At 43.3% G+C, this 72,089-nt stretch overlaps 2 protein-coding genes across 2 annotated transcripts in view; one reads left to right on the top strand and one right to left on the bottom strand.

Annotated features, from left to right (window-relative positions):
* Positions 1 to 27,412: 27,412 nt before the first annotated feature.
* Positions 27,413 to 61,554, bottom strand: SUDS3 (SDS3 homolog, SIN3A corepressor complex component). The gene is made up of 13 exons (XM_046639964.1): positions 61,271 to 61,554; positions 59,278 to 59,347; positions 56,742 to 56,797; positions 55,139 to 55,210; positions 52,078 to 52,097; positions 50,649 to 50,805; positions 42,937 to 43,032; positions 41,918 to 41,979; positions 41,740 to 41,761; positions 40,449 to 40,554; positions 33,786 to 33,870; positions 30,739 to 30,824; positions 27,413 to 28,856 (listed from the first exon to the last, which is right to left on the bottom strand). The coding sequence occupies exons 1-13, from the start codon at positions 61,410 to 61,412 to the stop codon at positions 28,841 to 28,843; spliced, it is 990 nt and encodes a 329-aa protein (XP_046495920.1). The 5' UTR covers positions 61,413 to 61,554; the 3' UTR covers positions 27,413 to 28,840.
* Positions 61,555 to 64,938: 3,384 nt separating this feature from the next.
* TAOK3 (TAO kinase 3) overlaps positions 64,939 to 72,089 on the top strand; it is a 168,208-nt gene continuing 161,057 nt past the window's right edge. Inside the window, exon 1 of the mRNA XM_046640346.1 lies at positions 64,939 to 65,220. The gene's annotated coding sequence lies outside the window, so the exon portion shown is untranslated. The remainder of the gene's footprint in view (positions 65,221 to 72,089) is intronic.

Here is a 72,089-nt window from a genome sequence, read left to right as displayed (position 1 = left end):
AGGGCTTCCAGGGGCCAGAGAGTGGTCATCTATCTCTACCGCCTCCCTTGGAGTAGTCCATCCCCTTCAGATGTATAGCTGTGTGGGTCTCTCAGGCATCCTGATGTGCTGTGTGAGCATCCTCTGCTGATCAATGAATGTCCATTTAGTTGTAGTTTGAAGGGAGAGACAAAGGGGACAGCTCATTCCACCATGTTGCTGATGTCACTCCTCTTAATTTTTAAAAATATATAAAATTTATATAATAAAATTCTTAATTGTAATTATGAATGCCAGAAGTCACAAGGAAAAATGTTGATCCAATAATATTAATTTAAATGTGCTAAGCAGCATACAGAATGATTTGCATTAAGTTTATTTGTAACTTTGTAAAAACTTACACATGAAAGAGATGAAGAAGGTGCAAGTAATAGTTGTTGAATTAGAATCGTGGGATTATCTGTGGCATTTCCTCTATTTTTCATGCTTCTGTGCTCTTATAATATTAAAAATTACTTTTAGATGTTACCTTAAAGAAAGATAGGTGGAGAGAAGAGATGCTGAATTGACTGAGATTATACATCTACTACCCATGATAATGGGAGTTCAGAATACAAATTAAATTGAATTATGGAAAAGTAAGAAAGTTATGGCTAGTCCTGGGTTCGTGGCCCAAGAGTTTACACAAGTCAGGCTTCCTAGTTGCAAGCAACAGAAACCAACTCTGCCTCCTTTAAGCATTCTGGGGATGATGGGGAGCTCACAGAATCACCAAGAAGTCTGGAGAGCCAGGCCTGGCAAGTGGGTAGGCATAAAGGCAACCTGGCCAGCAGCCATGACCACTGCCGAATGCAAGTGACAAGAGCAGTTCAGAGAGGACAAGACTGCAACAGCCACTGAACCGAGGGTATCACAGCTCAGATCTCTGCCCCTACTGGCCCTGGGCACTGAGTGCTGCCTTTGGCACTATCATTGGCCTTCAGAAAGCCATTGCTGCTCATGCCATCTCCAAAATAGATCCTCCACTGCCCCTACTTCTGCATAACACTGCTCCCATTTCAAAGTCTCACACATGTGCATCTAATTGGCTAAGTCTAGGTCAAATGCTCACATCTGAGCTGCAAAGGACATTGGGAAGGCAATACCTCATCCTTGGAGCTCCTGTAGTGAAGGAAGGGCCCCACCTCCCCCTAAGACTCATGTAATGGGAAATTTTCCAAAGGTAGGATGGAGATTCTAATACTGGGCACCAAAAAATGACAAATATCACTGCACTGTCATTACTGCCACAACTGGACCAGGCGCTGTGTAAGAGAAAATAAGACCAAGATTTGACTTTTGCCGACAAGAAGCAACTTTGAGAGTGGATATTATATCTTACCCTTCTTTGTTAACTCATGATGCTTGGCAGAGAGTAAACACTGAATAAATATTTGCTAAATAAATAAAAATAAATGAAAAATCTGCCCCAGACAAATCAAATGACCCTTTGCAGGCAGAGGACTGGATAAAATAATTCTCCAGGACCTTCTAGTGAGAGGATTACTGGGATTTATGATCTTGCCTGAGAATGCCTGGGACTCACAGTGATCTTCCAGACACTGTCTGTGAACCAGAAGCTAAAGTAAAACTGTACTGATGCCCTAAACCTTACCAAATGTTAAATTTTGAAAATGGATCCACCTAGAAAACCAATTCAAATCAAGTCTAAATCCCAACATCTAAAACAATTGAACAAGAATCCTATTTGTTCTGAATCCCTGCTTAAGGTTGAATGTTCCTATTTTTTAAGCAAAAAGCCCAATATCTTTAGTTTTGGTCATACACTGGCCTGTGGTGTCACACTGGGCTATGTCACAGCACACATCAGCAATAATTTTACAAATCTGTTTTCCTCAGCTGCCTATCTCTGAGCGTGAATCAATTTCCGGTCACAGTTTGCACATTTCATGCCAAAAGGCTGCAGTGGGGGTACTAAGGGTTAGTGTGAAATCACTCATCCTGCAGATCTTTAAACACAGGTAAGAATCATCTTTCCTTTCAATGGTTTGGTCTCAGTTTAACTAGATGCAAAGTTGCTAGATTCTGTGTAGTCTCTGGACTTTATGTTCATTCATTCAACAAATTTGCATTGACTGCTTACTGTGGGCCAGGGACTGTGCCAGATGCTGGGGATATAGCAGTGACCAGAAAAGATATGGTCCTTGAATTCACGGCACTTAAATTCTAGGTGGAGACCCATACATGAATACGCAGTTACAAAATTAAATAGGTATTGGAGAGGAAAAAAACCCAGAGTGCTATATACAAGAATAACAAGAAATCTAACTTGGATTGGACGGAGTAAGGGAATGCTTTCCCGAGGAAGGGACATTTAAGCTGCAACCTAAACACTGAGAAGAGTAGTTATGGGCTGAATTATGTCCCCCCAAAATTCATATGTTGAAGCCCTAACCTCCAGGACCTTAGAATGTGACTGTATTTGGAGACAGGGTCTTTAAAGAGGTCGCTAAGTTAAAATGAGGTCATTAGGGTGGGCCTTGATCCAATATGACTAGTGTCTTAGAAGAAGAGGAAATTTAGATACAGACACACACACGGGGGGAAGACCATGTAAGAATGCGGGGAGAAGGAGGCCATCACAAGCCCAGGAGAGAGACCTTAGAAGAAACCAACCTGCTGACAGGTTGATCTCAGACTTCTAGCCTCCAGAACTGTAAGAAAATTAATTTCTGTCGTTTAAACCCCCCAGTCTGTGGTACTTCGTTATGGCAGCCCTAGCAAACTAATACAGGGGTTTACGAGGTAAAGGATCTGGGTGGGGAAGTGAGAGATCCAGGCAGAGGAAAGAGCAAGAAAGAGCAAAGACCCGGAGTCAGAAAAGAGCTTTGCCCCATCAAAGAATCGAAAACCCAAAAGATGAATGCGTTTGGAGCTGAGCAGAGAAGAGGAAGGATGGGACAAAGTAAGACTGGAGAGAGAGGCAGAAGCCTGAACATGTAGAACCTGACTGGCCATGTTAAAGATCTTGACATTTTTCTCCTGAATTACAAAAGGAAGTCGTTGAATAATTTTGGAGAAAGTGGAGGAGATGGGGTGATAGGGGTCCATTTGCATTGTTAAATATCATGTCATCTGGTGAGCGGAGAAGGGGTTGCCGCCAGGGGATCAGCTAGGAGAACGATGACGGTGTTTGACCAGGATGGTGGCAGTAGAGGTGGAGAACTGTGAACAGACACATATTTACAAGGTGGAACTGACAGGCTTCATGGCCCTTTGGGTGTGGGGACTGAAGGAGGGGCAGTGGCAAGAGCGGTACATTGGCTTCTGGTGTGAGTACCTGGGAGCACTTAATAAAACACATTTTCCTCTGTGTAGAGGAGTTTTGGAAGCTATCTTCTGGCTGAGACACCAGACAAGAGGTTTAACCTCTTCAGGCAAAGGTCAAGGTATTCAGCCTGGAAACCAAGGTTCTTCTAAATCTAGCCCCTACCTGCTTTCTCAGCTGCCGCTTCCACCACCCACCAGCACACATGCCATGCTCTAGACACAGCAACTTTCTCAACGCCCATCCTTGCTCCCCTGTATAGAACATGCATGTTCCACCTTCCTGGAAACCCCTGACCATCATTTCACACCCTGTGCAAATGTAACCTCTTCCCAACCTTCCCTGTCTCGCCTTTTCCATCCGGATCCCACCTCTCCCACTAGCGGCTGTTCCTTTTGCCTCCCTGCTCTTTACTCAAGCTTCTTAAAGACGGCGTCTTCTCTCCCGGTTTCCACATCCTCGCCTCCCTTGTTCACTCCATCGCAGTCTGGGTTTTGCCTCCTCTACTCCACTAGAACTGGTTTGACCAAAGCACTAATTACATCCATGTTTTTCTCTTATATCCACCCTGTTCTTTTTTTTCCACCCCCTACTCCAATTTGTAATTATATATTCACTTACGGGTTTCCTTCTAGAATTTAAGTGCCATGAATTCCAGGCTTAATCCACATTGCTAAATCAAATGGACACTTTGGACCTTTATTTTTCCTGACTTCTCCACAGAATTTGATAGTGTGTATATCACTCCTTTCTCTTTTTAAATATTTTACTTTGAAATTTTTCGAGCGTGAAGAAAAGTTATAAGAATAGTACAGTAACTACCAATGTCTCCTTCACCCAGATTCCCAATTAATTTTTTTTTTGCCTTACATATTTGTCTTTTTTTCCTGCACCATGGAGAGTAAGTTGCAGATATCACAACCCTTCACTCCTAAATACTTCAGAACCACAGCAGAGTTATTAAATTCTGGAAAAATAACATTGATGCAATACTATTGTCTTAGTCCGTTTGGGCTGCTGTAACAGAATACCATAGACTGAGTGGCTTATAAACAACAGAAATTTATCCCTCACAGTTCTGGAGGCTGGGGAGTCCAAGATCAAGGTGCTGGCAAATTCAGTTTGGTGAGGAGCCACTTCCTGGCTCCCAGACGACCATCTTCTTGCTGTGTCCTCACATGATGGAAGAGGGCAAGGGAGGTCGCTGGGGTCTCTTTTATAGGAATACTAATCCCATTCACGAGGGCTCCACCTTGATTACCTAATCACTTCCCAAAGGCCCCACCTCCAATACCATCATATTGGGGGCTAGGATGTAACATGTGAATTTGGGCAGGACACAAACATTCAGTCTATAGCAATTCATCTAATAGATAGCCCATTTAAAAATTTTGTAAATTGTTCCTAGAATGTCTTTGATAGCAATTTTTTTCTGATCTAAGATCAAATCCATAACCATATAGTGCGTCTAGTTGTCATGTGTCTTTAGTCTCCTTTTACCTGGAACAATTTGTTAGTCTTTCAAGATGCAAATATTTTTTGAAAAATACAGTCCATTTGTTTTGCAGAATGTCCCTTAATTTGGGTTTGTCTGATGTTTTCTCATGATTAGATTCTGGATATGCATTTTTGGGCAGCAGTATCGCAGAAGAGATGTTGTGTCCTCTTCGGCGTGTGGCATTAGGAGGCACGTGATACGGGCTTATCCCATCATCAGTGATGAACCACTCCTTCCTTGAGGCTCTCTTTTCCCTTGGCTTCTGTGGCTTTCCTCCAACCTCCCTGGCAAATATTTCTTGGTCTTTTTCATGGGCTCCCCTTCCTCTGCCAACCCATAATTGGCCAGGCAGGTTCCCATACTAGGAGCCTATTCTAGGCTCTTCACACTTTAAACTCTCCTAGGCAGCTTCACAATCTTCTGTATCCTGAATCTAATCTTCTGTAACTTCAACTACCACTTTTGCACTGATGGTTCTCAAACTCTCAGTTCTCCTCAGCCTGAATCACTCTCCTAAACTCCAGACCCAGACCTGCCTACTAGACAGCTACACTAGAATGTCACCACAATGTCCAGGACTGAGTACCTCATCTTCTCCTGCCCCAAGCCTGTTTCTCTTCCTCCTATGATGAACCACAACACCAACAGCCCAAGCCATTCATCCATTTTACCAACATTCCTTGAGGCACTCACAGCTTTTCAAATGTAATTATTCAGAGTCTTCCTTCCTGGATTGTCAATTTCTTTAAATAAGAACCATATCTGTCTTGTTTGCTATTGTGTCCCTAGAAATGCCTGACACTTGAAAATGGTAGCTATTTCTAATCAGACTCTCAGTTTCCCTATCTTGAAGGTAGAAATAATAATGGATATCACACAGGGTTTGGGTGAGGAGCAAATGAGATCATAAATGAGCAAGTCCTTTATAAACTTAACACTGTATCCCCTGGCTACTCAAAATATCCACAGATCAACAGCAGCAGCATCACCTGGGAGCTGGTTAGAAATGTGGATCTCGGGCTCCACTCCAGGCTTCACTCACCTGCTGAATCAGAATCTGCATTTTAATGAGATTCCTGGGTGCTCTGTATACACAGTAAAGTTTGAGGATTGCTCAGTCCCAAGTGAATTACAGACAGACACATCCACTGAATATATCATACCATTTGTTAACATTCACTTCATGGTCCTTCTCACACAGGAAGACTTTCCTAATCAAAACAGAAAATGCAAGGTTCATATGAATGGCATCGCATCATGGAAGCAACAGGCTTTCAAATCCTCACTCTCGATGCTTGCTGTTTGACCTTGGGCAAATTGGTTCATCTCTGTAAACCTGTTTCCTCAGCTCTAACATGGGTTTGAGAGTACCAACCTCCCCAATTGCTGTGATGACTGATGGAGATAAAGGACATTAAGGGTCATATACAGAGCATGGCATGTGGTGAAAACTCAGCTAATTATACTTGTTTGTTTTCAAGTTACAAAAATCACATTCAGATGGCTTCCCATTTGCCATGAATGTGTAAAATCTGAGCTTGTCTATGGGTTCTACTTAGGTTATAAGAGAAGAACGGGAGTCTCTCCTTGTTCTATGTCTGGAACAAATGACCCTTTCACAGAGATCTGGAGGGGTATGCTTTTTTTAAGCTAGCCTTTTTTGAATTCCTACTATGTGCCAGACACAAGTTGAATAAATTGAAAGTGTTTGGTCTACACATTCCCCATCTTGGTTCCAGGCCTGTAGCACATAATTGGGCAGGGGCTGGAACAGCAGAACAGAAGGAGCGGAAGGAACTGGAAGGAGAGGGGATGGTTGAAGGAGGAGATTCGCATGCTCAGGCTCATTTTGCCAAAGTTTATTTCAATCTGGCTGGGTTTTTTCAAGCTTCAAACTTAACAAGCTCAAAATAATAACAATTCCCATTGCGCTCAGCCCCTTACCTAAATAAAGGTGTTTCTTAAATATCAAGGACCTCTCATACCTAAGGTGATTGTGGCTCTTCAAAGAGAAAGACGTGCCAGGTAATAGGCCTCACAAAATTACAGACTGACATTCTCTGAAACCCCTTTGAGATTCTGATGAACACTATATTGTGCACCCTCCAAAAAGATAATCATACCACGGACACAAAGTTTTGCATATAATTTGGAGGAGGGGAGTTGCAATCCCTTAAACCCTTAAAGGAGACTCAAGAAACTTCTATTTAAAATCCCTAGATTTAAGGCTTGTTTGCTTCTCTTTACACAGATCCTTGTGTACCAACACACACACGCATACACTCACACACACACACACACTGCATTTTCAATCACTTCATTTACCTCTCTAGATCCAGAAGCAGAATAAATCAACATTTTCCTGGCAGACAAGTGGAGACACGTTTTGTCTAGAGATTACACCAATTAAACCATCAAGTGCCATAATCCACACCCCAATAAGGCAGAAAGATAGACAAGAAAATTTGTATATAGCCATCTAAGCCCCAGCAGGAAAATGCAAACCCACATCTCAGGAGCACCCTGGCCCACTGACATGCCCACATGCTTCAGCCTTCCTCCTGGGAAAAACGCTCCTCTGCTCTCATTGACACTGTTCAGAGGAAAACACATCTTCTGTGGAATGTGATTTTTTTTTTTAACTGTGTAGTCAGAAAGACCAGAGAGTTGCTTGGGAGCCACTAACAGCTTCATTTCCCTTTTATCACTGTTTAACTAAGTAAATACTCAAAATAGGTTTTTTAATCCAAAGGTAAGCATTTTAATTCCAAACCTCAGCAAAAAACAGAGTCCAATGGTTAACAGCATGGGACCCATATGGAACCTGACTACATGGGTTTGTCTGAATACTGGCTCTACCTCCTTCTCTGAGCCTCAGTTTACTTACATATATAATGGGCCAGTATAAGCACCCACCTTGTATGAGGTGACTTGTATAAAGACCTTAGCACAGTGCTTGGTACATGGCAAATACTCAACAGAACCTATAACTGTAACATGCATGTCTTAGAACTCTGCAGACTCTAACCTTAATGGCCAGAACACAGAGTCCCCAGATCCCACCTACTCCTTCCCCTCAAACGTTCTATCACATGCCACAGCACCTTGGTAGTGCATTGCAACAAAACACTACAGGGCTTGGCAAAAGTTTAAAACTTTAACTCATTTGGGTTTTTTTGTTTATTTTTTTTTATTGTGGTAAAAATATATATAAAATTTGCTATTTTAACCAGATTTAAGCATACAATTCAATGGCATTAATTACATTCACAATGTTGTGCAACTATCACCACTATCTAGCTCCAAAACTTTTCATCACCCTAAATCAAAACTCTGTACACACTAGGGATTAACTCCCCATTCTCTTCTCTCCTAGCCCCTGGTAACCTTTACTCTACTTTCTGTCTCGATGAATTTTCCTATTCTAGATATTTCATATAAACGAAATCATATAATATTTGTCCTTTTGTGTCTGGCTTATTTCACTTAGCATAATGTTTTCAAGGGTCATCCATACTGTAGCATGTATGAGAACTTCACTCCTTTTTACAGCTGAATAATATTCCATTGTATGTAGAGACTACATTTTGCTTATTCATTCATCTGTCAATAGACACTTGGGTTGCTCCCACTTTCTGGTAACTGTGAATAATGCTGCTCTGAACAATAGTGTACAAATATCCGTTTGAGTCCCTGCTCTCACTTCTTTGCAGTATATACCCAGGAATGGAATTGCCGGATCATATGGTAATTCCATGTTTAACTTTTTAAAGAAACACCAAATTCTTTTCCAAGGAGGCTGCACCATTTTACACTCCCAGCAGCAATGTACAAGAGTTCCAATTTCTCCACATCTCCATCTCTTGTTATTTTCTGTAATTCATTTGGGTTTTTTTTGTTTCTTTTGTTTTTGTTTTTGCTTTTTGTTTCTTTGTTCTGTTTTTGTTTTTTTCTTAAAGATTGGCACCTGAGCTAACAACTGTTGCCAATCTTCTTCTTCTTTTTTTTTCTGCTTTTTCTCCCCAAAGCCCTCCCAGTACATAGTTGTGTATTCTAGTTGTGAGTACCTCTGGTGGTGCTATGTGGGACACCACCTCAGCGTGGCCTGTCAAGCGGTACCATGTCCGAGCCCAGGATCCGAACCGGTGAAACCCTGGGCCGCCGAAGCAGAGTGTGTGAACTTAACCACTCGGCCATGGGGCCGGCCCCTATTTTTGTTTTTTGCAGGGAAAGATGTGCCCTGAGCTAACATGTGTTGCCAAACTTCCTCTCTTTTTAATCTCCCCAAAGCCCCCGAGTGCATGGTTGTGCATCCCAGGTTAAGTCCTTCTAGTTCTTCTTTGTGAGCCACCGCCACAGCATGGCTACTGACAGACAGGTGGTGTGGCTCTGGGGAGATGAACCCAGGCTGCTGCAGCAGTGAGAGCACCGAAATTTAATCACTAGACCCTCAGCACTGGCTCTGTAACTCATCTGTTTTTAATGACATCTCAAGACTGTCCCAACAATATAGCAAACTTATTGTTCTAACATACTTGAGAAGTAAATAACTCTAGTCTAGTGGTTCTCAACTAGGGACAATTTTGCCCACCTAAGGAAAACTTGACAATGTCTGGAAACATGTTTAGTTGTCATGACTGGGGACAGGGTGCTCCTGGCATCTAGCGGGTAGAGCCCAGGGATACCACTAACCATCCTACATGCACAGGACACTCCTCACAACACAGAATTATAGCCCAAAATATCAGTAGTGACAAGGAGAAGAAACCTTGTTCTAGTTAAAAAGTTAGCCTCTAGGCCAGTCTTCACACTAGGTTCTGTAGAGCCACAGGATTCCAGAGGAAACTTGGGGCCTGCTATAGGGAAAATATTGGGGTCCAAGTGAACAAGGTTTCAGCACCCCATTCCCACTTCCACTAAAGCAACTCCTCATTTCATTATTTTACATATTGGTCTTCCCTGTAATATTTCCTTCAAAGTTCTCACTTTTCTACTTAAAAATATATTTTAAAAACAGTTATTTTAATCAAGATGCTTTTGGATACAAGTAACAGAATGCCAAATGAAAAGTGGTTTAAAAAATAATGACATCTCGGGGCTGGCCCCGTGGCTGAGTGGTTAAGTTCCCGTGCTCTGCTGCAGGCGGCCCAGTGTTTTGTTGGTTCAAATCCTGGGCGTGGACATGGCACTGCTCATCAAGCCACGCTGAGGCAGCATCCCACATGCCACAATTAGAAGGACCCACAATGAAGAATATACAACTATGAACCCAGGGGGCTTTGGGGAGAAAAAGGAAAAAATAAAATCTTTAAAAAAAAATAATGATATCTCAAGTTTTTAAAAGTCTAGAAATAATGAAGTTTAGTAGTTCAATGACACCATCAAGGACACAGGCTTTTTCCATCTCTGCTTTGTCACCCTTGGCATGTTTGCTCCTATCTTCAGACTTGTCTCCTCATGGCCTCAACTAGATTGCTGCAGATCCTGTCATCACATCCTCACATGCCATGTACAGAGGCAGGAAAAGGTTTACCTTTTTGTACCCAAGAGGAAAACCTATCCCAGAATGCCAGCAGCAAATTCCCTCTGAGTCTCATTCATGAGGGCTGCATCACCTGCTCAGGGCTAAAGTGGTCACTGGCAAAGAGAATAAAATCACTAGCTCAATTAGGCTAATCAAAGTTTATCCCTTAAGACTGGAGAGGGACCACTTTCCCTGATCTCACGGAAGGGTGAACATCCAAACAATAGGAGATGTTGAAGATGCTAACTAATCTGTTGGTTGTTTCATTGGTGCTTCAGAGCTAGTTTACTTGTCATTTGGTTGCAGACGCAAATGATAAAAACCTAACTGGTTTTTAAAAAAGAAGGGATTATCAGCTCACAGAATTGAAAAATCCAGAGATAGACACTGGCTTCAGATACACATGAATATTGGTGGTCAAATGCCATCACCAAAACTAAGCATTACTGTCTCCAGCTCTCAGTTCTGCTTTCCTCTGGACTGGCTTCTATTCTTAGGCTCGCTCTCCTCTGTTGGGAGAGCATAGCCAAAAAAAGTCCCAGAACTGAGTTCTCATTGGCTATGAGTGGTCTGGCTTGGATCACATGTCGATCGTTGAACAAATCACTGTGGTTAGAGGAATAAAACACTCTGACTGGCCACACTTGGATCACATGGCTCCTCCAGTGTGGGTTAGGGATGTACTATAAGCAGGAAGGATAATGGATGTTGGGATTTGCAAAATCAACAAATGCAAACTAGATAGATACATGAAAAAAAAAAAAAAGTAGGGGCCAGCTCTGTGGCTGAGTGGTTAAAGTTCCACGTGCTCCAGTTCAGTGGCCCGGGGTTCGTGGGTTCGGATCCCGGGTGCGGACCTACTCCACTCATGACCCATGCTATGGAGGCATCCCACATACAAAGTAGAGGAAGTCTGGTACAGATGTTAGCTCAGGGCCAATCTTCCTCAAGCAAAAAAGAAAAAAAATGAGGAAGATTGGCAACAGATGTTAGCTCACACACACACACAAAAGTATATATTTCGGCCTCTAGGTGATCTGGGTATTATAAAAATGCATCATTTAATTCCACAAACTTTTGTTGAATGCTAACCATGTGCCAGACACAATGCATTGGGGAGGTAAATAAGACACAGTCTTCCACAAGGAAGCTAATCCTCTGCCACTAGCCCACTGTGTGACCCTGAGTGAGCTCCTCAACCTCTCAGATTCTCCTATGCTTCATCTGTAACAGAAAACGGCTGGAGTGCTTGATTTCTGAGTTCCTTTCCAATTCCGTATCCAATTAATTTCATGACTTCCTTCCTGCAAACTGCTTTGAATATTTTTTTCTAGACGCTACCAATCAGCCCAATTTGATTCTACTTACATGGCTTGCCGCCGACCACAAAGGAACAAAGGAAAGAGTGAAATGAACTGGGAGCCCCTCTGTGACCGAGTGACTGGCCTCAGGCATCCAGAGTTCAATCACTCTGGCAGCCAGACACCTTGTGGGTGACTGCGGTGAGGAAGCCAGTGTAGAAAGAGGGGTCTGGGCAAGGGGGAGTGGGGAACCCCACCAATGGGAAGGAAGCTCGGGCCACAGATATTGCTCCTTCCCAGCTCGCAGCCCTAGCCTGGGTGAGCCACTTCAAGCCATGTCTGTAACGGTGCTTGGCAAAAAGCCTCATTGGTACCCTCTGCAGATTGCATACTAAAATTAGCAGTGGGTGTGAAGCTGACTCTTTCAGAGTGATTGCAGGGCCCTTGAGGTGCTGGTTCTGCTGATTACTCATGATGCTGGCTCGAAAGGAAACGGGGCCAGGTGCTCCAAATGTTTAGTGACCCTTAAAAGACAGAATATTGTAGCTAAGCCCAGGTGAATATGTCTGCTTGAACAATCCTTTATTCTTTCCCCAAAGTGATGAGCACAATAATAATCAAGAGGTAAGGGGCTGACAGCCCTCACATGAGGAGTTGTGCAGGTTGGGCACTGCACAACTTTAGGAGCACCATGCATACTGCAGTCTATGGAAGCCTAGGTGACTGGTGCCCTCTAGAGTTATGCAGTGCTCAACGTGTACAACTACGTACGGCAGTCCTTAATGCCAACACCAAAACTAAGGTGAAAAGGCTGCCATGGCAGGAATCTAGAGATTTTCAATCAGCCAACAAGTAAATTTTATATTGATCATATACTGAAGTGATATTTTGGATATATTGGGTTTAATGAAATATATTATTAAAGTTAATTTTACCTGTTTCTCTTTACTTTTTTAAAGTGGCTATGAAAAAAATTAAAACTACACATGCGGCTTGCATTATTTTTCTATTATCCCATATTATCTTAGAGGGTCCCCAGCAGGATTGAGCCCAGCTGCCCACAGTGGTAACCCACTCTCTCTGACACCCTTTTCTGTCTTTCTTGCTTTGCTGGTCTCACTTTCCTACTCCCTCACCGAGTTGCATGGGGTCACCTCCCAAATAAACTAACTGGACCCAAATCTTGTCTCAAGGCATGCTTCTGGAGTAAACTAAGAAACAGGCTTACTATGTACAGGGAACCATGCTAACGTCTACCTTTCCGCACACTCAATTGGCATATGATCCAGCAGAGAGAGAAAGAAACCAACACGAGAAAGGTTAAATACCAGATTTAAATAACAGAACAGGAGATGTGCATGATTACCTGCCAAGTGAGTAGTACAGAGCGTTAGTGCTCAGAGTTGAAGGGGAAATGATATTATCACGGAGTAGTGTGGTTGGGGAAGGAGATTTCTGCTTGGCTCCACAAGCTCTAACTGCTGTTCAGTTAGCTGCCAAAGAATGGGGTGGAAACAGGAAGTTTAAGCAAGGTCCTAGACTCAAGGAATGACTTTGGTGCTGATGATATGTGCTGTGTATTTTGTGGGGAGTACACTTCGAATTGCAGTGTGCGTGTGTGTACTGGGAGTGAGGGAGGATGCTAGATCCGATTCTCTTATTTCACTCTGTTCACTTGTGAAGAAAGCTGGCAGGGGAGGTAATGCACCCTATTTCAGCAAGCCCAAACAAAACACACTTTCCAGAAAGGGATCAAATGCTCTGCCTCTTTCCCATTCGCACCATGCTTGTTGTGACCGAGATGAGCAACTGGAAATGTCACCAGAGGAGGGGCAAGCATCATTCTATGAGCATTACTGACCACTCACTATGTACCAGGCACTATGGAAACAGCAGTGCAGAAAGAAAAGGGCAAATGTTTTGTAGCTTTCAGGAGGAAGAAATAACTTCCTGCCACTATTCAGTCCTTTAAAATAAGCAGTAAATAAACCCAGAAAGTACATAAAGGAAATAATTAAAATGTCCAGAAGAATCGACATTTTGGTAGAGTTACTCATTCTCTTACTTACTGTTCCCCTTTATAGGAGTGACATCCACTTAAAAAATAAGAGCCCAGAGTTAGCTGGAATTTAAGAGAGTATGCTAAACACAACTTCCCCTCCAAAAGACCAAACTCATGCCAAAGAATTAGGATGGTGCTGTCCAAGGTACCAAGGGCTTCTCAGTGAGTCTGGCTGGGATTTGAACATAATTACAATTCCCCCATAAATTGAGAGAGGTAACATTTTGCCCTCAATAAGTAGGTGAACATCACAATATATAATTACATATGTGTGTGTATTAAAAAAACTTTTCTTTCACTTATTCTTATTTTAAATGTCTTATTCTGATTTAAAGATAAGTTCCCTTAAAATACATATTCAGGGAGTTAAAGTTTTCTATCAATTTAGTTCAAATGGTTGTAAAGCACATTTCATCTCACAGATGATGTTCTTTCTTATACCTAGCTGAAATCTCACCAGCTCGAATGTGGAAGCTGCAAATTCAACAGTCTACAAAGATCAGAGGGCAAAGAAAACAACTAAAATGGGACATTTTGTAAGTGAGATGACTTCAGTGTTGGGGAGACAACAGACATGATGGGGACTGATCACCAGGAGAGCATGTGTTCTCTGAAGGGAGAAGCTCCTACTCAGCTCCAGCCATTGTGTCCAGGTAGGACAACAAACTCAGTCCTGAAAAGTTATCTAATTACTCAGGAGAAGCTCAAAAATCTCTCAGTTTTAAATTTTTAATTAAATCAATTTCTTACAATTCACTGTGTGAGCCAAAGAGGATACCTGGATTGCATCCTACCCACAGACTTCCACTTTGCAATCTCTGTTCAATGCAAACTCTCTTGTTTGAAATCACCTAAGCTTAGAAAATGTAAAAACAGGTATTTTCTTTCTCAATTCACAGATGGGGAAATTCAGGGACAAAATAGCTTAGATTTCAATTTTTTTGGAAGAGTTGAGAATGCAACCCCAAAATCTGCTACTAAGTACAATAAATTAAAAAAAAAATTAGACAATTAGACAGCTTCTGAGCACTTAGGAAAGGAATTCACTATAAAAAAAATATATCATGGATTGAACACAGTAGCTGGTGTAAGGTGCGTGCTCTGCAAATATAACTGCAGAAACTGCTGAATGAACGTCCCTCAGCCTCATATCATGCTTGTGTATCACAGCAGTGTGGGATAAAGGTTTCTGAGTCATAACAACTTAGAACTGTCCCAACAAACAGCTTACTATCTGTGTACCATTCTCTTGGCCTCAGTTTCTTCATCTGTAAAATGGGGGAACAATATCTAACCTGCATGTTTGTTATGAGGATCTGAGATAATACACTACACCACACACATATACACACGAATATATATGTACTACATATAATATATATAATGCCCATTATTCTAATTACTTGACAGATTACTAAACCGGTAACTCAGGAAAATATAGCAGAAACAGACAACAAGGTTTAATGAAGAGGTCACAGCTTACTGGAATGGCAACAGGGCACTTACTATTGCTCAGGGGGGCCTCTGAGTATAAAGGAGAAATGTGGGCTGGATGAAAGTATAGTGAAGTTGGTTAGTAGAATAGTTAAATATACCATGGAGAAAATAGTGGATACTAGTTGAGATCCAAAAGAGGCTTGAATGATCATTTAGAACTGGGTCAGGAAACTATCTTTAGACGGTGAGATAGTGAATATTTTCGCCTTTGCGGGCCAGTCTCTCTGTTGCAACTACTTCCACTCTGCCCTTTTAGTGCAAAAGCAATCACGGACAGTAGTGCATAATCTGATGGGTGTGGCTGTGGTCCAATAAAACTTTATTTACAAAGATGGACAATGGGCTAAATTTGGCCTATGGGTCACGGTTTGCTGGCCCCTGGTTTAGAATAAAAAGACGATAACATGCAATAGGATAAAGTATGCTATTCAGTTCAAGAAAACAACTGGACCAGAACTTAAACCCTTGGAATTTAAATCAAAACTCAGACAATCATGGGAGGTGAGATATCAAAAAAAAAAAAACAAACAAAATTGCTAAAGAGATTTTAGGCCACAAAAGCCGAAATTATATCCTGGTCTATTCTGGATGGACCATGTAAAGTCATGTGAATTGAAGCATGTTCAACTGAGATTGGTGACAAAGACCCAATCAGAAATGGCTTATATGTTTCGTTTGGTGTGCCCACCACCCCACCCCACCCTCAATCAATTGCTACTGGCTGCAAGGAGCACTGTGTGGAAAAGGATTCTGAAACCTCACATCTGGGCCTAGAGAGAAGGAGGGCCATAGCTGATTAGTAACGTCTACCATGGGTCCAGGGGAAAAGTAGTGAGGAGTGTGCCACACACTGCCATCTCTAAAACCGTGTCACATGAGGAAAGATAGGTAATAAATGGAATTTTTTACCCCAAATATGTTGGATAACCACAAACATAAGTATCTGCAAGCTGTACTACACTTTCTAAATATTAATCTGATCTTGCTAATAATGGACATGACATATTCAAAATAGATTTTTTACAGTGGGCAGCAGGGGGCTGCGCTAGGTCACCCCTGAATATTCTTCCCAGCCCTACAAGAGACTCTGAATTTTCAAGATGCCTCATCGTACTATCACAGCTGTGTTCCAGGTGGCTTAGTCTTCCCAACAGCTTTGCTTTGAAGATGTCATGAATATTTAAACATACTTTAGGCCAAACATTTTTCATGCTTCTCAATTCACCTACAGTCCAAAGGTGGGTTTTGTTTGGCAAGAAGGCTCATTTCTGAGACGTGTGTATGTGTACGTGCACATATATGCATATAAGCCCAGAGGCATTGTGTTACGTACACGCATTTGGACCTTCAAGGTGCGTGTATGCAAATCCCTCCTCTTAAATCTGGACACTCAGCTCCGAAGTCAAAGTCAGCAGTTGAAGGCCACTGACTGATGTGTCTTTAGGCACAAACCAGCAGCTTTGCAATAAGGATGTACTGATAATTTGGAAATGACCTACTAATGTTCCCACTGAAGTTATTCATAGACTGTGACCTCAGAACCACAGTGACTGTGAGATAGCCAATGTCCCCTTCATTGTCTTGATGAGCAAGAAGCTGAATGAGTCACAAAAGGTCCCAGGGAGGTGGGTGAGGAGGCAGGCAAAGCATGAAGGGTTGACGTAAAGAGAGTTGGGTAAATACACAGATCTGTTTTTCTCTTTTCCATGAAATCCCACTAAAACAATGATAAAGGTGTTTTGCTTTGTTATATTTTGTTTTAGGACTTAAACACACCAGAATGGAGAGCATAGGTAAGAAAAAAAACAAATTGTAGAAGCTGAATATAGATGAAAAAAACACAAGAGTCTTAAGCCAACAGTGGAGAAAGCTGACAATCATGGATGAGCAGCACCTAAGAAGACATGAAGGTACCCCTAGAAATGAAGGTGAAGACAGTAATGGGTGAAATTCAGTTTAAGAAGCTGTCAGTTCCCCAGATCTGCTTCCCTACTTCACGCAGCAAGATTGCCAAGATCCCAACCTGGCAAAAGACCGGAGATTTCTTCTCTAGAGAAGATAAAACAAAAGGTCTCTGGATTAACTGTGTACTACGTTTTAAAAAGAGGAGATGAAAAATCAGAAAACAAACAAAAAACAGCTCTTAGAATTTTTTTTAATGAAAGAGCAAAAATAAAACTCAATAAAAAGGTCACAAAATAAAGTTAAGGAAATCTGCCAGAACAGAAGTAAAAAGACAAAGAGATAGAAAATAGGAAAGAAAACGTGAAGACTGTGGGTGGAAGTCTTCTATGTAAGTGACAGGGATCCCTGAATGCAAGAACAGAGGAGAGAGAGGGGAGGAAATCATCCATTATATTAGTTATCTATTGCTGCATAACAAATTACCCCAATTACTCAGCAGCTTATAACATTATTTATTCACTTACGCAGTTTCTGAGGGTCAGGCATCTGGGAGCAGCTTAGTTGGGTAGTTCTGGTTCAGGGTCTCCCGCAAGGTTGCAGTCGAGCTGTCAGCAGGGGCTGAAGTCTCATCTGAAGGCTAGACTGGGGCTGGAGGATTTCTTCCAAAGTGACTCTCACTCAATGGCTATTGGCAGAAGCCTCAGTTGCTAGCTGGCTGTTGGCAGAAGGCCTCAGTTTCCTGCCATGTGGGCCTCCCTATAGGGCTGCTTCACATGGTAGCTAGCTGGCTTCCCCCAAAGCAAATAATCCAAGAGAAAGAGAAAGCATGACCAAACAGAAGTTACGGTGTCTTTTATATTCCAATCTCAGAAGTGAATTTCTATCACTTCTGCTGTACGCTACCAGTCACAGAGAGTGACTCTGGCCCAATAATGAGAGTGGACCATATAACAGCATGACTATCAGAAGGCAAGGATCATTGGGGCCATCTTGGAGGCTAGCTACCACATCCATGAAATGTGTATGCATGCATATTTACTTATATGTATATTCTACTTCTCAGAATTTAAGGACACAGCTTTCCAGAATTAAATAAGCCCACTACCTGCTTGGCACACTGGGCCCACACTAAGGCCTATCATCAGGACCTTTCAAAATGCCAAGGATCCTATGAGCTTCCAGAGATGTTAAAAAGTCAGATCATCAAAGAAGACACACAAACAGCCAACAGGTACATGAAAAGATGCTCAACAGCACTAATCACAAGGGAAACAAAAATCAAAACCACAATGAGATACCACCTCACACCTGTTAGAATGGTTATTATCAAAAAGACAAGCGATAAATGCTGGAGGGGATATGCAGCAAAGGGGACCCTTGTGCACTGTTCATGAAACATAAATTGGTGCAGCCACTATGGAAAACAGTACAAAGGCCCCTCAAAAAATTACAAAGAGAACTACCATATGACCCAGCAACTCTACTTCTGGGTGTATATTCAAAAGAGATGAAATCAACATCTCAAAGAGATATCTGCACCCCCATGTTCATCGCAGCATTATTCACAACAGCCAAGACATGGAAAAAACCTAAGTGTCAGTTGACGGATGAATGGATAAAGAAAATGTGGTTTATATATAATGGATTATTATTCAGCCAAACAAAAAGAAGAAAATCCTACCATTTGCAACAATATGGATGAAACTTGAGGGCATTAAGCTAAGTGAAGTAAGTCAGACAAAGAAAGACAAATACTATACGATGTCACTTGTATGTAGAATCTTTAAAAAAAGGAACTCACAGAAAGAGAGAGCAGATTGGTGGTTGCCAGAGGCAGGGGCTGGGGGTTTGGGGGAACGGGTGAAGGTGGTCAAGGGGTACAAACTTTCAGGTATAAGATAAATAAATTTGGGGGCTGTAATGTACAGCATGGTGACTATAGCTAACAATACCATATTGTATACTTGGAAGTTGCTAAGACTGTAGATCTTAAAAGTTCTCACCAGGGGCCAGCCCATTGGCGCAGGGGTTAAGTTCACACGTTCCGCTTCTCGCTGGCCCTGGGTTCGCTGGTTCGGATCCCTGGTGCGGACATGGCACCGCTTGGCACGCCATGCTGTGGTAGGCATCCCACATATAAAGTAGAGGAAGATGGGCACGGATGTTAGCTCAGGGCCAGTCTTCCTCAGCAAAAAGAGGAGGATTGGCAGTAGTTAGCTCAGGACTAATCTTCCTCAAAAAAAAAAAAGTTCTTACCACACACAAAAAAAGTGGTATCTATTGAGGTGGTGGATATGTAACTAACCTTACTGTGGTAATCACTTCCTAATATATACATATATCAAATCACGTTGTACACTTTAAACTTACACAATGTTATATGTCAATTATATCTCAATAAAGCTGGGGGGGGGGGAGTCAGATCAAAGAATCAATAATCAGAATGGCTTCAGACTTCCCATGGGCAACATTGGAAGCTAGAAGACGATAAACAATGCTTTCAAAATCTTGAAGGAAAAGGACTTCCAAGCTAGAATTAAACCCACCAGAATGGAAAACATTGGAGAGGAAACAACCAAATTTTAGAAACTGGAAAGTAAATAAAAAAACAAAACTGAATCTTAAAATTGGCAATTGAGAAACCTGAGAATAAAGAATTAGTGGCACAAGGAACCTCTAGAAATGGAGGTGAAGGAAGGGCAGGGGCTGCTGGAAATACAGTTAAGTGCTAAGCATTTAGTGGGCCTTTTCAATTCTGAAAAGGTATGGGCCTAAATTCTGGGAATTAAAAATGTAGTTCTACTAACCAAACCAGAGAACAGAGTGAAAGTGTTTTTTTTAAGATTGGCACCTGAGCTAACATCTGCTGCCAATCTTCTTTTCGTTTTCCCTCTTCTCCCCAAATCCCCCCAGTATACAGTTGTAGGTCCTTCTGGTTGTACCATGTGGGATGCCACCTCAGCATGGCTTGATGAGTGGTGCCATGTCCGCACCCAGGATCCGAATCGGCAAAACCCTGGGCCGCCGAAGCAGAGCGCGTGAACTTAACCACTCAGCCATGGGGCCGGCCCCTGAAAGTGTTTTTTAATCATGTTTGGTAAGTTACTGCAAGACATGTTTTACCAAAATGGGAAGAGTAAAGTAGAGAAACAGGAAGACAAAAGAAACAAGAAATGGGAAATCCAAACCCAAAGAGTGGTAAAGGGGAGCTCCAGTACGGTGGTGAAGGGAGACTCCAAAGGGAGAGGTGTGGAGCAAACCAGTCCAGAGGTCCCAAAGGTCCCCAGGGAGAAAGCTTTTTCAGGGTGATGAAATTGATGGAATGCCTGGTGCAATTCAGGGGCAATTCAGGGGCAATTCAGGTGCAATGCTTAGGGGCAATTCAGACTCCTGGTGAAGGCTTAGGGGTCAAATTCATAACAAGTACACAGAAAACCAAGCAAACAACAAAAATGAGAAAAAATACAAGACAATTATTAACTCCTGGGGGGAACGCTGTCAGAGAAAGAAAAGGCAATCATGGTTTACAACATAGCTCAGCTGTGGCTAGTGTTTACATAGCCATAATAATGTAAATACTGAATACTGACTGAATACTAATCAAAATTATGAAATAAGCATATCGGGGGAGTGAAGGATGACTTTCACAGTGAGAATTTAATAGAGAATGCCTAGAACTGAAATACCTAGCATTAGTAATAAGTAGATAGAAATAGAAGTTAAATACAAAAATAATCAGCTGAAAGGTGAAATGGTCACTCCCGGGAGGGGAAATGAGGGAGAAAATAGGGAACTACCATATTTTGTGGCCAACTTTGTGGAATCCTTTGACTTTTAAACTGACCATGTATTACTTTGATCTTAGAAAGATATTAATATGCTGCAGTGACAAATGATGAGGTAATAACCAAGCATTCATTCATTCAATAAACATTTAGTGTGTGCCTGCAGTATACCAGTCCCTGGGGATTTGAAACGGGGCGGCGGGGGGGGGGGGGGGGGGGCACTGAATCCAGTCTCTGTTCTCCCCCAGCTCACAGTCTGGGGGTTCTCAACACAGCCAGGGGGGCAGCAATTCACTCTTTTCTAGTGAAGTGTTAATAAGGTGGAGAACAGCTACCTGGACCTCTGCTTGTCTTGAAGTTCAAGGTTTGCGGCTAGTGGCTTCTGTTGGCCTGCCCTGGGCAGGGGTACCCTGGGAAGGTTGCTGTTGGCTTAGCCTCAAGGCAGGACGGTACCTGAGCAGTTGCAGCAGAGAACTCCTCAAATAACAATGGCCCCCTTACACAGGCAGTCGGCAATGCGGGGTACATTTTCTAAAGCACTACAGTGACCTAAGGCTTGTTTCAAGCACGAGCGAGGGTCAATGTGCCGGCTGCTTTCTTGCATAACCTCATTTAATCCTCACGACAGACTATTTGTGGTGAGCACGATGCAGTCTATACAGAAACTGATATATAATAATGTACCCCTGAAATAACACAATGTTATAAACCAATAAGACCTCAAGAAAATAATTTTTTAGAAAAATCTTCCATTTAAATTTTTTTAAAAAAACCTTCTGAGGTGGCTATTATTACTATCCCCACTTTCTAGATGAGGAAACTGGAGCCCAGAGAAGTTATGTGACTTGCCTGAGGTCACATAGCTTGTAAGCGGCAGAGCTGAAATTCAAACTCAATTCTTAAATCCATGCTCTTTGGCCTCAAGACTGGAATTTTTCTCAGTCATTGGATTGAGAGTTCCAAGACCTGGATTCTAGCTCCTGCTCTACCATTAATCAGCTGTGTGACCTTAGGCAAGTCCCTTCCCTTGTTGGTGTGTGTTTCCAGACATGAAAAGTGGAGAGAGTTGGCTCAGATGACAACTAAGCATCCTTTATACTTCAGCAATCTACGTTAGGATGGGGGAAGCCAAAGGGAAAAGGAAATGTATGAATGTGGTGCAGAAGTAAAGACTCTTTCCTCCTCCGAGCCTCAATTTCCTCATCTGTAAAATGGGAATCATTAAGACATACATCACTTGGTTGTTGAGTGTATTAAATAACATAATGTATGAAAAGTACTTAGCACTCACCCAGGTCCATAGTAAGTGCACAATAAACATGAGTCCTTCTTCATTCCCATTACTCACATGCTTACTGAGCCCACCACGTTTGGATTCCTGAAAGCTTCCACTTCTGGTAAGGCCAAAGCACCATGTTTGCGGGAAGCAGAGAGATCAAAGCAGAAGAAAGGGAGTCAAACAGAATTACTGTCTAACAGGAATGTGCACTGTCGCCCTTTATTGGTTTTACATACGAGTTAGTTGACGAATACTTTCAGGAGCATGTAAGTGTGAAATTGGAAAGCATCATTGCAGGACTGCCACGAGCCACTGCACTGGCGATATAAAAGGGGGTGGAGGAGGGAATGGGGTGGGCCAGGCAAAGGGAGAAGAAAGGAGAGACACAGACAAGCAAGGAAGGTGAGCCCCAGGTGTGGAAGGACAAAAGATACTGGCCTGGGGAGCAAACTGATTTAAAAGTTCAAAGCTCGTTCATCCCGAATTATTATTGCACACTCTCATTTGACTTTTTAAACATGCCCCCCCACCCCACCCCCAACCGTGCTTCACTCAAGACATTTCCTCTGTGTGGAATGCCTATTCCTAGCCACAGATGCTCCTCAAGGCCCACCTAGCTTTCAGGTCAAGCTCACATTGCCTCTTCTTTCAGAAACACTGACAGCATTCGTGGTTAATAAGAATGTAGACTTTGGGTCGGCAAGACCTGCTTTTGGAATCAAGTTGGGTGAACTCGAGCCCAGTTTCTTAACCTCTCTAAACCTCAGTTTCACAGTCTGTAAAATGCAGATACGTAATAACAAACTCGTAGGGTTACAACAAATATTTAATGAGAGGATGCACGTGAAGCGAAGAACCGCCTGCTCAATCAATGTCAGCTGCTGTTATTTTCGCTGTTGTCCACGTTCCAGTCCCACCTTCTCTACGTCTCAGGTGTAGCTCCTGTTACACTGAACTAGAATTACTGACAACCCTGGGTGCCCATCCCGCTGTCCCAGATGGAAGGAACAACGCTTTTATTTGTCTTTGACTCCCCCAAAAGAGCCTAGAACACTACCTAACATGTAATAGAGGCAGAGTAAATGTCATTTGGGTTGAATGCAATGACTACCGAAATCCTCAAGCTCATGATTATTTACTATTTCAAGTAGAAAAACATACTAAACAATTGGCTAAAGGTGACCAGATGATCATGGCAAGGTTCCCTGTCGTGCTTGGGATGAGAGTGGAAGTCTCTGGGAACCCATTCTGTGGTGGGGACCCTTTGTTCCAATAATAATGAAAACAAGAACAAGAATAGACAACATGTACTCAGGATTCACTACATCCCAAATACTAAGTGTTTTACCCATAATGAATCAATTAATCCTCAAAGCAACCCATGGAAAAGGGGCAATTTTCATCCCCATTCTACAGAGGAGGAAACTATGTAGAGTGACAAACTTGGCTTGCCTGGGTCTTGAGGGTTCTTGGGATGTAAGACTTTCAGTGCTAAAACTGGAAAAGTCCCACGCACACTGGGATGAGCGTACCCCCAACACTGAAGCACACACATTAATGTCCCAAGGTTAATGAATGACCAGCCATGATTATAAACCCAGGACCCCCATCATCTCTACTGCCTGTAGCTAGCCACGTGACCTTGGGCAAGTCATTTAACACCTCTGGGCCTCAGTGGTTTTTGTCTTTTAAATGAAGGGATGAAGCTAAATCAGCAATGGCAAATAAATGGGAAACCTTGCCCACGGCAGGCAATAGCGATTGATTAGGCCAATTCTCCAGAACCTGGACCTCAGAATCCTTCTTAACCCAGCACACTGGGCATTCACAACCCATTTGTAGGAGCTGATGTGTAGCATAATCTCTAAAGCCAGCAGCTTTATCTTCAAAGTTGGTTGGTGCCAAACTAGCTTCCTGAAATCGTTCTGGTCTCTCAGGATTTGGCATTCAGACGAACATCCAAGGACTGCGAGCAGACAGACAGCAGCGGCAATGCCAATGGACGGACAGTCCCCATAGACTGGGCACTCCCTGTATCCAGTATTGTGCTACGTATGCCTCCCAGTACAGCATGGTGAACAAGAGCAGGGACTCTGCAGAGACTGGGCTCAGAACCCTGGCCCACCATTTACAAGTTGGGTGATCTTGGGCAAGTTACTTAATCTGTTTCTCAATTTCCTCAACTACAAAATGAGGATTATAATAGTACCTACCTCAGAGGGTTATCACAAGGATTCAATGAGGTAGTATGTGTAAAATGCTTAGCACGTGTGTTAATTACACGCGTTAATGTCATCAGAATCCTCAAAACCACCCTCTGAGGTGGATATTCTTATTTAACAGACGAGGGAACTGAGGTTCAGAGAGATTAAGTTGCCCAAGGTCACAGAGATAGTTAGGCAGCAAGAGCCGGATTCGCATACTTGCTCCGAAGCTTTTGCTTTGTCACATTGCATCTCAGTAAACATTCAAACACTCAAGGAGTCGATGGTGACATAAAAGTGACTCTTATCTGCAGGGACTTGCCAACCTGGGACTTTATAACCTGTTTTTTCCTGACCAGCATCACTTTCCCAGCTGGCTCTGGAACATCGCCTACTTTCACCCGTTGCCCATCCACATCCTTGGCAAAATAGAGAGATGCCTACAGATTTGAGCATCAGCCTGCAGAAAACCAGAGCACACTGCCAAGTCTCCAACTTCCAAGACACAGGAGTCTTTAAGATTCTGATTATTGGTCTTCCCATATCAGTAAAGTGAATTTTGTTATTTTATAGATCTGCATCTTCCAGGGAATTGAGCAAACACAGATTAGAGAAAATGGGTAAAAGGATTAAGCTTCTAGGTACCTATGCTGTATCTTATCTCCCTCACTCCCCTAGGGATCCTCCTAAACATATATCTCTTCTTGTCTTAATAACCATAGTTATTCACAAAAATATCTATTCTGGTAAACATTAAAGTTCCTAAAGCTAATATACTTCTCACCATGCTATTATGTCCAAAGAGAGTGAGCTCGTGCCCATGTTTCTAATTCATTCCATCTAAGGCTTTCTTTTTAAAAGCAGGAAAGGTGCTTAGCTTTACCAAAGATGGGGCTTCGGGTCTAACACTAGTGAAAAAGACCAGAAATTGGCTCTATTCCTGCCTCTGCCCAAAGGCTGCAAAAACCCCAGGTTTGGTTGTTATGCAGGTTGCTGGCTGGAGCTGATCAGGCAGTCTGAAACAGGTGACATGGAACTGGTGTGTTCTTCCATTCAGTGACTCCACAGTAGGACATGACACGAAAAGGCCCACCAAGATCCAGAGAACAGCAAGATGCAGGATGTCCAGCTCTCCATCTACATGTTCAGAAACCAGTTCAGTGGCTCCGACCCCTCCTCCTTACCTCACAGTCCAGTAAGAAAGGCAGGCAGGAAGAAATGATCTGGAGAAACCTAGCGATGTGTTTTCCTCCAAAGGCTTTCACGTTGCTTATTAGATAAAGTCGGCTCCATCAAGACCAATTACTCTTTACATTCTAAATGGTTCCTTCCTTCTTAAAACTGTTATGCTCATGCCGTTTCAAAGGAAAGCAACCTCTTGGTTATTAACTGTGACTCTCAATGCACTGCCAAGGGAGGAGCCCAGAGTTATCCAGCAGGGGAAAGGGTCCTAGCAAGTAACAGTGTTTTTACCTCTAAAGTTTGCACTGTGAGCATGTGTGTCTAAGAGGGGAGAGCAGATAAAAACAACTCCCAGGGAAGTGCTTAAGGAGAGAGGCGGAAATGTTGAAAGCAATTTTAACAAAGGAGGTCCAGAAAGGACCCAAAGGGTAGCAGGTGGTAGACCTGCCTTAGAATCTGAAAGATCTGGACTCTGCCACTTAGTGTGTGACCTTGGAGAGGTACCAGACCATCTTCTGTCTCCTTCTCTGAAAACTGGTGATAACAACAGTGTATTTTCTCCAGGGTGTTATGAGACTTAAATGAGATAATGCAAGTCAAAAGCACAGTACCTCGAACTGGAGGTGTTGTTATTAATCATTACTATTAACCAGTTTGCCTTTCTTTACATGCCATTTTACACTAACATTATTTGACAACTAACATTTACAGAGCACTTACGACGACTAGGCACAGCGCTGAGCTCTGGGTTTCATAGGAAAATTAAGTCTTGGTTTGCTTATATTAACAAGCCAGCCTTAGGTTTGGGAGTATTAGTACTCTCTCACAGGTTATTAGGAGGATCACGTGAAAAAATGCCTCCCATGAAGTTTAGTATAGCGCCTGCCATCTACAAAGTCCTGAAGAAAAGGCAGACAGTCACATGACGGGCAAGCCCCATCTGCCTTGGTAACAAACGAGGGTGAGAGGGTCGACCTGAATCTGCCTTTTTGCCTCCCGCTTTGACCACATGCTTTGCTACCAGCTCTCACAGCAAAGCTAGCCCCTAGCCTACAGCAGGGACTTGGCTCTTCCAGAACAACTACAGAAAAACCCAGCAGCTCAAGAGCTTGAAGGCTGAGGCGATTAAAACAGAGAAAACTAGTCAGGCTAGCAGTTACCCCAGCGAGCAGTAAAAATTGGAAGGAAGCCTAGGGGCTTGTGGGTGCTGGGAATGCTATTTCTTGATCTAGATGCTGGTTACGTGGATGCGTTCACTTTGAGAAAACTCAAAACTTCTACAATTAAGATCTCTGCGCTTTTCTGTATGAAAGCTTCGTTACAATAAAAAAATGTAAAAGTAGTGACCACCCTCTCCGTTATCCAAAGCTGTAATAAAGCAGCCCTTCCCAACGGGTATGCCACAACTGCGTTATAAGCATGCCCCATCAGTCACCTGTGGCAGCAAGCAGCTGCGCATCGCTCTACCCTCCAGGGAGCTGTAGAAATACTATCACTTTTGGATAAGATTGGGAAGTACTGCTCTAGAGTACCAACGCAACAACATCTTCCTCAATCACACGAGTGAGTCTACCTTAAGGTTTTTCCTATCGCAGGTCAATTTTATTTCTCACTTTTTAATTAGACTGCTTTTATCATCTCCAACAAGGAGAGAGTACACTACAGTTAAGGGTCAGCACACCTAGACTGCTCTTTGTAAAACTCAGAGTCAGCCTTCGCCACGTCGTTCCACATCTGACTCATCATAAGGAGCAAATATCTGGTATATCCCTCCCTCTTCCCCAACTTCCTTCTCCCACAGTCGCTGGAGGGAAAATCTCAAATTTCAATCATTTATCAAGTCAATGCATATAACACAGACTACATGCTGGTTTTCTCTTTGAAAGTTTATTGTTATTAAAAACAAAACCTATACTTTTTACATCTTACATTCACCTCTCAGAACATTTATCGGTACCAGATTAATGATGTCATATAAAAAGCCCACCAGATGCTTGAAATGGCTGCAAATTTTTTTACCATGTTCTGGTATTAAAGTGGTTTGAACTCTTTGGAAAAATTGGTATAACATTAATACCAAGATTTCAAATTCCCAGATTAGAAACAAGATTTTTAAGTCAGGAGGAAATTTAGCAAAGATTCAAGGCTAAAAGGAAATGTTAATAGAAAAACAAAACCAAAAATATTGTAAAAAATAGGATTTTCCCCCTCGAGTTAGGTAAAAAAATGCAACCAATCCCACCCCACCCCCAATATTTCTCTTAGAAAAGTCACCAAATCCTGAACACAGGGTCTTGCACACATTGTAAGCCGCTTGATTTGCAGATCAGCCTCTGGGATCTTACACTGGCCCCACTTACAAGTATTTTTTTAAAAAATTAAGTTAGGTAGTTAGACATCCATAAATACTGGTATGCAAATGAATGAAAACATCCTGGCTTTGGTATGGCTACAGAAATCTGGAAATTGTCCAAGAGGACACTGGCTTAGGAGAGAGGGAGTCTGGGTGGAGGGCACATAAAAACCCCCAAGCAGAGGTAAAATAAATATGGGGACATATCCATAGCAAACACTGTGTATAATACTGAGGCAGACGCCTCAAACAAAACACACGGAGAAGTTCCTGATTAGAACAACAAATGTAAAGGTTCTTAATCAGAGTAACACACATACAGGTTTTTCATCAGAATTGTTCAGACCAACTTTTTTCCAAGTATCGCTTGTAGGAAATAGTCTGAATTTGGGAATTCATCTGGTTCACCGGGGTCTAGTGAGAGACAAAGACCTTTTGGAATAAGTGTGGCCACCTGGGCTAAAAGCAAGCCCCTTCTTATTCTAGGAATTTCAAAGTCTGTTTTTCCCCTCTAGTTCGCTTCTGCCCACCACAAAAGTACCTCCACCTCCTAACAAGGGAGCTCTTCCACCCCTGGGCAGCACAGGGGCTGGGCAGCACAGGGGCTGTGGACTTTTCATCCCTAGGGGGACTAACATATTAAATCTTCCGAGACTGGGAATATAATTTACTGTGCTGTGTCTCAAGTCTACTTCACATTTCCCCCCATCCTCACTAGATCAGGATTAAGGGTTGGGAGGATATTGAGGAGCAGAAGGCAGTGATGGGGCTGCGATCGCGTGAAGCATGGCCCGAAACACTCAAATTTACAGAAGAGCAAAGGGCAAAGCACCCACACCCTGGTCTTCAAATGGTGATTTCACAAAAGCACAGAGATGCCACCAGACAAGGCGAGGAAAAAAGGCAACTTGCTGCTGCTTCGATGCTGCACCCCCAATGGTCATCAATACAATCCTTTCCTAAAAAACAAACTTTGGTGTGTACTGTTAGGAAGACAAATAAGATGATCATTTAAAAAAAAAAAAACCTTTGATAACAACACACACTTAATATATCTAAATAAATTTCTATCACAGAGCACTAGATAATAACCAATAGCTACCTGACAATCTGGGATGTTACACACACTGGTGACAATTCAGGAGAGGTCCTCCCTTACAGCAAAGGCCACCAAGAAGAAACAAAAGGTGAAGCCCCTGTTTACTGTGGACTTGGTTCACTACAGTAAACATCATAACAAGGAGGACCGGGGGGGGGGGCAGAAAAAACACAGAACACCCAGGTAACTTTTAATAAACGAGCATCATTTATCCTGTTTTCTAAATAAGACTCCAACACCAGAAAAAAAATGAGAGGAAAAAAATGGGTTATAAATTAACACAAAAACATAGCTGTACAAATCTTTACTCCGAGTGAGTAAGGTTTGGTCTCTGATGAAAGCCAGGACTTACGAGAAGCTGATTTACTTGTCATCACAGACCCCCAGGTTGCTTTGGGGTGTGTACGTCAAGGGACAACATGGAGAGAATCACTTGAGACCAGGGGAATTAAGATTTCCTGGGGAGTCTAAGGTCTACTGAGTTCCCACAGAGGCTAACACTTGCTCAAACCCCAAGTTCTTTAAACATCTTAAGGTGGCAACCAGAACATAGAAAACCCCATCACCCAACGAATCATTAGTCCAACTATGGGAATGAGGGAGAGGGAGCAGGGAGTGCAGGAAGGCTGTTTCATCAGGATTCACTAGGAAGAGCGCTGGCTTAGTGGAGCCACGGCAGAGCTTTCTTTGTCTTCAACCTAGGCCAGATCTCCGGGGAGATCTCCTGGGAGGCTGGGAGTGCCAACAACAGGGTTCCACGAGCTTGGAACAGCCAGTGTGCAATACTGGCATCAGTGACAAGAGGGCACTTTGAGTTATGAGTGAGAGTCTACAGATCACCGATTATTGCACTATCAATCCCACCTCCCCACCTACAAGAGATAACCCAATCATCAGCCTGTGGCAGGTCCCACTCCATCTACCTGGGAGCAGGGGAGAGAAATGAACTACAAACGAAAACTTCTGAAATGACCACTTCTTGTTCCAGCTTGAGCTAGAACAAATGTGCTTGAATAAACCACCTGCATTAAATAACATTTAAAATATGGTACCTTCAGCACATTATGAATATGAAAGGCCCCCTCCCCCAAGCCCGATTTACTTCAGTGCACGTAGGCTCCCAGGCATATTTTTCTGTCGTTCAGCCTGTGGAGTAGATGGCATACGCCAGATGTTACACCAGGCATTTATTTCTCCAAGAAGGCTGAGAGCCAGGAGAATTAATCTCCTTCTACTAGGACCTCTGCCCCAAGCTTCTGGGCAAATAGTGAATTGGGTTCAACAAGTGAAGTAGGTACGTGATCCACTAATCAGATTGAAAGCATGAAAATGCACTGCAGAGTGGATCTCTTCCTGCTCCTCTTCATGGCAGAAAGACCGAAAGATGATTAATAAAAAGAGATGTCCCTTCAAACTCAAAGGAGGCTTAAAAAAAAGGACAAAGTATAAGCAAAAACTAAAGACATAAGTAAATCAAACTCTCAGCACTCCCAAAAGTAAAACAGTCTCATGGGGACTGATGGCTGGAAGAAGGCGAGGCCGGAAAGAATGACACAAAGATGGAAGTGGCTGGCCACAAAAGTGCCGTGCAGAATCCACAACAGTGTTCTCCATTTTCCAAGGCCAAGGAGCAATTTCCAAGTTAAAAACTCTATTAAGAAGAAAACAAAACAAAACAAAACCAAAAACCACTCCAGAAATAGGGTCAAGGGAAGAACACTGTAGAAAGTCAAGCCGCTGACCTCCGGCGGATGACAAAGAGCCCGCGCTGAAGCTGGCCCAAGTAAATCCTCATCTTGGTGCTGTCACTTGTCTTCCTCACCCAGATCTGTGAGGAAGGAAAGGGAACAAGATGAGAGAGGGTAATACTGAGGAGCAAATCTTCCAGAGCATCGAAATATGTGCGTGAATTAGATGTAGGCAGAAAACTGGCAACCTCTTCCTGTCCACCTGTGAGGGCTTCATGGGCACCTCCTGCCCTTCAGCCCTCCCAAGGCTCGCCTTTACTGAAGAGGGCAGTCATCAGCCCTTGAACTGGTTTCTCCCAGCCAATCCTCTTGCACCTTTGATTAAGAAAATGGAAATCATGGGTTCCATTTTTGCCTTGATCTTAAGGACTCTTTCTGATTTGGTTTGATTGCAGCGTTATCAACAGTCAAGATACATATATTCATGAACTTAAACTTTCAATCAACTTTGGAAATACTTCCCTTGCCCCAGGGGACTTCCATATTATAGCCTTTCAATACTCTGGTTTCCTGGCAACGAAGGCTAATGGCCATGACAGGAAAAGGAGGGGAAAAAATGCCCATGAGTGAGCAAAGGCCCAATTAGGATCATGAGAAGGCTAAATTAGCCTAAGACAGTCCTTCGCTCCTGACCGTGTCATTCTCCCACAGATGTGATGAGATGTATGACATTCTGCAGGGCAGATGCATTCTTCCCTAGAATTGAGAATGAAATCCTGCGGCAGGGAGGCTGCCAGAGGTGACAAGTACACTCAGTAACTGGCATCGCTGCAGTCAGGGATGGGAAGGAGAGTCGCCTCCTCAGTCACCTGACGCACCTGAGTGAGGGGTTCCTGTGTGCCAGACACTGTGCTAATCAAGCTGAGCTTTTTCATCCTGAGAACAACCCTATGAAGTAAGCTCTATCATCTCCCCCATTTTATAGAAAAGCAAGGCTGAGTTCCGTGTCTGACGTGAATCTTGGCACCTGACAGCAAAGCCCCTTGCTCTTCTCCACTAAACCAGCCCCTGACTCTCACCCATTCTCTCATCTGTTTAATTAACATGCAATTTGATGGAGCCCAAAGCATAATTCTTTTAAAGATCCGCATCTCACCCATATAAGCAAGTACAATTTTACAGATATATCTCCTCCCTCCCCCATGCAGTTTTAAAAAAGAGTAAGTTTTAAAAAAGCTTATTCTCAGCACCAGCCCCATGGCGTAGTGGTTAAGTTCATGCGCTCCACTTCAGTGGTCAAGGGTTCACAGGTTCAGATGCTGAGTGTGGACCTACACATCATCAAGCCATGCTGTAGCAGTGTCCCACATACAAAATAGAGGAAGACTGGCACAGATGTTAGCTCAGGGACAATCTTCCTCACCAAAAAAAAAGGTTATTTTCAGTTTTATCTCAATTTCTTTAATGTAATTATTTAGTAATAAAGAGACTTTAAAATCAAATACACTGGTTTAAAAATAAAGTTAAAGACCTCAGATGAAGCTGAGTCTCTAAAGGACCTTGCAGAATCATTTTAAACTGAAAACTAACCCCAAGGAGGGCTGAACTGGGGAGTCACCTAAACACTCAGATCCACCCACCAAATCTGCCTAGAGTCAATTTACGCAAAGGCCAAGCTCCAGGGTCACTCAGGATTTGACCTGAAAACAAGCTGGAATACTTCCAGGAAGTGAGAAGTGTTTTTCCATGACCAGAGCTGCATGCCTCCAACGCACTGAGGCTTCTCCCCTCCAGGAGACGTGTCTCAGTGTCACCGTTTCCTTGTCAGACCTCGTTGACTCTATTATGTCAAAGGGTGACAATCTTCGACAGAGAAAAAAATCTAACTTGCATTTCTATTTTCCTGAAACATCTTGAGGTGTCACAGAGAAGAGTGCACTGTTCTGAGGTAGGCTGAGGGACCAGGAGGCTACACACGCTGCGTCAAGCAGCCCACACGGTCAGGCGCAAAAGCTCTGTCGTGAAATCGTGGTGCCTCTTGCTGAGGAACAGCAGGTCTGTTGGATCCCCTCTCCTGGTTTTGACTTAGCTTGAGGTGACACACAGATCCTGAGCCCAGAGAGGAATGACAGTCATTTATCTGGAAGGCTCTCCCTAACTTCTAAATAAACAATCATTTTGCAAACTAGTCACATTTGAGGGCATTTTCAATTCAGGAAGCTGGGACAATAGAAGAGGCTTAAGTTATTTCATAACCCAGTTTCATTAGATTTACTGTGCACCGGCATGAATAAGTTACAGAGGGTAGACACATAAAAATCAACTTCTTTGCAGACATTTGTGGACTGATAAAAGATCAAGCCAATCCAGCTATTAAAGTTTTAAACTTTTTCTTAACTACTAATAAGTTACACACTGCAGACATCCTCCTACTGAAGTGCTAGTCACATCATCCTTCAGCAGAACCCTCTGAGCTGACTTTAGAACCAGTTCCCATCTGACAGGAGAGACTGGAGAAGACCAATACCTACGGGCAGGAGCCTGGTAGCTCGCTGTTCAGAGGCACAACAGGACATGTCAGATTGGAAAGATGGCAGACAAATAGTAGTGTGGGGGTCAGATCAGGGCAGGATCCACTTATTGAGCACTTACTGTGTGCCAGACCCTGTGCCAGGTGCCTCCTTAAATCCTCACAGCATGAAACATATCTCAGTACACATGAAAGTGGTAGAGACATAACAAAACAAAGATGGAGTGTGTTCCACAGGCAAGTTCCATTCTGAGTAGCAGCAGGATTTGAATGCAGGTGTCACAAACTTGCCTTTTGTTCTTTTCTGTCGTCTAGCTAGTGGTTCCCAACTCAAGGATCATACAGGGAGTTCACAAATACCACAAGGAACACACAAATTCGCATATATCACAGTCAAGCAAAGAAAGGGATGATCAAGGGTGATTTTGCCCATGTGCAGTTTCTGCCTGAAAGTGCTGACTTCAGAACCTGACCCAAATTTTACACGATTCCACTGTACTTTCACGGTGGCACCTGCACTGCAGGTTCGTCACATTGTACTTGCTTAAAGGGGAGGGAGTCCAGTACCTACCTCATTGGCCCCCACAGAGCTGATGACACAGCTCAGTTTCTGGTTGTCCTTTGACTCCAGATAGATGGCTTGGCTCTTGTGGTACCTGCCCAAAACAGGACACGAATTTGTTTATTTTTAAACCACTTTAGCAAGGCATGATTGACACGTAAAATGCTGTACATATTTAACATACACAACTCGATGAGTCTGGGGATAAGCAGACACCCAGGAAACCATCACCACTATCAGGCCATAAACATATCCATCTCAGCCCGAATTTTCCTCCACTCTCTTTATTATAATTATTGGTTTTGGGGGTTTTTTTTGTAGTAAGAACACAACATAGGATCTACCGTCTCAACAAATTTTAAGGATACAATAAAGTATTGTTAACAGCACAAACTTAAAAAAAAAGGGAAGGGAGGGAGTAAAAACAAAAAATATAATTAAAAGTCTTAACTATATTTGAGGAAGAGTCTGGATTTCAGGTTTAATTTAAAGGCTTCCATCCTTGATTAGATTAGATGACCTCCTAATATTCTTCCAGACATAAAACTTACATTCCTTGGTCCCTCCTCAGAGGGGAAAAGGGGGCCGAGGAAAGAGCTGGGAAACTAGCTCTGTAAGTTTACTTTTTTTTGGACTAAGTGAGCCAGTTCAAAAAGTAAGTTAAAGCTTTTCGAGTAAAACCTCTGTTCCCACTTTCTGCCCCTACCCCAAAACAGTGAAGCAAGTTGGGTGGACAAAACCAATAGATGGACGTAAATAATTGTTCTGTTCTTTATTTTTCTATCTGGCCAAATAAGTCATTAACAAGGAAGGCCAAATTCAGCTCTCACTGTGGTCACTCATCCAAAAAATACTCATTAAACACTTACTATGTACCACTGACTATGCTAGAGGTTAGAGGTAGGCAGTGAACAAGGCCACAAGGACCCTGCAGAGCTTCAAACACAGCGGCAATGAAGAATATTAAATGATCACACCTAGCAAGAGCTAACTGGGTGAAGTTCTGAGTGTCATGACATGCACCAAAGGGTATCTAATTTGGCCTGGCCAGTCAGGAGAGGAGCTTTTAACGGAGTAGACAAGGCAGACACTCCCCTTTCAGCTCCTGTATCTACTCTCTTAGCCTGTAGTGCAGGCCCACCTTCAACCTCTACGAGTTCAGGGACAAGGCCAAGGATGAAAGTGAGGAAGCCAGGGCCAAAGCCAAAATGGAACAACAGCTGCCACAGGATGAAGGAGCAGCTGCTGGATGACAAGAGTTGAAACATCAGCTGAGCTGCTGCTGGCAGCCCTGGCCTGGACCAGCCCTAGTTCAGTCAGAACATAACCTTTGGTTCATTCTGGCTGCAGACATCTGGCTAAACACACTGACTAACTCATGTGAATTCCACCAAAACCCATCCCAAGCAAAGCACTGTATCTTTTCATTATTTCTGTGGGGGAAGAAGGTAGACTCTGTTTTGCTGGTATAATGAAATAATCTACTGCCAAGATATCACAGTAAAAGATGTAGTAAAAGATGTACTTCACTCCCACAATGAGCTTTTTTCAATCTAAGTTCCCAGCACTCTTTAACCTGCTACTTAGGAACTGAAGACTCAGGTTTCCAAGTCAATTTACTTCCTGAAAACACTGTTAAGAGAAATAGAATCATAATGCAATTAGAAGAATGAGATTGGTTTAGATCCAGTTTTAAAGTTGCTTTTGGTCAAGGATGAGTTGCCACACTGGGTCAGGGGACCTTCATTACACTAAATATGCAGTTTTACAAGGTCTGAATTGTACAAGGCATAATAAGGAAAGGCTGAGTGAATTCACAGCAAAACTCTAACTTGAGTTTCCCTCCCACATCTAAGCCAGCTCACCTATGTAAACAGTAATGCCTTGAGTAATGGTTAGAATAAAAATAGAGAGAGAACATTCAGTTATTCTACGGGGATTGGAAGTCATTAAAGAGAGAAACACACAAAACAACATGGCAACTAGCCTCAAGTCACTCTGATACTACTTTCTGAATGCTTTAATAAAGAAAGGTCATAGGTATGGCACAGAAGTACATTACTTGTGTGGAAACATGCTCAATATACTGCTAAGTGGAGGAAAACAACTATGTCCATTATGTTCCTGTGCTTGTAATAAAACACATTACATGTATATCATACAAATAGGAAAAACTGGGTAAATTTATATATTAATAAATGTACATTAAAATTTTATAAAAATATAAAATGTAAATTAAGAACGGTATTCCTCTTATTGCATAGCTTTCTTTTTTCCAGAATAAACAGGTATTAGTTATAATAAAAAGTAAATATTTTCTTATAAGTCATGGTACTAGAAAATACCTAAATAACAAAGATGGAGCGGAAAGAAAACAATGTCACAAATTACCGTCTTAGTGTCTGCTAAAGACAGCAGTTACCTCTGGAGACTACTCACACAATTCTCATGGATGTTGCATTTTCCTTCAAATGTGCTCAGAGCCCAAACCCCAACATACCTGACCGGCTTTAAAGTAAACATCAGAAGTGACAATGCAATCTGGTCATCACTCCTGAGAAGTGGTCTGAGACCTGAGCATCTGGCCTCCTCCCAAATCTACCTGCTCTGGGATCACCAAACGGTGGTGACTTGACCATCCACCACTGGTCACCATCTGCTCCAAGGGAGGGCTGGCAGCATGTTTCCCAAAGCAGCCCACTCAAGCCAACTGATTCCCAGGTCCTCCTGAAGCAGAGCCTCTGAGACGTCCAGGGGCTTCTCATGCACCACACAAGTCTTGGGGAACCATGACCCTGGATATCAAATCTATTAAATTATCTGAATTCTCTGAAAAAAAATAAGCCTCAAAAATTAATGAGCTCACATTGGGGGCATTTTCAAGACAAAACCAAAAAGCATATAACAATCTTAACATACAAATTTACTTTCCAATTTCTAACAACTAATAAAAAAAAAGGGGGAAAATTCAAACTACACTTAGACATAAAAAAAATGTTAAAAAACATCAACAGGGCCAGTCCCAGTGGGCTAGTGGTTAAGTTCAGCACACTCTGCTTCAGTGGCCCAGGTTCAGTTGCTGGGTGCAGACCTACACCACTCATTTGTCAGTGGCCATGCTATGGTGGCAGTTCATATACAAAAAGAGGAAGACCAGGGGGCTGGCCCGGTGGCACAGCAGTTAAGTGCACACGTTCTGCTTTGGCAGCCCGGAGTTCACTGGTTCGGATCCCGGATGTGGACATGTCATCGCTTGGCAAGCCATGCTGTGGTAGGCATCCCACATATAAAGTAGAGGAAGATGGGCACAGATGTTAGCTCAGGACCAGTCTTCCTCAGCAAAAAGAGGAGGATTGGCAGCAGATGTCAGCTCAGGGCTAATCTTCCTCAAAAAGAAAAAAAAAAGAGAGGAAAACTGGCAGTGGATGTCAGCTCAGGGTTAGTCTTCCTCAACAAAAAAAAAAAAAAAAAAAAGAGAGCAAAAACCAATAGAAAAAATGTACATTATCACTTTTTTGCCAATTAACTCATTTTACAAGCTGCAACTCATCTCTGCTGAAAAAATACTTTAAAAAGCCTTAGAGAACAAGCCCCAAGTGTCAAATTTACTTTATTAGTAATGGAAATTCTGACCTGGGAATCCCTACAATTGAGCTCTTAAAGCTTTGCCTCTACTACTAAACCCAATGAACTAGAATCACCACCACTATTAAGGAAGAAAGTAATTTCTTTATAAGGTGGGTCCAAAAGTGGGGTGAGAAGGGAGTAGAATTTATTTAATTTTGTATCCTACTGGGAATCCTGATATTAACCTTTCATTCCTCCCTCCAAAATAATGTCACGTTACCGCTTTGGAACCTCAATGAGTCCCAATTCTAGTTGTAAATATTCACTGCTTTGAGTTAACAGCCTTTTGTGTCAATTGAAGGTTGGAGGGTTAAATCCAACTGAGCAACTCGGTGACTTCATTTCTGATTCACAGTAACAGCCCCAGATTTAAAGTGAGAAGAGAAAAACCAGTCCGCCGGCATCATGAGTTAGTGAATTATTTTAAAATATCAGCCACTCTCATGGTACTTTCTAAGAAAGGTCATTAGTCCAAATTAAAATGTGAGGAAAACTTACAGCTGGATATAAAATGCCTTAAAGCAGTATAAAACCAAGGCAAAGGGAAGATGCTTATCTTTCAAAATGAAATGTAGCTTGATAAGCGTTCATGCCAAGATGGGAAGCCCAAATCACACTCCTTTTGCTGAAGTCATTTAAAACTCAATGAAATCTGTTTTGCCAGAAATACTGTTTCACCAAAATACTCCACACAACTGGAAAGAGCATAAAGCTATTAGATAACCTCTCAGGCCGTGACCGCTGAAAAAGAAGGAAAAACGAAAGCCCTCAAACTGCCAAGGACACAAAAGCCAAACCTCAAGAGCCTGGTACAACGGGAGAGGCTGGCTCTGCACAGAGAAAGGGTCGACCAGGACTGCCCAGGAACACCTTCCAACGCACAGGGAAGGGAGGACCTACCTTTCAACAAATGTGTCCTGAACTCTGACCACCAAGGCCAAAGAAGAAAAACGCACAGAATCCAGAAGAAAACGAGTCCCAAAGTTAACAAGAGAATAAGCTACTTTAAATTCATCGAAAAAGTAAAAAGCTCCCGGAGGCTTTATTTTTAAAATTTCTGCCACCATTGTGAGAAAGACAGTGAAATTCCTTCAAAACACTTAATAGGTCTAACACATCAAAGCTGACCACTCTGTTTACATTAGGAAACGCCACTGTGGATCCTTTCCTTAGAAAAACAAGAATTTCATTTTACTGCTTTTTCACCCTGAAGACACGTCTCACAAAATCTAAGGATTAAGCCTTAGAAAAAGGAAGATCTGAAGCAAAGCAATTACAAAACGAACATCATTTGAAATATTACATGGCTTTAGACTCATAGATCCGTAAAAATATTAGTGATAAATCTCATTATTTTTGAAGACGGTTCTTATGTGTGGGCTTGATCTTTAAAGGTTATTTGGTTTTCATTATTAGAAACATTTTTCATCTTATTTTGCCCCTCAGTGTGTTGAGCTGTTAGGGCCTGCCATCTAGTGGTGATGAGTTCTGATAAGTAATGTTAAATCAGATATAACTGGCCTTTTTGAAGAATGCCAAATAGGCAAATGAGAGGGGCAGAAGTCACTAAGATCAGGCTCACAGAGCAAGGATTCATCGTCTACGAGGTAGTTGACTCAACGCAATCTAATAGGTGGAACTGACTTATTTCAGGCAATGACTAGATGTCCAAGCATTTTTGCCAACTTCAGAAGTATACTATTATAAGGTAACCAACGAACACAACGTTGGGTATTTCCCCTTTAAGAAAGCTCAAAAAATTCAAAATAGCTATTGCTCTAATTTTGGAATTTTGGGTTAAATAAATATATTGCAATTCAAAAGATCATTACATAGCCTTTATAAATGATAATTACAGAGAGCCTATAATAACCCAGAAAAAGATTCTCCAAGTGGAAAGGCAGAACACAAATATGTGTCTACCATGACTTAAAGTGAGAAAGATACCGCCTGCATATGGACAATGAATAAAAGGGATATATCAGAATTAAAAGAGCTCTGAGAAGGTGGCAGGATCTGGAGTGACTTAATACCTAGCAGAATGCCTAATATAGAGCAGACAGTAAATGTCTGCTGAATGAATAAATGTATAAGCTTTTAAGCTTCTTTCATATCGTTTAGCCATTTCCTTCCCAATGAAAATGCTGGTAGTCTGACAGTTTCAAACCATCTTCAATCTAAATACTAATGTTTTAGGATACAATTCCCCCAAAATGTTTCCTGGAACACTTGTGCAGCGGGATGATGCACGCAAAAAGGTTACCTCAGTCAAAGAAAGAACACCTAATAAGATCTTAGAAATTCATGGCGCATATTAGCAAACCAGACGACCCAAAGAGTGCTACAGGGAAGAAACCATTCATCTTAAATAACATGGTCATCCCCCAAACTCAGTTGACCACAAAATCCTTTTTTCCACAGAACACCCATTAATTTTAGCACACAGGGAAGAGTTAAGAGGAGGCAGAGGGGCCAGCCTGGTGGCGTAGTGGTTAAGTTCATGTGCTCTGCTTCAGCAGCCTGGGGTTCACAGGTTTGGATCCTAGGCATGGACCTAGCATCATTCATCAAGGCATGCTGAGGCGGCGTCCCACATAAAATAGAGGAAGACTGGCACAGATGTTAGCTCAATGACAATCTTCCTTAAGAAAAAAGAGGAAGATTGGCACAGATGTTAGCTCAGGGCAAATCTTCCTCGCCAAAAAAAAAGAGGAGGCAGAGAAGGACATAAACCCTCTCCCCAGTCTACAAGGGGATCCACACAAGATGTGAGCCTGCAAATTCTAGTATGATGACAGCAGCATAGAGAGAGAAGGTGGGCCACCACCAGAAGAACATGTTTTTGGGAAACACTGCCTTCAGAGATCTAACAAGTAGTACCACTCAAATGACTCTTGATACACTTTTAAATATCACTCCACTCTCAGTACTATATAAGTTAAGCAGCAGCCACGCTCTGAACTAACAACCACAGACAGCCCCAGCCCTCTTTCCAAGTGGTTCTTCTGCGAGTCTTATGAGTAATCTGTGTTTTCCATAACATACCATCTTTTATCATAGTACAGTTTGCCATCTTCTATCCGAGCTTCAAATCTCTGGGCTGGAGACTCCGCAGGTGTGGCAGGCAAGTGTTCAGGGGAGGACGGGGATGCTGGAGGAACCAGAGATGTTTCAATGACTGAGCACTTAACAAACATGAGTCTACCAGCTAATATGCTTTAACTGAAATGCTATTAAAGGTGGAATAACCAGGATCATCAAGTTCTTACAGTTTTAATAAATAAGAATTCAACAATATTCTTGTATATTTCATCTAACTTGATCCTCGAGCAACCCTGTGTGGTAGGCAAAGAAAAGATTAACCTTACTGAACAGCAGAGAAATCTAAGGCTCAGGCAGGCCAAGGAATTTGCCCACTGTCACTTAGAGTAGGACTAAAACTCCAGGGATCATGAGCAGCCCAAAAGAGCAAGAACTGGGAAAATCTCTTTAAATTTATAAAACTGAAATCATTTCTAGAAATATTTACTACTAGGTAGAACAGGCCATCGGATATGTATGGAGTCAAGCTAATACAGTGCTAATAACTATGGTGGGTTCAAATGATCTAAATTCACACACTTATTCACACAACCCCCTTCCCCATCAATGCCTTCAGAAACTGAGGACCTCTCTGTGGACCACAGAGGCTCTCAAGAGTAAATTATTTAGAGAAAGAAGAATCTTATTTTCTTCCACAAGACTTGGTGAGCAGAGGGATGTGTGAGTAATCACAGTGCTTAAAACAAAATGTTTTGCCAGTTCAAAACTCTATTTTGCAACCTAGCAGAGCACTGACTCTCAAGTGCTGCTCTGGAAAGAACCACCGTGGGCACTTGGCTGGGCTCTTCTATAAGCTGGGACTGGGAGCAGCCTGCAAGTCCTTTTCAGAGCCAGGCCACAAAAAGCCACCGGAACAGCAGTGCCTAGTACTTAACTCCCCAAAGCGAGTGATACTGAAAAATCCTTCTAGTTTCATTTTCAGAAAGGGATGTGTACTTAAATCTTATGCTTGATGCCTACACAGAAGGAAACCTTTACCAGCCAATCAATCAAATGTCTCTTTTACAATAAATCCTAAGGAAAAGGCAAAAAATAACTTTAACATAGCTGGGTTAAAAAAAAAATCAGGGGAGGGTGTACTTAAGGTTCCCCTCAGTTTTCATGATGGCTACCTTAGACAAACCATGAACATTTTATTCTTAAAAACTGCAACAATTCCATGTCAGGTATGCGCAGGCTTTTCCAACAACGTGATATAAAGATTGCACAAATGCCCATAACATCATGCACTTACCTGGTCTCTTGGGCGACTTAAGCTGTAGGAAGAACAACAAAAAATCTTAGAGAAAATCATTTCAGATGCAACTTAAGATGTCAAATGTATCAAAATGATTTAACAACAGGTGAACAAAGTAAAGCAGAAAACCGTAGCAAGCCTAAGCTTTGAAATAAATCAGAAAATCAAACTGTACCTTATTTAACGTTCTCAGATCCTCCATGATCTGTTCGTCTGTTAACAAATAGTTTAGCTGGGGTGCTGAGAGTTAAAGGAACGTGTCTGAAAAGCACGGCTCCCAAGCAAACAGAAATCAACAAAATGGTAATAGTATTTTAGAATTTACAAAGTGTGACTATGTTAGATGATGTTTTTACAATAGCCTCCCTCTTGGAAGTTTTTGATTCCCCTACTAAATGTCGTGGTGCCCAGGAATATAAAAGAATTCACATCCCCCATCTTACAAACTTCTGTGATGAGAAGGTGGAATGAGATTCATTAGGTAACGACAACAACGGGAGCGCAGGACACAGTAACAGAACTTCACTCCGAATTTATGAAGTGCTCTTGTTCCAGAGATCTGAAGGCTTTCACACACACGTGGGCTGACTTCTCCCTAGTAACTGAAATCCTCAATTGTGAACATGAAGGGACCTGAAGTTTCCTGGTGCCCTTTCCTGGTGGTAGACAAATAACTGAACCATTTTGTGCAAAGAGCTATTCATTATCTCCTCAAGAGGAGAGAAACAAGCCATCCTCATGTCCCCTCTTCCCATTCCCATTTTTATGACAAAAGGGCTTTTTTACATTTGATTGAAATTTGCTTTAACACCAGTTTGCAATCCACTGTCTTAGGGATACAGATAACTGAGACACAAAGGCACATGTTACTGTCCTCATGTTACAGGGGAAAAATTAAGGCACATGAAATTTTCAGTTGCCCTTAAATCTCCAAGTGAATATTAAAACCAGGTTGAACTTAGAACACAAAGTACCTTTCCAAATAACCGTTCTCTATAAATCCCTCCCACTAAACACAGCAGCCATAATGAAATGGTCATCCTCTATCTCACGGATAAATACTTCACATATGCTTTCCAATCAAATATAACAATGTCTGTAGGACAATGGCCATACATATTCTATCGAATGGATAAGCAAAGGATTCCAGTAGTCTTAAGAAAAAAGTGATTAAGGCTTGACACAAACGGATATCAGGAGCAGGTTTTCTCCTCTTGTCTGGGATGGGGACGGGATCATTTGGTCGCCTCCGCAACTTTCTGGTCATGATGGGTTTCACTTCCATAGAATCTGTGGCAAGAATGGAATGGGTAAATCTATCCAACTCCCACCTAAAGTCAGTAAGATCTTCTCTAGTGTAAGAATATCCACCCCGCAGCCACCCAATCAGAACCGTTTTACTGGGGACGTTTGGTCCACACATGGCCCAAGCCAGACGCCCTCACCAAACTTCAGAGAGACAGTCTGTGCTTGGAGATTCAGACCGGCTGACCCAAGTGCACGTCCCCCTCAGAAGTGCAGCCCAGCCCCGCAGTCTACCACCGTAGCTGCTGCAGGCATCTCTCTGGCACCTAAAACCTGGGGATTTTCGTCCTCTCCCTTCAAAACAAGAGGCCACAGAGTGCTAGACTCTTGGGACTGGAAGAAACACTCGGATCATCTCAGTTGACTAATTCCTGCTGTTCCCACAGAGGGTGGGTGAACTGAAGCCCAGTGGTATAAAAGGCTCCTTTCAGGGCCATTGTGGCCTCAGTGCCAACATTTTTATATGAGCTCTTCATTTGCAACCTCAGAGTCTTTAGTTTATAACCTTTTGTAGCTACTTGACTATCAAGAATGATATAATAAAGGCCTCTTTTCATTCTTCTTGACATCTCTCTGCAGTCTGACACTGTTGCTGACTCCCCTTGCCTTAAAAATCTCTCCTCCCCTAGCCACTGCCACATAAATCTCTCCTCTTGTCCTTATTTGCCTCCCTGGGGTCCTTTTCGCCAGCCTGCTCCTTAAATGCTGGTGATCTCTGAGGTCTAGTCACTTCTCAGGCCTGTATCCCAATGAATCTCCGACCACCAATTCCAGCTGCACCCACCCTTCTGAACGGCAAACTTTCCCCACGACACCATACACTCTCCAGGTTCCAAGTGAACTCGTTTCTTCTCCTTGTTTCAGCTCCCAAGGCTGCCTCTGCTCCTGCATCTCAGGGGCATCACATCTATCCATCCTTCCCACCAGAACCAAATCTGTCATCTGTGATGTGTCTTCCTTCCTCAGGCATCAAAGCCACGAGATAATGGCAGTTCTGCCTTTTAACTACCTCTCAATTCCACCCCCTCATCATCTCCTCACCTCCCCCAAAGTGATCTTCCGAAGACACAAATCACATCATTTTGCATATCATTCATTAAATATTTCAATGACTCACCATCTCTAGAGAATAAAGGCCAAGTCTCATTTCAGGTCTTCCTCACTTCTCCTTAACATGTATCCTGTGTGTGAGCTTTTTGCTGGTCTGTTACCCTAAGGTACTGATGTTTATGCCTTCAAGCCTTTGCACGCTGTCTTCTCTGCCTACCCTCCTCTCTTCATCCCGGCAAACTCCGTACACAACATCCTTTAAGAGTCAGCTCAACAGTCCCCCTTCTGTGACAGCTTCCACAGACAGTCCTGCCATCTTCCAACTACCCAGAGCACTTGTACAAACCTCTACTGCCAAGCGCCACCCCGTATGGGACATCTCCCCCAGCAGACGCTAGAATTCCACCCCAAGATGGAATCTGTCTCCACCCCAGCAACCAGTATAGTTCTGGCACACAGTAGGGGCTTCAGAGAGTTTCCTGCAGAATGACTAGATGGGGTCAGGCCTGTCAATTCATGACCATGCACACTAGCAGCAGAGCAGACAGCACAGCCTTATGGAACTCATATGTGGCCCTTCCACTATGGAAATGTGCGGGATCTGAGAGTATGTAATAAACATGCATACAAAGGCAAAAGACATTCCTGCATGTTGCTCTGAAGAAGAGAAATGGGCAATACTGATTTTCCCCCTCCGAAAGCAATAAGAACCATAGACCTAATGAATATTCATAAAGGTGCACCTGGAAGCGGGGGGGCAGAAGGAAGGGGGGCAAACACATACCCACCCCTGGGAAAAGGTGGGGAGCCTTCTCTCTAAAAAGAAATCTCTTACCCTGGGCTGAGATGCCACCCTCCTCCAGTTACTCACTGGCCAGAGGCTCTGAACCCCTGCCGCAGCTGTGTGACCTAAGGCAGGCTACGTAAATAGCCCAGGTCTCAAGCTTCCTCACCCATAAAACGGAAGTATCAGTAATACTTCCCTCGCAGGCTGTTGGGAGGATCACGTGAGATGACACATGTAAAGCCCTCAACACAGTGCCTGGCATAACAGGAGCTCAATCAATGCCAGTTCTTATTATTCACCAGGAAAAGACTATACGAGGATCTTTTTAAAAGTCAAGGTGCAAACAGCTGAAACAGAAGTTACAAGTGATATCAACTGTGAGGGTTTGCAACATTCAGATCTAATTTGGAAAACAAAGTGTGAAGGGAGCTCACCAGCCCTTCACAGAGAAAGGGCACCAGAGAAAAAGCATCTAGCATGTGAACATTATGGAATGTTCTGTCCACCAAAGACAATGGCCGAGTGGCTGCCAAGTCTGGGGGGGTGGGCGGGGGGTGAGAAACATGATGGAAGCAAGCCAAGTACAGGTAGAGCTGAGAGGATCTGGGAACAACCCGGTCTAATCACGGCCAATACACTTGGAAAATCCTAACTGCATCATTCACACTCAGAAAATATAATCGAATTCTTCCTAGAAAATGGTGAAAATCAACGCATTTTATTAGCCTAGCCACAGCAATAATCTAGTCATTTTATCCAAAAGACTGCTTCAGCAGAAGGAAGGGGCTCTGAGGAAGCCTCCAAAGTTTGTTAGCATGTCCCCAACACCATCCAGGAGAGAGAGAGCGGTGGTCCCGGTGGAGGATGTGACTCGAGGGGAAGATGGACAAGTAAGCATCACACCCAAAACTACACAGTAAGATTATCTACTTCACTCACTTTGCCCCAATCCCAGGTTTGCCAGCTTGGCTTCTAAGGCAGATTCTTCACAGAGGGATGGGATATCCTGACCACCCGGGTCTGAGTCTTCCTGGAAGTTCCATTTCTCACTGGCAGCTCGACAGGCTGGCACTCTGAGTTTCCAACATTAGTATTCTGTGAATTTGGCCAGTAAGGGGCTCAATCTGGGTGCACTGACAAAAATCAAACTTCTGGAACTGAAACTCAGACCTTGGCAGTGGCAATCCTGGAGAAGGCACTTGAACAGGAAATCAGTCTTCCCCTCAGACATGGTGCGCCAGGAACAAAACCTCTCCAAATGGCTTAAATCAGAAAGCCTCTCTGATCCAGAGGACTCTTCACAGGTTCGCTTCAGTGGGGATACTATTTGCAGAATCTAACTGAACAGCAAACAATTAAATCAGAGGCAGGGGAGTACACATGACAAAAAGCACAGAAGAGGCCGCGAGACTAGATACACAACTCCTCTGTGAACCATCTCGTACAGAGGACCCTTAATAGTGTAAACCCTATTGCTGCGCTCACCAGAAGGCGAGCGTGAAGGGCCAAACCTGACCAATACAGGCACTCTCCCGGTAGCACTGGGTATGCCGGCTATGAAATGGGGGCGCAGGCTGAACGAGTGCTAGGCAGTCATTACAGCACGGTCTGCACAGAGCGACATTCCTGATAATATTAATTACCCGCAATTAGCACACAATTACCATTTACTGGCTGGCCTTTTGTTCTGCACTTCTCTAGCCCTAGACCTTCACTCCAACAGCTCACCTGCCTCCAGTGTGCAAGTGCAGTACAAGCTTCATTTTAAGATACTTTAACCATTAAGACAAACTCATACCTGTTTAGCTATTGAAAAACATCAGTTGCAGTGACTCAAAGGAGCATCCTTAAGAACAAGAATGTAAGTAGAAGAAAGAAAAGCCCCCACAAACATTGTGGCAGATTGGCACTTACCCCCAAACCAGGGTCACTACAATACGGGGCTAGACTAGAGGCCCGGAGCAAACCCCAGCACACCCCGAGCCCCTCTCTAATGGGCGACAGGCTCCTCAACATCACAAACCAATGCTGCAGTGGCAACCAAAAATGCCTGCCTGTAGGAGGTGGGAGTGAGGGCAATATAACAATCGAGGTCACCTCAGGTCTTCAGTGGCCAAACCAGAGTAGGCATGAAGGGAGAAATCTCCATTAGGCCCAAGCTGCCCAGAAGGCATGCGTGGCATTTAAAGAGTGACTTGATGGAGCCCTCCTCTGCACCCTCAACCACTTACATAGCCTGGATCCTGCATGGCAGTATTGGGGACAAGCCTGCTCCAACCAAAAACCAAGTCAAGGCTTCCATTGTCCCCCTCCAGATATTTGTGCGGGACTGCTCCTCCTATTCTTGACTTACACAGTTCCCTGCTCATTGACATGTTACATATTGTGTGAAACCACTGCTACATCAGGACAACCACATACACATTTTAAAGGTTTCATAATCAGTAAAAACGAGCCTTACAAATCTTTACCTTCATTTAGGAGCCCTAACTCTCGACACCACCTCACGTTGAGGAAGACATGGAAGCTGTGTCAGTCTTGTAATAGAACACAAGCCCCTTGGGGATAGACCTCACCTATTAGCCTCATTTGGTGAACTACTTAGAACCACATGAATCCACTGTATATGCAGAGAGTCTGTATAACGTGGTAGTTAAAAGAACACTCTTGGAATCAATTCGGGCTTAACTACAACCTCACTGGGGCACTCTGAGCACACAGCTCCGTTCCTCTCAGCCTGCTTTGCCAAGCCAAGTCAAAGGGAATTGCAGGAACTGAATGAGGTTACAACTTCCCAATCCCTAACTGTTACTCTGCATGCCAGCCACTCTTCAAAGCATCTTATAGACGTTATCTCAGCTGATCTTTACACCAACTCTGCACAGCAGGTTCTATCATCTCCTGGCCAAATGAGAAAACCCCACCACAGAACTAAGTTCATGACAGGGCCAGGACTCATCCACAAGTGTCAGCCTGTAGAGGCAGCTTTAATATTTTTATACAATACCTGGCTCAACGTATAAGTACTCAGGAAACAGAGCTCCTATTCTGATACTGTAATGACTCATGGCTCCAGTTATGAATCTAGTATCTTCTAATGGAAACTCACAGGCTTTACTGAGGTCATGAGTAGCTTCCATAGGGGCCTGAGGGTTGGAAGATACCCCTACTGAGGCAAGAACTTACAAAAGAAAATGAAGTGGCAATTAGTGGGCTGTTGGAAGAACGGAGAAAAGGCAGCTGTCCAAAAGATAGGAAGAGGACAAACAAATTAAAAATGATAAAGCTCTCCACATTTTAAAGCTCATTAAGTTCTCACTGATTACTGAGTTACTTATAAGGTTGGCCTCAACTCCAGAGGACACTCAGATAATTCTACCTATAACCTCACTACTCAAAGTGTGGTCTGACTGGCAGCACCGGCAGCCTCTGGGAGGTGGTCAGAAATACAGGCTCTTGGTCTCCACTCCAGACCCACAAACCAGAATCTGCATTTTATCAAGACTCTCATACACACATTCAAGTTGGAGAAGCACTGACCTACACTTATCCTAGGTTCTTCAGCGACAGTACCACATCTTTCTGCCTACACAACCCAGTTGTCATAAGTTCTCCACCAGAGGTCAGGGGGGTAGAGAGAACACCCACTAATTCCCATGGAGGTCTGTAAATGCTTTCAGTCCTGTTCAGACAGAGCAGATCACTGGTTACACCTGTTTCCAATAGGTTATTTGCTCTAAGCTGCTCATCAGCCTCTCATTCCACCTTGGTTTTCAACAGATCTTCATATTGAACCAGAAAAGGAGAGTTTAAGAAATATCTTTTCTGGGCAGAGGTAGGCAGCATGACATTGGGCATCAATCCACAAAGGTGAAATAAGTCACTCAGTGAGAGGAATGAAAACAGGCCTTGAATCCAGCACCATAGCAGCGCCATCTGTGGAAATGCTAATTACCCTTCGAGCTCCAGTGCCTTTTCTTCCCACACTCTATCATTACCCTGGCAGCGCTTTCCATACCAAGGGTACCAAACGGCTTGAGGAAGGACATCGGTACCTTTAATGCCCATGGCTAGCTCTAAGCACTTTGTAATCTATTTTACTGCATTACAAATGACTTCCCCACGTTTATTTGTCTTTTCTACACTGGCACGCTCAGCCTCAAATCACCAGGGATGCCTCCTGCCCCAGTTAAAACTGCCTGGCCAAACAATGTCTATCACTTGTCAACAACTAGGATGCCAAACCACAGGTAAGGGGATGCTATCCTTCCCTGCAGATGGAAAGGGAGCAGTCATCAACTGACAATATTTCCCCCAGCCTAATGAAGGCTCCTCAACATCCGGTGGCTCTAGCAGAGAGCGATGAGGCATCAATGCCAGCCACAGCCACTGTCAAAGAAAACGGTGTGCAGCTCAGAAAACAGGCAGGCAGACTGGTACCGGACAAGGTACCACAGCGCTGACAGTCTAATTAAAAAAGGATTTCAACAAGAAGAAAATGGTGCTGTCCGAAGATGCTATCTTAGCATGCATTCTCACCCAAAAAACGTTTCTCAGCCTCTTTCAGAGGCCTTCAAGGAATTAATTCATTTTGCCAAGTCTTTCAATGAGGAAGCTAACAGAGGAGAGATTTTTCAAGAGTCAGACTCTCACTTTAGACATAAGCACATTCTCACTGGTGTATCATGGGGATCAGAGCCAGAAGTGTGTGTGAACTGGAGAGCCACATTGGTTCACAGCACCAGAAACACAGTTCTTAACTGCTACTTTCAGTTTCAAAGTCAACCCCAAGGACTTACATGAAAACAATGCGTTTCCTATGGACGCCTGCTAAGTCAGACACACCAGAGCCCCAGCACCTTCAGAATACGATTACAAAAGTTAAATTTTGGGGTGTGCAGAAAGCACGCCACTTACACAGCCAAGTGACAAACTCACCACTGACTTTCCTTGCTGTATTTGCTGATGGAAATTTTACCAAGCACCAAAATAGCTAGTTCAAGCCAATTCCCGCCCTGTATCCTTCTAGGATTCATCAGTCTACATATGGCAACAGACGGCCCATACTGCTTCTCCCTACAACCCACTGAGTTCCCATATGCGCGTTACTAAATCCTAGAAGGCCAAGGGAGGGATTGGCTCTGAGTCTAATGTAACTTTACTACCTTTACAGGAAGAGTTCAGTTCAGCTACCCCTGCTGAAACTGTATCCACTCTTTCTGAAACGTTCCCAGTAACGGTTGGGAGAAAGGATCTAACAGAGCAGATGACACGGCTAAAAGCCTTTGTTCTCACATCTAGGTCAAAGGAAGACAATGTCTTTTCTGTAATTAAGGCAGACTGAAAAAAGCAAAGCAGAGGGACTCCCAGCACCACAGAGGGACCTAGGTAATTTGTGAATGTAAACCAAGACACGAATGGCAGCTGACCCAGGAATTACAGCATAAGCCAAAGGCTGCAGTTACCATTAAAGGTCTACCATTTATTGAACACCTGTTGTTTGAGCACTACACTAGGCACTCATATTTCTAACCACAATCCTGTGAAACAGGGTATGACCAGCCCCATTTTACAGACAGGGAAACAGGTTCAGAACGGTTTAGCAGCTTCACTAAAGTCACACAGCCAATGCAAGATGGAGCTAGAACTCTGACCTGTCATATGAAAGCCCACTATCCCTTCAGCTTGCTCTGCTCTGATGAGACAGGAGTAACTGGAATGCCCCTCCAGGGGCCCCAGGATCCTGCTCCTGGTGCTTACATACCTCCAGTCAGTTCCATTGTGAGCTTTTCATTTTCAATCATTTTCTTCTTTTCTTCTAGCTCAGCAATCAGGTTCTCTTTCAGCTCAACCTTCTTGTCTTCAAATTCTTTCACTGCTGCCTTCTTTTCTTTAATGTAATTTCTTTCCACTTGTTCAGTCTGAGAGAAAGAGAAATAGAGGCTAGAGTACCTGGCCCTGGAAGTCAGGGCTCCAACTCGAGGTCTGGCTCCACACTCAAGAGCAAAGAAAATACCTTTACTAGAAATATGAGAAACAGCTTCACTCACACACACACCTGCAGAAAGAGGGTGGCAGGGAACAAGTTTCCCAAGGAAGGCATAAAATCGAACCACACCCCTTCCGCTCGTTTCTATGAGCGTGCTTCACTTGCTATTCAGGTATTTCCTTTCTTCCACATCTTATATTTTATGGCTTGTATGTTAAAATAGAACATAAATGTCTCAAAGATAGTAAATAAACCCTTTTAAGGACACAATGTAGAAGAAAGATAGTACATTCCAGATGAAATATCTATATTCAAAATTAATTACAGAATACTGAGTCAAGATAGCATGAGTTACCTTATTTTTCGATACTTACAACTAGATCAACTAGAGTAGAAGACCATTTATTAGGTGCCTGAACCCCAAAGGACTCAAACATTGAAATTATACTAAAGAAATGTGTAAGCTTCCATTTTCTAAATCTCACCAGTGCATTAAGTGAAGAACAAGGGGGCTTACAGTGTCTATGGCTGTGCACGTGATCCTTCAGCCTGTGACTATGTACACTGCACTGACTTCACTAATAAAATGGTTTCCAATAATGTGGCTCTGATAAACCATGACTGTCTCACACTCATGCACAGCTCTGCTAAACTCATGACCCCCTACACACACCCCGACACCAGCCACCCAGGAGCAGTACATCATTCACGATTCAGGCCCTCATCTCTCTACCAAAGCACTGTGCCTCACACACAACCAGCTCTTAGACGTTTGAATGAAAGGAAAAATTTTAAATCCATCTCTCCTAGTGACCCAGAGAGCTTTAGCTGTCAAACTGAACGGCTGAGCCAATTCAGAGACTGGGCTGCTTCAAGGACCAATGTAAAAAATTATTAGGGCTTTATAATTCAGACATACTCCCAAATGGCTTTAACATGAGACAAAAGTCAACAAGAAAGCAGTGAGGGGTGAGTATCCCTTAATCCCCTGAAACAAGCAGAGGCTGCCCAACCAACAAATGAACAGACAGAAGTTCTGAATTGAGACCAAAAGTCCTTTGGTCAAAGAGAACAGTGATGAAGGCTTCCAGCTGGGGGCTTCCCAACTATCTATGTGGAGATAGGAGGAAGGGCCACCGGATTGGGAGAGAAAGACTCCAGTCCCAGAAAGAGCCCGCAAACCCAGAAGATCCATGGTACTTACTTCCAGCTGCAGGAAGAGTTCTGAAAGAGATAAAATGTGCAATTAGACTCGCTAGGCTCTGTCACCTTTCTAGACAGTGATGTTAGGACTCATTTAGAAGTAGTGATTGCTTTCTGAAAGCACGGTTACACAGAGCAAATGTTTTCATCAGTAAAGTGTTGATATACATGAAGGGGAAGGATGCAGGAAGCACTCGTGTCTAGTTCAAATTTGGCCCTGAACAGAATCGTCTCTGGCAGTTCTGCCCAAGGGCAAAAACAATCAGCAGGAACCGCACTACCTCGGCAAAATAAAAACAAAAGTTATCCCTTCTTTTAGTCAGTACATACTGTCCAATGGTCCTACAGGGCAGGATGGGTCACGAAGAAACAATGCAATTACTCCAGAAGGAGAGTCAACACTGACGTTTTTAAAGCACTGAGTGAAGGCCCGTGTGGTAAGGAAGGACACCTCCTGAGAATTCAGGGGACAGAGGTCCCGAGCCCTCCTAGGCTTTCCTCTCAGGCCACCAAGCTTCTCCTCGTGCCCATGCCTCCACCAGCAACACTCTCTGGTCTCTCTCACTGCACTTCAGATCTAATGCAGCCTCCTCCATGAGGCCTTCCCGGAAGACCCTTCACTCACCAACCCCCATGCAGACACCTGAAAGCATCCACCCTACAGTACTCAACAGCTGCTTCGGCACCCACCATGCGCCAGGCGATGAGCACCCGCTTACCCAGCAGCTCCCTCCACCACTTGATTATGGCCCTTCTACAAACCCGGTACTTATAACAAAACCGGGCTGTGGTTTCTAATCTTTCCTGGGTGACAGCAGGGCTGCTGCACACAGTCCACAAAGACTGTTGGTGGACCACTAACTTCACTGTTCACATTTTACCATGGTCTCCTTTGCAAATCTGATAAATCCTATGGATCCATTCCTCATCAAAAAGCACATATGCACGTTCACACACACTTCATAAAATTCTAAGAGTGTCAGGGACTCCAGATTAAGAATCCAAGTGTCAATTAACAGTTCAACGGGAAAATTAATTGAGAAAAGGGACAAGCCACTCTATTTTCTAAGCCCACAGAAGCCCTGATCACTCTGGCACTGGGAATAACTGGGCACACGAGCCCAAGCACACTAGCCCGACATGCTCACTCTTATGCTTGCTTCAGACTTGTACCACGCACGAATGGGCTGGACATCTGAAGTTTGCGCCACTCTGAGAAATCAATCACACCTGCACCAACAAGTGAAACCGACAACTAACCCTTCGAGTTGGTGGAGGTTGTTTTTGTTAAAGCAGCAAGACACCAGACACGACTAAGGCAGGTGAGCTATTTCTGCACAGAATGTGCTTTTTAAAGCTCAAGACATGACTGATTTAGGACCGCATCTGCATTTTTACCAGGGAGAGGGAGAAATGTTTATGGATGAACACAGGAGAACAGAGCTGAGAGTGGAATTAAGAAAAACAAGTCAGGGACTGGACCCGGGGCACAGCGGTTAAGTGCGCACGTTCTGCTTCTCGGTGGCCCAGGGTTCGCCAGTTCGGATCCCGGGTGCAGACATGGCACCGTTTGGCACACCATGCTGTAGTAGGCGTCCCACATATAAAGTAGAGGAAGATGGGCACGGATGTTAGCTCAGGGCCAGGGTTCCTCAGCAAAGAGGAGGACTGGCAGTAGGTAGCTCAGGGCTAATCTTCCTCAAAAAAAAAAAAAGAAAAGCAAGTCAATACTCACCTGCAGTTCTAGCTTAAGAAAAATGGTTCACATCAATTTTCTTTCCTTACTTACATCTTAAACCAGTTCCATGAGGTATCAGTATTCCCCTCTACAGATGGGGAAACTGAGGCTCCAACAGCATGTAACTTGCTTAAAAGCACGAGACCTAAAGTGATGGGAGGAAGACCTAACCCTAGGACCGCACCCTTCATGGCGCCACCTCCTTTCCCTGCTAAAAGGACACTCCAGGAAGATGGGTGAGGATTTCCCAGATGTCCCAAGGAGATGCCTCAGGAACTCAGAGCTGAGTGGGGGGTCACCACAGGGGCAGGCGGGACGCGGATGGGCAGAAGGCTGATGGCTGTATCTCCATTTTCCTAGTGCCCGCCACACCTTTCAGCTCCTTTTCTATCTACTGGAGTAACTGGACATCTACTCAGTGGGGAAGAGAAGGAAGGGTTGCATCGACAGAAAGTTGGAGTCACTGGACCAGAAAGCAAGATGACAGCAGCCTCCAACCCCATTTTAAAAGCCAACATTACTTCTGCCACAGCAGGAACATGCACCACGCTGGCACTCAAAATGCTGGCTGATGAAGAGCTTCAAAATTTAACACAACAGATTTCCTGTAAGCACAGGAATCTGTGTTTAATCTGTGTTTATACACTTTCAACTGTCGTGACATCTTACTTTCTGCAGGATTCTTTATTTAACTCACAATGTTCCTTAATTTTACACATTTAGATATCTTTTGTCAATGGAACAGTGAGTTTCCTAAAGTCAAGGACAATGTGTTACACACTTTATATCACTCAGAGTTTACATGTAGCAGATGCTCAACAAATCTTTGCTGAACGAATACATTTACTGTGTACAACAGACCAAAAGCATCCTCTTATTCTTTAAGTGCTTATAATACAATATTTGAGGGAAAAAACATGAGGACACCCTTTCCTCCCAGAGCACAAAATACCAGAAGAAGCAAACTTAAAAAATAGGCATGAAACAACCTACAATCCTTTTCCACGTCGCCTCCTCTGATGGCCCACTAAGCCAGCCATGCAGACATCATAAAGATGTGCAAGACCTCTCTTGGGGCACCAGGGAGCACAACCCGACTGCCAGGAGGCACCGCTAATAACCTCAACTACAGGCCCCTCACTGGCCACTGGAAAACACATGAACTAGTCTGACATAACTGCAGCTCTCTTCCCCAAAACTTTCCCCGCAATGGGATAGCCGAGATACATTTTGGAGAACAGCTCTTATGGCCACATTACATCAATGATCAGCAAAAGGAGGAAAGTGTGAAGGTGATTTTTTTCCATTTAACCTAGAGGCTTACCTGCATTTCGTATTCTCTCTCTGTATTGTTGATCTAGTTTTTTCATCCTTTTCTGATATTCCTGTAATGTACCTGATATTGAGATTTACAAAATAAAAAGTTACTGTGAAGACCAATCTGCTCCACATTTTGGTTCCCAAAATTATTTCCTGGCACCACCAATGACTGTTTTAGTAACATGACAGTAAAACACAAACCAAGGAAAGGCATACACAGAGCCAGCTGGACTCTGGTTCTCAACCAAGGCTCTCAGCAGACATCACCCCACATGGACTAAACTCTCCAGCAAGTGAAGGGGAGAAAGGCGCAGGCAGCCCCTAGGGAGTCTGACTCCTTGCTGCTACAGTTGAGTCAATGGGCCTCCCTTTCCAGGAAAAAGCTCCTTCTCCTTCAGTAACGTCCAGATGAACGCCATCTAGCAGAACTTTCTCTGTAACGGTGGAAACGTTCTACATTGCACTGTCTAATATGGTAGCCACTAGTCCCATGTGGCTATTGAGCAGGTGAAATGCGGCTAGTGCAACTGAGGACCTAAGTTATTAATTTAATTAAATTTAAATAGCCGCACATGGCTAGTGACAATACTCAACAGCTCAGTTACAGATTCTTACCAAATCTCTACTCATTTCACTGCTCCTCCCCAAAGCAGCTAATTATGAAGGTCCCACTAGAAGGAGAAGCATTTCTTGATCATAATGCTTTAATAGGATATATTAATGGTATCTTTTTCAAAATCCCTCACCCAGCCTTGCCAGGCATGCCTTAAAGACTTGCTAGAGTGGAATATATTTCTTCCTCTGGCAACACTTTCATTATCATGGAAAGAAAAAATAAAACTCAAACAAAGGAATGTGATGGCAACTCATGGGAACATTTTCCACTATTAAGCAGAAATCAATATTAAGATGGGCTAGTCCAAGCAATAAAAGTACCTAGTGGAAAAGCAGTTTCACTGAGAAGGGGACTCCAGAAAATGAAACCCAAGAGCTAATGGCAGAAGCTAACGGTCCCTGAGTTCTCATAGTGTGCCTGACAGTGCTAGTCACTCCTCATGCATAACCTCACCTTTCATTTTCTTCATTTCAAAGATGAGAAAACAAATTAAGCAAGAGAAAGAGGTGTGCCCAACGTCCAATTTCTAGAAAGTAGTGAAGTTGGGATTCAAACCAGTGATGGGACTGGAGAGCCCATGCTCTTCACCTCCACGCTGAACTACCTTTAGTGGGAAACATGTGACAGGACACAATCCACTTTTAGTTTACCAAGCGAAAAAGAAGATAGTGAAGAAAACCCACAGGTCACTACCATTTAGTTTGGAAAGAACAGTACCATCTTATTTATTCTCTGGTAACAACATCTCTCCTAAAAATGGCTAGCGTTAGGCACAGCAGTCTTCAGTTCATGCTCTACAGAGGCCCTAAGTGAGATTTCAAAAAAGTTTGAAAATCGCCCCTTTACTGACAGAAGATAGCAAAATGTGTACTGGACAGCTAAAATCATCCAGACCAAATTTTAAGACACTCCCACAGAGAAGTGAAATACACAGATTTCAAAGGTTTGCAACATGAAGAAGTCTTTAGAAATAATTAAATCACACACCAACCTTCCTGAAGTTGCTGCAACTGTCTCTTGAGAGAAGCCAGTTTATCCTGATACATCCTGTAAAAAAGGGAAAGCCACACTCAAAGAAATAACCTTAATAATTCCAAAAGAACCCACACACAGGAACTACCTGGGTTGTTATGGGAATGTCACTGACGTTCTTCATGGAGTGAGAAAATCAAAGTCCGCTGGCGGGTTTAAAATGGACGAGCAGCTAAAGGGATCAGAAATGGACAAGAATTTTGTGTTTTCAAATCATATTCTAATTTTGTAGATTCTCCTGTGTTACTCGACCTTTAGAGAATCAGTCTGAAATCTACAAATATGAAGATACGCAGACTTTAATAAGTGACAGTAATAAACAGAATTAGGCAAAGAACACACAAAGAAAAATTGAAAGTGTGATGCCATTTCCTTCTAGATTTAGAAGCATAAGTAACATATACAAGAAAATGTAGAAAGGCATTAAACACAGCTCTTACATCAACTCTACAATTAGATTATAAGTTCCAAAGGTGTAAGATTACGCCTTCAGCACGATTTTTATATAGATAGCATAGCTGTGTAAGCACCAAGTTAATAAACCTTCATGTCAGTTTTAAAAGCACTATTCTTTCAGGATCAGAGAAATGACAATAATTCAGTGAAAGTTAAAATGCAGGATTTATTTGCAGTCCCAGCTGGATAAGAACACACAGCACACACAAAGCCAAAGGATCTGGCATGTTGTTCTTTTCCCCCGACACGAAATGGATCATAGGCAATTATACACTCTGCCAAGTCTGTCTGAACGGTGGATTCCACACATAAATCACATTTCAGTAGTATTTTTGCTTCTACCTGAAAAACACCCCCAATCTCACACTGACAGAAACAAGATTTGGAATGTGCAAGAACACCATCCAACAGAGAACGGACACAATAGCCTTTGGATTGCTCAGGTAAGGGCCTCAAATACACCCCACCTACCTACAGGTTGAGGAAAGAGGAGGTGGAATCTGAGAATTACCCAGATGGTCTTTTAGGGAGAATTCTGATGCGCTCTCTATGCTCACTTTGAATTACACAAGGCATTCAATTTTAATAAAAATTATTTTCTATACTATCAAATATTAAGGAGGCACATTCAATTAAAAGATTGTCTTAAAAGAATGCTTAACCATGGGGCCAGCCCCGTCGCCTAGTGGTTAAGTTCAGCACGCTCCACCGTGGCAGCCTGGCTTCAGTTTGCCAGTGCAGACCTACAGCACTTGTTGGTAGCCATGCTGTGGTGGTGACCCACATACAAAACAGAGGAAGACTGGTATAGATGTTAGCTCAGGGTGAATCTTCCTCAAGCAAAAAGAGGAACATTGGCAACAGATGTTAGCTCAGGGTGACTCTTCCTCAGCAAAAAAAAACAAAAATGCTCAAACATATCAAGTACAGGAAAGGGAACAGATGTGTAAACTGCTCACAAGAAGTATTTGGAACACAGTGTGTTAAATTTCCCACCACAGTGAGTGTGCCAGACAACACCTTTGAATTCAGTCTGTCTTCAAAATGAAATATTAACAGATTGAAGAAGGAAACAAACAAATTCAGATTCTTTGAGATCACATACAGGGTAAAAGAATAGGTATGTGAAAATACATCTCAAATGGGTTAAGGTCAATGGGTAAAAAGCCTGAAGAGAATAAAAATAAAATAAAAAGCAAGTAGTTTCAGGGATGAGGCTGTGAGAAAAACCACATGAATTATTAAAGTAATCCTTCTTTATTCAGCACTGATCAGACTTAGCTGAATTATCCCTTTGGGTTCCAAAGCTTGAAAAGGATGAGAGAATCCAGAGGATGGTCACAAAACATTTGCAAATATGATCTATAAAGAAAGGAATGTGGATCTTCTAGTTTAAAGACAAAGAATCTGAAAAATCAAATCAAGATCCTCAAAATACATTCAATAAACACTTACTGGATATATTTTATACTGTCCTGCATCTGTGTTTACAATAAAAGTGAATGGTTTTAATTTCCCTGGGCATATTTCGTTGCGACTCTGTTGAAGACAACGGGAAGGCTTGGGTGTGGATGTGGGGTAAGCAGAAAGGACACCGGAGCAGGAGTCAGGAGCCCTGCTCTCCGGCCCTGGACTCCCTGAGCTCTCTGACACCTAGCACACCTTCTAGCAGGCAGTCATGGTTGGTGGGGTCAAGCCCATCTGAGAACCCAGCAGCTGTGAGACACCAGTTACCCTCTCTGAACAATGGTTTTCACATCTAAAAAAAAAAAAAAAAAAAATGAAGAAATGGAAAACAGTTCTCTCCTATAATATGGCCTTATTCCCCGGCATCATTTCCCTCGAGGTTCTTATTAGCCTACCCTCAAAAGATTCTTGTAACAGGAAGACTGATTAAATGTGACAAATCTAAAGGGGTAATCGCACAAACATCCATGGTCTTTGGAAGCACTAAGGTCAAAACCACGCACGCAAGGTCACTATAAAGATTTCCTTGTCAATTCTGTATTCCAAAAAAGAAATATGAAAATCCTACTCACTGTTCCTTCATTTCTACATAGTCTTCCTCGTCATGCTTTGCCAGGTCAGTTTCACTAGCATCCTCAGTGTCTAAGTAAAATTGGGGAAGAAAAGCTCGTTAAAATCATAATTCAGAGGTGGTATCATCTGACACAATGACACTTACTTCTGTAAACTGAACTTCTACTCACTGCCGGCCTGTGTGAAACCATCAACCAAAAATATGACATACGGTTACGTTAGCAAAGAAAATTCCATTTCCAACTTACACACAGCCAGATTTATGCAAACAGCTTGCCATTTTCTGAAGTGCAGCCATAGAACAGTGTGCATCAGACAGAGGCAGTCATGGTCAAGGCTGCTACTTCTGCAGAACCAACGCTGGCAGTTCAGGGACAGGAGATGTGGGTGTTAAGACTGGAAAACTACAGGCAGCCAAGCCTTGCTCACTACTCAAAAAAAATCTGATATGTACATTCCCTTCTGGCAGCTGCCCAGTTTGACTCCCTTAACAGATTTTACATCACATATATACAAAGGAGAATCCAAACCAACTAACTGAACTCTGATAACCGAAACATTTCTAAAGTTACAACTGAAGGGAGAAGGCAGGAGACAAGAAGAACAAACAGTAACTGTTTCAGAACATTTTAAACACTATTCTCAGAATAGGCAAATGGCCAGTGTGTCTACATAATTTCAACAGCCCTACTTGAGGGGAAAAAATCAACTTTGGCTTCAACGCTCCCCCTTGTGGGCAGTAAAAGCAGCGCAAGTGATTCATATTGAAAATCTCTGGTTAAACCTTGTCTTCAAACGTTGTTTAACCAAATGCAATCAGTTCCTTTCAACTTTACGTCTGCATTTGCAGCTGTCTTTCTAAAGGCTGCTGCAGATCCCAATTCTCCACAAACCCTTCTTCTCTCCTTCAGGCAAGAAACCTTCAGTGAGTTCCTGTCATATGCCAGCCAGTCACAGTACCCGGCACTCGAGGAACCGAGATGAATGAAACATACTCCTCATTCCAGGCAGCTGGTCCAGCTTCCGCTCCACAGCCCTATTTGGGGCCAGAATATTCTATCCATATATTGGCCTCTCTTTCGTCTCCTCTTTCTTCTCTCGTCCTTTTCTGTTTCTTCACCTTTCTCGGCCTGCAGACAGCTCCTTCCTCAATCCCTCAAAAAGAGCGTCCCTCACACTTGCCAAACTGTAAAGCCCAGCCGGCAAAGCCAGGCTCTGCGAGGCAGTAACATAATATTAAGAGCGCCGAACTGAAAACACGACACCTGGGCATCATTAAGCAAATCCCTATCTCCTAAACCTGTTTCCTCAACGTGAAAACATCTACTGAGTATTTACTGGGTATCAGGCCAAGTACTTATGCTCATCTCATTTACTCCTTAGACCTACCTAGGAAGGAGGTACTACCAAGGGCTCCATTACAGTTGGGGAAACTGAGGCTCGGGAGCTTAACTTGTCTAACGTCACAAGGCTGGGTTAAGTGAGCCAAATTTAGACCGAATTTGATCCGGCTGATTCCAGGCCCCATTCTTTTAACCAACCTGCACCCTCAATCCTGCGCCGCACTGCCCAAAGCAAGGCTGGCTGAAGCATTTCCCCGGGGTGGGAGGGAGCAACTTGGGAAGCAGGAAGCCAAACTGGGATTTGCTCTGAGCCTCTCAGGAACTAAAGAGAAGGAGTACTCAGTGCACTCAGTGGACGGCTTTCTCATTCCACCCAGTGAACACCTGAGGTTCCACCAGACTGTTGGGGGGAGCGAGGCAAGATCATAAGGGACCTGCAGCTCTGAGAACAGCTAAGTCCCTTCTCCCCATAACTGTGGGGGACAACGTACCCACGGCTTCTCCTTACTTCCTGGAGCCGCGCTCCTCGCAGCTGCCCCTCTACCGACCCCAAACCCCAGAGGTCGCCCCGCCCCTCTCCCATGCAGCCCCACCCCCTCCCACAGCGGTCCCACCCCTGCCTGGGCTGCCCAGCGGGCCAACGACGCACCTTCGTCGGACTCGCGGCCCCGGCAGCTGCGCTCGTCCTCCTCGGCGCTCTCCAGCTCCTCGTCCTCCTCAGGGTAGTACTCCGCGGCCGGCGGCGCTCCGGCCGGGGCTGGGGCCGGAGCCAACAGCCCCGCGGCACTCATGTCGCCCCTGACCGCAGCTGAGCGTGCCGCCGGGCGACCGCGGCCACCCGCCCTGCGGACCCGACGTCCGCCTAGCAGCGCCCGAGGGAGCCGCCAACTCGAAGAGCGGGAGCCGCGGCGACCCCTTCCCCTGCTCCGCCAAGCTCCGCCCCTCGCGCCCGCGCTCGGCAACGGGGGCCTCGCGCCGGCGGCGACTTCCGGGTCGCGAGCTGCCCGAGGACCGCCTGACTCCGCCATCCTAAAGGGAGTAGAGAGGCCGCCGGACGTCCCCTTCGCCTTAACTCCAGCCCCTTCATGGTCGTCTTAAAATCCTCCTCGTGTGGTGGGAAGGGGCGGAGGCAGGATCTCTAGAATTAGGCAAATCCTTGGGCAGGCTTGGCCGCGGCCAGGACCCCGAAGCGCAGAGGCGACTTCCGGCAACAGCCGCCAGGCGGCGCCTGGAGCCAGAACTAAAGCGAGGATCGTTAGCGACCTGAGAAGCAGAGGGTTTGAAAGGCTCCCGGCAGGTGGAAGTGTCTCTTCTTTAATTTAAACGGGTGAACGACATGAACCATCCCCTTTATAGGTCGGGAAACCCAGACATCTAGAGTTTGCGTGATCATCTCGAAGAAAAGGAGCCGGCTCCTCCCCTAATTGGAGTTTTATTAAAAACTAAAAGACGAGGATGCTAATATTCCATTCTGGGGTCAGCAAAACGGTATTTCTCCATTCGGTGGAAGTCCTTTCTGTTTGTAGAGGTTTACTCAATAAGGTGTTCTCCCGATCCTACAGATGAGAAAAGAGCTGTCGCTTGCCTTAAAAATGGTAGCATTCAATCTGCCATGTTTAGAGTCTCAGACCCAGGCCCTCATATTTCTTAGACTATTAAGTTTTTAAAAGGTGGTTTTGCCCAATCCAATAACTTGCTAATCAACTGTCAACTGAGCGAGTGAAACATTTGTCTACAGGAAGTTAATTAGGCTAATGTAAGGAAGGTGCTATGTGGAAATTTAGAAAACGAGAACTGAATATCTGCATGAATTAATTCGTGTGATTTCCTCTGAGTAGAAGGGGACACAGTGTTATAAGCTTTGCTTAATGAACACATTTAGGGTGTCCTTTGTCCAGTTGTGTGTAACAAGGGAAAGGGCCCAGAGATGTTTAACGGTTTGTCCAAAGTAACCCTACTCTTTTTGTTGCACCCAAGTCTCCACAGAAAAGGTAACTTACAAGTAGACAGATATAAAAGCCGGGGTGGAACCTAATATTCTGATTCTCAGATCCTTCGTGCCCAAATTTATCTCTGAATTGGCCCCCATAGAGTCTAATGAAAGTGAAAAAATTTATGCTCATCACATTTAACATCTCTGATTTTTTACTTTAATTAAAATCTTGGCTCTATTTGTGAAGGGTTTTTCCTCCCACCAAAAGTCAAGAATTTCCAGAATGGAATGCTCCAGTGTCTTTCCAGGAGTTCAGAGATCTTCTGAAGCTCCTTCTAAATAAGAGTCATTCTCAAGGTTCACTGTGGGCCCACCATCTATATTTAAACTAAGATTTCAGAACTGTCTCTTGTCCAAAAGATGAAGTCATTTTCTTTTCTTATGCTGTTAGATCACATCTAAATTATCTGTAATCAACTATATTGAGCAACTGAGTTGCTATCAGTAGCAATAATCATAGACCAGAAAAGGCAGCAACATTTTAGAAATTAGAGTTCGTTGATATGAATCAAAAGAAAAGAGCTGATTTCATTGCTAAGTGGTTTCTTTTCAAGACGCTGGGATTTTTATTTTGCTTATGTTTTATTTCTATCTTCTTGATTGCAAATAACATCTGTTAATGGTCATGCATTTCTTTTTTATATGGACAGACGCAGCTGAACGCTTGGGTGGTGAAAACTCACCCTATTTCTTCCATTCATATTGTCAACTGCAGAGTTGGTAGGATGAGTTCTTAACTAATAAATACTCTTTAGAGAAGGAGTACCTAGTCAAAAAAAATCCCTGCATGACTTTAGTCTTACCCACCTTTACAGTTGTTTAATATAATGCTTTTGGACAGACTCTCTAGGCCTATAAAAATCAAGTTCCCTCTAAACCAAGTTTTACCACCTTGAAATCTCTCTGCATCCCTTCCTAAGATGGCACTCAGTCACGCTGCTCAGGAGACATGTACTTCAGAACCCGTCTCAAATGAAGTCCTGCCAGCCCTGTTTCCGCAGGCCCACTCTGCATACCCTCATGCTCAATCTTAAACTTTAAAGGCAAGCATTGTAATTAAAATGGGGCATGATTTTAAAACACTAGTGAAAACATGTAGAGTGTTTTTAGAACACCAATTTTGTCAGTGGAAGTTAAAACAAAGGAGTTAATGATGGAGAGTTTTCTGAGAGAGAAGTCCTGTATACATCTGACAAGGCCTAGGATCAAACTGTGTTCCTGAAATGAAACAATTTCTTGATAAAACACTAAATTGTCAAGGTCCATAAACTTTGGGGTTTAAGGTCAAGGAAAGCAGTTTTCAGTTCCCAGTATTGATTTAATCAACATATCCAGTTTCACAAAAACAGAAAGCATGGCGCTGAGTAATATGATGCACTCTGACCCCTGTCTGGCACCATCTTTCAGCTTGGGTCAAGACGGGTCTCTGGTTTTCACAGGTTGCACTTGGGACAAAATTCATTATACTTTGGCCATTAGTTCACACAGAATCATTAAAACAGTTGCCCTGAAAAAGAGTATGTTGAATAGCCTGAAGCCTCGCTAAAGCTAACAAGGGTTCCTCTATCACACAGTTCCTGTTCCTCCTGTCACAATGATAATCAAAACCTACAAACAGTACATCTAGAGCTTTATCCTTGTACTATCAGAACGTGACCCATCAGTGTTGAACACCTAGTTGTGCAGAGTATGCATCTATATATAGATTTTATTTTTTCCCAACAGCATTAAAGTGACGTCTGTTGAACGCATGCAAGGAAGGGCAACTCCCTTGCCAAAGATACAAAAGTTAAAATCCAGGAAATATTTACAAGTCCTGAGTAGATCAATGCTGTATTAATTGACGGCAGAATTACTTAGAAAGCTGTGCAAGGTGTAGCGGGGGAACGGGGACCCCCTCGAAGGCTCCAGCACGGTGGTCCCGGGGAGTCCCAGAAGGCCTCGGCCTCTGGGAGTCTCCCAAGAAAAGTAAAGGCTTAGGGAGGAGTGCCACGAACTTTGACCCCACCGCAGCACAAACAAGGCTGACCGCACCCCAGGCGGGCCCGCGGGTAACTGAAGTTGCAAGGTCTTCCGCGTCTGAGGAAGCCCCGCCCCGCCCCGTCCCGCCTCGTCCCGCCTCCCGTCAACTCCGCCAATCCTTAGGCGCCATCGACCGCTCTTGCTTCCCAGGCGCCTCCAATCAAGTGCCTATATCCGGCCCCAGGCCTATGCCCCGCGATCAGGGAAGGTCAGTAGAGAGCCTATCGGAGCCGAGCTGGGGGCGTGGTCGGGGGCAGGGGGCGGGCGCCTGAGACGGCGGGGCGGAGCGCGCTCGGCGCAGTCGGGTGCGATTGGCCACCCCTGGCAGGAGCCGCACCTCGGACAGCAGCAGCGGCGGCCGCGGGAGGGTCCGTGTGGCGCCCGGCGGCGGGATCCTGCGCGAGAGAGTGGGACCCGACGCGGAGACCGCGGGCGGAGGCTCCCCGCGGCCGCACTGGGCCCTCAGCGACCGGACCCGGGGATCCTCTGGGGGACAAGCGGCAGAAGAGCGACTCGGGAACAAGTGTGGGAGAGGAAGCGGCGGCGGCGACGCCGGGCCCGGGGGTGGTGACAGCAGGTCTGAGGTGAGAGCACCGGGGCGCGGGGCAGTGACAGTGTGAGCCCAGGCGAGGGGACCCTGGGCAGAGTGAGGTCGGCGAGGACCCGAGTGAGGGGAGTTCCGGGAGCGGGTCTGACAGTCCCGACTGTGGAGTGGAGACCCGGAGAGGGGTCGGGACGGCGGGTCTGAGGGGGACCCGAGAGAGGCCAGGAGAGCGGGTCTGACGGGGGACCCCGAGACGGGCTGGGACAGCGAGTCTGAAGAGAGGGAACCCCAGCAGGGGCCGGGACAGCGGATCTAAGGGTGGTCCCGAGAGTGGCCGGGACAGAGGTTTTGGGGGGTGGTCCCGAGAGGGGCTAGGGCAACAGGGCTGAGGGAGGGGTCCCTGAGAGTGGCCGGGACAGCAGGGCTGAGTGGTGGTCCCGGAGAGGGGATAGGACAGCGAGTCTGGAGAAGGGACTGAGAGGAGCCGGGACAGCGGGTCTGATGGGGGACCTCCAGGGGGCTTGGGACGGTGAGGGGACCCCGAGGAGGGCTTCTGAGCGTGCGAGTGGACGCGCGGCCCGGCCCTGCGTGGGAGAGGCGAGGGAGCTCGGGTCAGGGTCGCAGTCTCGGCCGAGTTGGGACCGCCGGACCCAGAGGAGAGGGGAGCGCGCTGCTCCCAGGGTCCCCGGTGAGCCGATCTCCCTAAGGGCAGTGTGTGGGGTGTGGGACAGCCTGCGCCCCCGAGACTCTGTGGGTGACTCGGTGGAACACGGATTATGTAATGAAACATCTCCCAAGTAGAGCGCGCGGGCCGGAGGGTCTGGCAGAAGCACAGAGATCTGGGAAGATCGAGAGAGACGAATCGCTGGTCCTCTCCCCGCTGGCCCCCTGGCTTCCCATTCGTTGCTGAGTTGGACGTGCATGCCCTGAAAGTGAGGGGCTTCCCGACCTTAACAGCTTCATCAGAACGTGAAAAGTTGGCGAGCGCTCCTACCCACCACTAACAAGTTGAAAGGGAAAGGGCTCCTTTTGGAGACCCAGGTTTTGCATTAATTAGGATGTTTATTTTGATAGACCCTGTATTTTTCATTTTAGCACAAGGAGCTAAGAAACTTTCAGATTTGGCAGCACACCAGTGCCAATGTTTACAATGCAGATTTAAAGGAACTATATACTAAGTTTAGCTGTTTAACTTTGATGTGTGGGGGATAGTGGGAAGGTCAAACTAAAGTTTGAAAAGTATTGGAAAAAGTATTGAAAGTATTGGAGTCGCTAAACTAACAGGACCATCCAATTAGACTTCGCATCCTACAAGCTACCAGGACTGAGCTTCAGGCATAATTCCAGGACAAGCTAAGGAGAGAGATAAGCCTATTTAAACCAGACACTGTATGTCCTGGTGGGAGGCAGGTGTGTGTCTATTAAAATGCTAAAACAAATAGTGGAAAGCAGTAGGGGGTGGGAATTGGGGGGCAGCCTCCTCCTTTGACAGGTGTGAAAATTAAACTAATGACCACGCTAGTTGTTCACAGTACTTAGGATATGTTAATACCTCCCTGCCTGCCTTTCGAATGTTCTCTTGAATGCACATTCTTTGTTATGCTGGTGCCAGCAGTTTTGCATTTGAATTTTTTGACCCCTTTTTCTCTGTGTGTTGCTTCTCCTCACACCTTCTCTCTTCGACTGGTTTCTTTTTTTTATAAAGCAGACTTAGAAAATGATGGTTTGGGGAAAATAATGGAAAATGTAATTACAATATCATTTCGCAGTTATTTAGCTATCTTCTTTGCTTCAGGTTTAGAATATGTCTTAGAAGACTTTGCCCATGGTTAGTAATGACCAGCTTCAACTAAGAGGAAGAAAGAAATGCTGCATTATTTCCCAAAGACAATGCAAAAGGCTTCCACAGCACTGCCTATTTAAATCCCAACAACATTCCTCAAGTCATTTTTATCATGGTGATAATAAGTAGAGGAACTGTGCCATTTGGGGATTTTTTTTGATATTACCTGACACAGGAAAGTTCTTACATGGCTTCAGAAAGTGTGGCACTTGATGTGGTTATGAAAATGCCACCAACTAGAAGTCCTCACCTAAGATATGGAAGTTATGGAGATGAGACGAGCAACAGTAGCAAATACAAACTGAAAACATGAGGCACTGTGATTTATTTAAGGTGTATTGAGTGTAAGTTTTTGACACTAAGTTTATTTTTCCAGAACCCTAGGTAGAATTCAAGGAAAAATCAGGTCAGTTAACTCAAGAGGGTGTTTCCAAGGGGCGTATATTCGTTATGTAGTGCGTGTAACATAGGACATAGTCTGTAGAGGATTGGGAATCTCAGTACTGACAATTCTACAAAGTGATGGGAACGTTTGAGCAGATAGGCTCTTTTGTCATACTTGTTAGCTCATTTCTGACTGGTACAAATGGTAGTTTCTTATGACAAAACAGTAAGTTTATTTCCTTGTAAGAAAAGAAAATGTTGTGATACTCCCCTGAGTGATTACTAAAGCAGTCATCTGAACCACATTACATTATGATATTGATCCAGAGACGATAAAGAGAGATTCCTTGTAATATTCATTGCAATTCATTGTAATTCATTGTAATTTTCAGTGATAGGAAGGGCCTATAATAACTGTTTATTCCTGGGTGGGTAGGATGGTAAGAATTCTGTGGGAATTTATTTTCATTTGTTTGACAAAATAAAACTATGCTATGAGAAACTATAAATATATGAAGTCATTAGACCTATGCTCATTTAAACTATTTCTTTCCTACTAAAAAATATAATCAAAAGAAGAGATTAAGACAGAGCCTTATATTTCCATATGTGTGGTTATAGCAACCACAGCATGTAAGTTGGTTTTGGTTTGGAGTTCTTAAACTAGTCTTAGTCTTAGCTTAGCAGGATGCAAGTACTGCCCAGTAAATACAATAACCCGTTTTACACTTTCTTTACCACTTGAGTCATATACAGTCAAACCATTGTAATCTCAGAGTCTGCCTTGATAGCTAATTTTGTTTAATGTGTAAGCCAACTTGAAGAAAAGTTCTCATTGCTTGCCAGTGTTCATATTTGTTGGTTTCAGTAGTTATTAGGAGAATGAATGAAAACTACATATTGGTACTTTTATTTTAGTCTTAGTTAAAAGCTTCTTTCCTTTATAATCTTTTCCTCCAGTCTGTTTCTTCCCTCCTCCCAAAAATAAAACAGACTGACAGACAGACAGAAAGAAAGAAAGAAAGAAAGAAAGCTTCCATGTAAAAGTGGTTTGTTATTCTCCTAAGAGTTCTTTTCATAAGACTTCTTTTCGATCTTCAATGAGAGTTTCCTGTCAATCAGAGAGGATAGTTTCAAATTCGTTTTAAGTTGTGGGATATTGTACAACTGCATTTCAGCACAGGGAGTTTAGTTTGTGATTATTTAGCTTTATCATTCATTCAATTGGTTGCTTTGTTATTTGTGAGGATATACTAAAAGTTTGTTACTGTTTCTTAAACTCAGATTCAGCTTAGTAAAAAAAGGCAGTGAAAAAAATCATAGGAAAAAAAGTATCTGTCTAATTATGATTATAGATATGTTGAATGGACCAAATGTGATATAATTTATTTCCAAGCCCTGAGTACCAAATTAAAAACAACGACTATTGAGAAATTTTATGATAACCAATACGAATTAAATTGATAAATTTTATAATTCCAGTTATATGTTGTTAAAGTTACCTGAATAGTTTATAAATTAACTTCATGTATTTTTTTTCTGACTTAAGATTTGTTAGAGTCATTGGAGTATATTTAAAGTCTCTATAAATTATTTCTATTTTGCAACAGAATGACTTAGGGGTCCATTTCTTGATTTGTTAACAAGGATCAGTCTCCTAACCATTGTCAGGCATCTCACAAATACACATTTTTCATCCCCAGAATGAGTGAGAGAAGGAAAATGCCTTGGAATAAACATTTTATACCTAGCAAAACCTACTCCCAGTAAACAAAGGTGTGGCCCATGTGGTGTTAGCCCCTAACACTGGGAATTTACACTCTGGCGTCTAGTGTTTTGGGCCCTTTCACTTCCCCTCTGGCCTTAGTGAAATGATGGATAGCAAAATCAACCTCATGGTGTACGTTTTGTTGTGCTTAATATTTTAGTCAGTTATCAAAGCACTAATTGAAAAACTTCGGTTTTACTTCCTTCCACTATTTTTGATGGGCAGTGGGATAACCTTTTATTTCCAGATCAAACTAGGACTCTGTGCAGTATATTTTTATATGTTTCACTTTCTGTCTAATGACATGGCTTAAGTCCTTAGCAGTCAAGGCTTATGACAACTCAAATACTTTTTATTTACCCATAACAATAGATAGCACTAATCAAGGCAGAATAAAATACAGCATGATACACTGGAAGGAGAAAGCGCCTTAGACTCATAGAGACCTAGGCACCTATTTTGGCTTTGTTGCTTGCCAGCTGGCTTACCTTGGGTAAGCTACTTAAGTCTTAAGGCCTCAATTCTCTCGTCTGTAAAATAAGAATATGTACCTCACGGGATTCTTATAAGGAATATATGAAGCAATTTATGTAAAGCACCAAGCACAGTGACAGAGGCATAGGAAGTGTTTAATAAATGGTAGCTGCTTATTATTTTAATCACTTGAAATAATTTTTTATTGCTGTTTTTGGTCTACTCTCAGTGTGTGATCAATTGCTGAATTCCATGGTTCTTGACTCCAAAAAGAATACTTAATAGATCACACATAGGGAAATTGAGACTCAGTGAGGGTAAGTGACTTCTCAAGGTCATACAGACAATGGTCAACTTGACCACTATGACCTAAATCTGTGTTTTCAACTCAGTACACTTTCCACTTTCTACCTCTTAAATGGCCCAAGGAGGGAAGAGCCTTACTATGGTGCTAGGGAAGGACTGCTGTGACAGTTTTCCAGTCTCCTTTCCTTTTTCATCCTTCCTATATATGCTGTTGCTGTCTTATTCTCCCTAAAGTGCAGCTCTGATTTTGTCACTCACATGTTCAAAACCTTTAATAATTTCCCATGGCCCACTGTACTGAATCTGAATTACCGTACTGTAAATCTGAATTCATTACAGATTTATCAACCTGTTTTTAGGTTCCTGTTGCCCCGTAATCCATATTTATATCTAACCAGACCAGCCTGCTTACTGGCAAAGCACTTACTGATTTGCCATCTTCAGGTCTTTGTTCCTGCCATTTCTTTTCCCTAGAATGCTTTCTGTTTCTCATTTTTCAGACCTGCCTTTAAGGCCATCTTTTATGAGGCTTTCTCTGATCATCCTCCTTGGTACTGTCTCCTTTGAATTCCCTAAGTACTTGCTTTGCAGGTTTTCTTATTACACTAATGTTCGCCCTGATATTACATTATAGGATTTGTACTTGTCTTATCCTTCCTAGATGTCCATCTTCTTGATTTTAAAAGGACAGTGTCTTACGCATCTAACGAAGTGTCTTGCAACTAGTATCTGCTCAATAATTATTTGTTGAATTATGTTAAATTTAGATACTTATTTTAGGTTCAAAAATGATGTTTAGGGGCCGGCCCAGTGGCGTAGTGGTTAAGTTCACGTGCTTTGCTTCAGTGGCCCAGGGTTCACCTGTTCGGATCCTAGGTGCGGACCTACACACTGCTCATCAAGCCATGCTGTGGCAACAACCCACATAGAAGAACTAGAGGGATTTACAACCAGGATATACAACTATGTACTGGGGCTTTGGGGAGAAAAAAAATGGGAAGATTGTCAACAGATGTTAGCTCAGGGCCAATCTTCCTCACCAAAAAAGAAAAAAAAATTAAATATAATTATTGCTGTCAGTGAAGATAGCAGGGATAATTCTTAAGTGAAGAATTGACTTCTGACCCTGACAGTTGGTAAATTCAGTGGCAACAGTAGCAAGTATTTGGAAACTTGTATGTTCATATTCCGCATGATAAACATTCCCTAAAGTGACCTTTGACTCTTGAGTGTTTGGGATTTGTTATTTTTGTTTCTTTAGGTGATGTTTTTATCTGTAAGCAATGGGTTCTAACTTCAGGTCTTTGGAACTTTGTTATCCTTTCTCTTGGTATTAGCAACAAATGAAATTAGATTGTCATTTGCAACAGAAAGCGATTGATCACTTGAGTCAGAGGTAGATTCTGGGAGAGCTCTGATGCTCTAGTCTTCCAAATTAAAGTTCGTTACTTTGTGATATATGCAATTGTGAACAAATAAACTTATTTTTATCCCTTTCTTTCAAATTGCGTTCTTCTCCATAGTGCTACCTTCTGCATACCAAATAATTTGTTTGTCTTATATCCCTACACTAGAAATGAGACTCTGTGAAAGCAGAGATTTTTGTTATTCATTATTGTATCTCCAACTGGTAGAACAGTGCCTAGCATGTAGTAGGTACTCAATAATATTTGTTGAATGATTGAATAAATCAATTTAGTTTTGGAAATTCCTCCAGTTTGTTGACTAAAAAGAAGGTTTTGGTTTTTTAAAGATAGAAAGTAAAATCCTGAGGAAGTAAAGTATAGCTTAGAAGAGTAGAGTTTATCTGTACACGTACTCTCTAGGTTTTATGGGGGTTTTTTGAGCAGCCTTGAATTTACTAAATTTTTGTTTTATTGAATACAAAGAAAAGCCATTCCTACCACAACATCCAAGATGATTGTGTCTCAATCTAACTAAAATCTAAGAAAACTGTGTTCATTGTAACGAAATCCAATGGAAGCTTGCTGACATGGCCCATAGGCATTAAGGACTAATAAGACCAAAATTATAACAAACTTCAGGGCAGAGGCATTATTCTATTGAAAGTGCTTCATTTGTGTTTTTCTTAGATGTTGATATTAACCCTGAAAATTGGTCAAATCAAGCTTCT

Source organism: Equus quagga, chromosome 15 (genome assembly GCF_021613505.1).
Source record: "Equus quagga isolate Etosha38 chromosome 15, UCLA_HA_Equagga_1.0, whole genome shotgun sequence".
NCBI classification, from domain to species: domain Eukaryota; kingdom Metazoa; phylum Chordata; class Mammalia; order Perissodactyla; family Equidae; genus Equus; species Equus quagga.
This window is presented reverse-complemented; position numbering and strand designations above follow the sequence as displayed.

Coding starts and splice junctions, on each gene's coding strand:
- SUDS3 (XM_046639964.1), bottom strand. CDS start 61,412: ATGAGTGCCGCGGGGCTGTTGGCTCCGGCCCCAGCCCCGGCCGGAGCG. Junction 41,980..42,936: donor GAGGAGAAAACCTGCTCCTG/ATATCCGTTTGT, acceptor AACTCTCAGCAC/CCCAGCTAAACTATTTGTTA. Junction 33,871..40,448: donor CTGTACTATGATAAAAGATG/GTATGTTATGGA, acceptor TGTTTTGGGCAG/GTACCACAAGAGCCAAGCCA.